Genomic DNA, 71,888 nt, shown 5'->3' with positions numbered 1-71,888 from the left:
AAAAACAACTCCTGGATTTATAGATTTTTTGAAGGGTTTTTTGTGTCTCTATCTCCTTTATTCTGCTCTGATCTTAGTTATTTCTTTTCTTCTGCTAGGTTTTGAGTTTTTTTTAATCTCGCTCCTCTAGCTCTTTCAATTTTGATGATAGGGAATCAATTTTAGATCTCTCCTTGCTTCTCATGTGGGCACTTATTGCTATATATTTTCCTCTAGAGAGGAAAATGCTTTAAATGTGTCCCAGAGATTCTGGTACATTGTGTCTTCGTTCTCATTGGTTTTGAAGAGCATTTTTATTTCTGCCTTCATTTCATTGTTTATCCAGTCAACATTCAAGAGCCAGTTGTTTAGTTTCCGTGAAGCTGTGCAGTTTTGAGTTTTTTTCTGAATTCTGAGTTCTAACTTGATTGCACTGTGGTCTGAGAGACTGTTTGTTATGATTTCTGTTGTTTTGCATTTGCTGAGGAGTGCTTTACTTCTACTTATGTGGTCAATTTTAGAGTAGGTGTGATGTGGTGCTGAGAAGAATGTATATTCTGTGGATTTGGGGTGGAGAGTTCTGTAAATGTCTATCAGGTTTGCTTGTTCCAGGTCTGAGTTCAAGCCCTGGATATCCTTGTTAATTTTCTGTCTGGTTGATCTGTCTAATATTGACAACGGGGTGTTAAAGTTTCCCACTATTATTGTGTGGGAGTCCAAGTCTCTTTGCAAGTCATTAAGAACTTGCCTTATGTATCTGGGTGCTCCTTTATTGGTTGCGTATATATTCAGGATCATTAGCTCTTCTTGTTACATCGATCCTTTTACAATTATGTAATGTCCTTCTTTGTCTCTTTTGATTTTTGTTGCTTTAAAATCTATTTTATCATAGATGAGAACTGCAACTCCTGCTTTTTTTTTTTTTTTTTTTTTGCTCTCCATTTGCTTGATAAATCTTCCTCCATCCCTTTATTTTGAGCCTTTGTGTATCCTTGCATGTGAGATGGGTTTCCTGGATACAGTACACTGATGAGTTTTGGCTTTTTATCCAATTTGCCAGTCTGTGTCTTTTGATTGGGGCATTTAGTCCATTTACATTTAGGGATAATATTGTTATATGTCAATTTGATACTGCCATTTTTATGCTAGCTGGCTGTTTTGCCCGTTAGTTGATGCAGATTCTTCATTTTGTTGATACTCTTTACCATTTGGTATGTTTTTGGAGTGGCTGGTACTGGCTGTTCCTTTCTATGTGTAGTGCCTCTTTCAGGAGCTCTTGTAAAGCAGGCCTGGTGGTGATGAAATCTCTGAGTACTTGCTTGTTCACAAAGGATTTTATTTTCCCTTCACTTATGAAGCTTAGTTTGGGTGGATATGAAATTCTGGGTTGAAATTTCTTTTCTTTAAGGATGTTGAATATTGGCCCCCACTCTCTTCTGGCTTGTAGGGTTTCTGCTGAGAGATCTGCTGTGAGTCTGATGGTCTTCCCTTTGTGGGTAACCTGACCTTTCTCTCTGGCTGTCCTTAGCATTTTCTTCTTCATTTCAATCCTGGTGAATCTGACGATTATGTGCATTGGGGTTACTCTTCTTGAGGAATATCTTTGTGGAGTTCTCTGTATTTCCTGGACTTGAATATTGGCCTGCCTTGCTAGGTCGGGGAAGTTTTCCTGCATAATATCCTGAAGACTATTTTCCAGCTTGTATTCATTCTCTTCATCACATTCAGGTATACCTATCAAACATAGATTAGGTCTTTTCACATAGTCCCATATTTCTTGGAAAGTTTGTTCATTCCTTTTTACCCTTTTTTTCTAATATTGCCTTCTCATTTTATTTCACTGAGTTGATCTTCCGTTTCTGATATCCTTTTTTCTGCTTGGTCAATTCAGCTATTGAAACTTGTGTATGCTTCACAAAGTTCTTGTGTTGTGTTTTTCAGTTCCATCAATTCACCTATATTCCTTTCTAAGTTGTCCATTATCGTTAGCATTTCATCAAATCTTTTTTCAAGGTTCTTAGTTTCTTTGCATTGGGTTAGAACATGTTCTTTTAGCTCACAGAAGTTTCTTATTATCCACCTTCTGAAGCCTGATTCTGTCATTTCATCACAGTCATTCTCCATCCAGCCTTGTTCCCTTGCTGGTGAGGAGTTGTGATCCCTTGTAGGAGGAGAGGTGTTATGGTTTTGGGTGTTTACATCCGTTTTACGCTGATTTCTTCCCATCTTTGTGGATTTATCCACCTGTCATCTTTGCAGTTGCTGACTTTGAGACTGGGTCTCTGAGTGGACGTCCAGTTTGTTGATGATGAAGTTATTTCTGTTTCTTAGTTTTCCTTCTAACAGTCTGGCCCCTCTGCTGTAGGACTGCTGAGGTCCTCTCCAGACTCTGCTTGCCTGGGAAACACCTGCAGCAGCTGCAGAACAGTGAGGGTTGCTACCAGTTTCTTCTTCTGCTACCTTTGTCCCAGAATGATGCCCACCAAATGTGAGTCTGATCAGTTCTTTGTGAGGTGACTCTTTGGATATACGGGGGTCAGGGAGCTGCTTGAGGAGACAGTCTGTCCTTTATAGGAGCTCAAGTGCTGAGTTGTGAGCTTCATTGTCCATTCAGGGCTGCTAGGCAGGTATGTTTAAGTCTGCTGCAGCAGAACTCATAAACCCCTTTTTTTTCCCTCAGGTGTTCTGTCCTTGGGAGTTAGGGCTTTATTTATGAGTTTCCATTGTACTGCTGCCTTTTTTTCAGGGCTTCCCTGCCCAGCGAGGAGTCAGCCTAGTCACTGTCTGCCTGCAGAGGCTTTGCTGAGCTGTTGTGGGCTCCGCCCAGCTGCCATGTGAACCTCCCTGCAGTCCTGTTTATATGGGTTTAGTTAGAACTGCATCAGCAATGGTGGCCCACCTCTGTAATGGCAGACTCTCTCTGTAATGGCGGGTTGCCTCAGCAATGGCGGGCTGCCTCAGCAATGGTGGACTATCTCCGTAGTGGTGGAGTGCCTCAGTAATGGCAGACACCCCTCCCCCACAGAGCTGGACCATCCCGGGTTCAGCTGTGCTTGCTGTGAAACTCTCAACCCAGAGTGTTTCCAATTGCTGTTTTTTTGTGGGGGTGGGACCAGCCGAGCCTGATCACCTGGCTCCCTGCCTCAGAGCCTTTTTTATTTTTTGGTTGAATGGTCGACTCTCTCCCAGATGTTCCAGTCACCTGTTGAAAAGGCGCCGGAATCTGTGTGATTTCCCATGCAGTGGCCCACTGTGCCAGCTGAAACAGTGGCACAGAGATTCATGGTGCTTTCTTGCCTAATCTCCTGGCCTGGCTCCCTGTTTCAGTCCCCTTTTTAATCAGATGAATGGGTGACTCTGCCTTCCCAGAGCTCCAATCGCCAACTAAAAGGGCACCCAGATCAGTGTATTTTGTACAGAGAACCACTGCACTGGGGCGCCAGCAAAACAGCCGTGCCGGCCAAAACAACTGCACTGGTGATCCGTGGAGCTCCTCTCCCTGGGAATCTCCCGGTCTGTGGGCTATAAAAATCCATCAGAAATGTGGCGTCCACTAACCCTCTGTACTTTCACTGGGAGCTGCAATCATGAGCTGCTCCTAATCAGCCATCTTGGATCTTCTCCAGGGGTTGCTTCTCTTGACTCTGGCATCATGCTGCAGCCTCAAAGGAGTTCATGTTAGGCTAAGAAGAAATTGAGGTAATAACCTTAAGTTTTTGAGAGGGTGTAAAATAAGAAGTCATTCTGTCTCACCAAATTGCACACTGGGAACCATAGAAGACTGTGATGCTTTCTGTTCATTAGGGAACATCCTAGGGATTGAGAGTACATGTCTGGAGGGGGACATAGAGTCTGAGTTTCAGTTCTGGCCTTGCCACTTATAATAAGCTCATGCTGCAGACAAACCCCTTCAGCCTCCATTATCTCTTTGGTAAAATGAGCATAATAGTGGTACCTACACCATAAGCTTGTGGTGTGAACTGAATTACACATGTAGCATACTTATAATTCCTGTCACATTATAAAGAGTATTTAAAGTAAAGGTTATTTACAAAAACTATACAAAGTGAGATGTTTTATGTAGACAACAACAAAAATATGCAGAGGCAGAGGCAAGGAAATTTGTTGTATCTTTATGTTGTCTGTTTTTATGCCTGATGGTGTGGAGACCAACGGTTCCATGAATGAAACCAGAGCCACCTATTAAATGCCAAGAGGCAATAATGAAGTACATGTCCTTTCTCTTTTAGTCCATTATTTGTTCTCTTCTTCTGGAAGTTGCAAATGTCTACTAAGTTTGAAAATCTTTCGTCTCCTGAAGTTAAGTTGTCCAGTGTTTCCAAATTTGAAAGACCATGCATGATACTAATGTGATGGGGAGCAGAAGAGATTAGCTGCAACGTGAAACAGTAACGGAATCATGTCTGACCAACCAGCCTCTGTGAGGGATAGATTTTTCCACACAAAGAAGGCCCTCTCTTCACTCTGCCAACTGCAGGTCTTCATCATTTTTAAGCATTGTAAGAGGAGGCTTCCCACAGCCACAATTCTCTGAGTTGTCGTCTCCTCTTTCATTCAGTCTAAGTTCACAGTGATGGGTGATTTGAGCCTGAGGTTGAAAGGCAATCTGAACAGAGAAGCTCAATGTCTGTTGACCTGGCAATGGAGTGACTTCATTATTAACCACATCTCCATGTTCTTTTAAAGTCTGCATTATTACCCTAGCATCTGGAACTGCCTTTCAGACTCTTGACTTGCAGTTCAGCCTTGGGTAGAGGAGTTACTGCTAGTTTTCCTAGAATCCTTATTCACTGGCTGATTTATTTGGTATTTCCTATTTCATACTGAAAAATTACTCATGATTTGTTTTTGCCAGCACATCAAGAAAGAAGACAAATGCTGCAGCATTCATCAAAACTGTCTAACCACTGCTTTGCTGCGTGAAATTATTGTCCAGACTTCACTGTGACCACGAATAGTTACACTTGCTTTGGGTGGGTTATGCTGGACATGGGGTTCCGCTTCCTTTATAGCCCTCAAGAACAGACCTTATCCAAAGGCCCTCCTTCTGTCCTTCTGCCTGAATCACTCCTGAGGAGCTGTAGTGATTTCTCAGAAGCCCTTTGCCTGGTCCTCAATAAAAAGCTTTTCTCACTTTGCCAAGGGGGGCTACATTAATTCTTTTAAAAGAATCTACTCCACCAACCACATTTCTCTACAACTAAATATCTCCCTGTTTATCATTGCTAGATCTGAACAGATCCTGTGAATTTCAGCTCCTGCCCAGACACAGCCCTCTCCCGAAAGAGGATCCAGCTACCTTCCTGCTCCCTTGAATGAATCCACTGGACTTAGAAAAGTTGGTCATCAAGAGCCATACAGTTCTCTAAGAATGCAAGGACCATACAGTCACAGTCTCACATGGGGTCTGCAGTCTCAATAGGCCTGAGAAGACACAGGCAGAGCAGCACATTTGAAAGGGAAAAAGAGACTCACTGACACAGTGAGGGGAGCATCACACACTGTTGGGGGGGGGGAGGGATAACATGGGGAGAAATGCCAGATATAGATGACCGGAGGATGGAGGCAGCAAACCACATTGATATGTGTGTACCTATGCAACAATCCTGCATGTTCTGCACCCTAGAACCCAAAGTACAATAAAATATATATATAAATTTAAAAAAAGAGAGACACAATTTTTGAGGGTGAACCTACTGTGAGTCAGGAGTCTGCTGGACTACTATACCTGGCTACTAGTGGATGAGGCAGGAAAGGGTGAACTACAAATGTGAATACATTTGAGGGGGCAGCATGATCTAGAGGGCATGTGAAGAAAAGAAAAAAAACACTCCCACGTTTCTAATTGCACCGTGAGTCAGTGCCATTTCTATGTGGTGGAATAAGCACCCTGATGGGGCTGGGGGAAGGATAGAAGGTGGTTCCACCATCTCCATCCAACTTATGGACCCCTGAGTTTGAGGTAAGGGAATGAAGTCACCATCTACCCCATTTCTTCCTGTTTTCTGGGTTTTCTGTCCTCTTATTTTACTCCCTGTTTGTGTCAGGAAAAGTGTGTTTCCTTTGGACTACCAAAGGGCAATATCAAATCCCACACAATGAAACAGTCACTGCAAAAAAAATGCAATCAATCCCAAACTTAGAAACATAAGACTCGGTAGAAGGGGTGGTGCATAGAATCAAATCCAGGAATGTAAAATTTTCACAAGGACAGCTTCCTCCTGCCCTTTCCAAGCTATCCAGCATCTCCCAGATAGAACAAGCCATATGCAAGGCACTTTTTGTGTGCTTGGTTTCAACAGCAATCCTCACTACATTCACCCTGTCTCATTTTGAGGCTGAATGTGTATAATGTGATCCAATTGAATTTCAAAGAACTCCATAATAAGTAGTATAAAGGATAAACGGCAATTTGTTAACTTCAGAGAATAACATCAGTGAGTTCAGAGAGAGATTTGATTTTGTTATAAAAGTGCTCCAAAGTATTTGCTATAATAGTAGAAAATTTGCTTGAATTTCTTTTATGCCATTTCTGCATTGTATGACATGTTAAAATCTGAGCTACAAAAAGGTTTTTCTCCGAGAAAGGGAAAAAGAGACCCAGAATTACAAAATTCAAGACATGTATTATCAGTTAAATACATAACAAATTCAATGCTTTATACTTTTATCTTTTTTTTTTTTTTTTTTTTTTGATACAGACTCTCACTCTGTTGCCCAGGCTGGAATATAGTGGCTTGAGCTTGGCTCATGGCAGTCTCCATCTTTTGAGTTCAAGTGATGCCTCAGCCTCCCGGGTAGCTGGAATTACAGGTATGTGCCACCATGCCCCGCTAATTTTTATATTTTTAGTAGAGACAGGATTTTGCTATATTGGCCATGTTGGTCTCAAACTCCTGGCCTCAAGTTATCCTCCCACCTCAGCCTCCTAAAGTCCTGGGACTACAGACACGAGCCACTACACTGGACCTTATATTTTTATCTTCTATAACTACGTTCAATTTTAACCAGATTTTATTAGCACCTGCTTAAAACAGTTTTCTTTTACATGTTTTATTTAAATAAAAAAAATACTGATGGCACACATTATAAGACAAAGTTATTGGAAATATTTCTTTTTTAAAAATTATACTTTAAGCTCTGGGGCACATGTGCAAATCATGCAGGATTGTTGCATAGGTATACACATGAGTTCATGTCCTTTGCAGGGACATGGATGAAGCTGAAATATTCCTTAAAGGCATTATACTTAATATGTCAGTGAAGATATGCTCAAATTTACCATTAATCAGAAATATAAATTAAAGAAGTGGATACTGGTTCTCTATCTGAAAAGCAAAAAACAAACCCAGAAAATACTTGCAACAAATATATCAGAGAAAGAGTTTATATCATCTTTAGTATGAAAAAGAAACCTGGTAAGAAGAAAAGAAAAATAACATCCCACAGGCAATGGGAAAGCAATTCACAGAAGTGGAGATACAAATAATCAATAAACATAGGAAAAGACGCTCAACTTCACTAATAATCAACAAATAAAATAATCTTTTTTGCCCATAGATTAGCTAATATGAAAAAGCATGACATTTAATGTTAATAAGAGTATGAGAAACATCTTCTGTTTGATTTGAGTGTCAAAGAACCTTTTCTGGCAGTAATTTGGCATTATGTATCAGAATCACAAATCTATTGACATTTTGACCCAGGATTCCATTCCTAAGAAACAATCAAATTTGCACCCCAATGTATGCATAGTATGTTTATTGAAGAGTTGTTTGTAAGAGTGAAAAATGGGAAAAATCTAAATTACGGTAAATGCTGGTTAGAAATATGGTATATTCATACAAGAGATACTATAAAGTCATGTAAAAGGATGATCTAACCTATACTTAAACATATGCAAGGTGCTCACAATGTTACATTACGTGAGAAAAATCAGATTACAAAACTAAGACTAATACATAATAATTCTCTTTTAATTAAAATTTTAAATATTACTAGTTTTGCTAAATATGCACAGGAAATAACTTAAAAATTATACACCAAACTGTTTATCTCTGGCTGTGGAGATTATGGGGGTCTTTCACTTGATACATTTATATTTTAAATTTTTCATTTGTCTAAACCATTTCTATACAAAAAAATCGTAAAGCTATTATCAATGTGCAAAACATAGATTAGGTAAATGTGAAATAATAAATTACCATGCTCTTTAATGCAGCAGAATTTATTTATTTTTTATATAATTTTAAGTTTTATTTTAGATTCCGGGATGCATGTGCAGGTTTGTTACATGGGTATACTTCATGATGCTGAGGTTTAGGGTACAATTGAACCTGTCACCCTAGAATTGAGTGTATTACCCACAAGTTAGTTTTTCAGCCCTTGCCTCTCTCTCTCTTACCCATTTGGTATTCTCCAGTGTCTATTGTTGCCCTGAATACCCAATGTTTAGCTCTCATTCATAAGTGAAAATACGTAGTATTTGATTTTCTGTTCCTGCATTAATTTGTTTAGGATAAGAGCCTTCAGTGCATCCATGTTGCTGCAAAAGACCTTATTTCATTCTTTTTCGTGGCTACGTATTATTCCATGGTGTATATGTACTATATTTTCTTTATCCAGTCAACTGTTACCTGACACTTAGTTTGGTTCCTTATCTTTATTACAGTGAATAGAGCAGCAGAATTTGTAATGAAAATATGATTAAACACAACCTAGAAGACAAATAAGAATAGATTGGATTACTACAAACAGTGGGATACTGCTGACAATATTTTTTATTTTAAATTTATTTTTAATTGACAATAATTGTGTATGTTTATAAATACAATGTGATATTTTGGTCTATGTATACATTATAGAAAGATTCAATCAAGCTAATGAACATATACATCACCTCACCAACTTACCATTTTTGTGTGGTACAAACGCTAAAAATCTACTCTTTTAGCAATTTTGAAATCTACAGTGCATTGTTATTAACTGCAGTCACCATGTATTATAATAGATTATTAAAACTTTTATTCCCGTAGTCCAACGAAACCTTTGTATCCTTTGATCAACATTTTCCCTTTCCTCATGTCTTCCTCTTTTGCAAGCCTACAGTAACTACTTTTCCACTTTCTGTTCCTGTGAGGTAGACTTCCTGAGATACCACATGTAAATGAGATCATGTAGTGTTTGTCTTTCTATGCCTGGCTTATTTCAGTTAGCATAATGTCCTCCAGTTCCATCCATATTGTCATGAATGATAGAATTTCCTTTTTTTTAAGGCCAAATAGTATTCCATTGCATACATATGCCACACTTTCTTTATTCATTCATCTGTTGATAGACTCTTAGGTTGCTTCTATAATTTTGCTATTGTGAATAATGCTGAAATGAACATGGGATTGCAGATATCTCTTTGACAAATTCTTTGGAGATATAGTCAGCAGTGGGATTGCTGGATAATATGGTAATCATATTTTAGTTTATTAAGGAATCTCCTTACTATTTTTCAAAATGTCTGTACTAGTTCACATTTCCACCAGCAGGGTACATGTAACAAGGGTTTCCCTTTTTCCACATCCTCACCAACAAAGGTTGTCTTTCATCTTTTGGATAATAGCCAGCTCTAACCGGTGTGAGGTGATATCTCATTTTGTAGTTTTAATTTATGTTTCACTGATAATTAGAGATGTTTCACATATCTACTGGCTATTTGTATGTCTTCTTTTGAGAAATGTCTTCAGATTCTTTGCCCATTTTAAATCAGGTTATTTATTTGTTTTCTTGCCATGCGGTTGTTTGAGTTCCTTATATATTTTGTATATTAGCCCCTTATCAGATGCATGGGTTGATAATATTTTCTCCCATTTTGTGGGTTGACTCTTCATTTGGTTAACTGTTTTCCTTGCTGTGCAGAAATTTTTTAGCAAACCCACTTGTCAAAAGAGTAATTTTTCAAGTATATTTTTGACATAGTATATTGCTTTTAAAAGTCAAGCAAAAATATAGTATTTTCAACATAATTTCAATATCATGAAAATATGTGTGGCAGGTAAGTATATTGAGGGATCAATTTATTGTTTTGTGCTGTGTTCACTGTATTTTTCTTCTCTTTCCAATTTCCACCCCCAATTCCAACAAAATAATCAGGCCCATTGTATTCCTTTACCACGAGGGAAGTTGGTGCCAAAGGGCTGAAAATAGATGTTGTCTGCCAACAACCTCCCTTCCTGGCTTTTGTTTTCTAAAAGCCAGAGCTCCTAGGGAAATTTATGCTTCAGGGACAGGGAGAGAGATGATCAAGAGAAAGAAGGAAAGCAGCCAGATGGGGAGGGTTTCCAAAATTGTGAAAAAGGATAGAAGCCTGCAGATCCTTTGTTAAGTGAAAATTCTACTCCCAACTACTGCCCAAGGGAGATAGCAGGAGCTCAGAAGAAAAATCTCTATGATACAGTTAAACAGGTTAGATCCCAAACATCAAAACTTCCAGTCTCAGCAGAATCCTAGGACCAATCCTCACACAAAACCAGTACAACTCCATTTTCTAGGCTTGGACAATGAACATAGCAGCAGCAACCACAGGGCCCCATTTTGTGGGCACTCTTCAAATCAGTGACACAAAATAACCAACTAAGACTGAATTTTCCACCACTCAAGTGGGATGGAAGCTTGAAGTCAGATTTAATTTTGATATTTAAAAAATAATAATGTTGCATTTCTTACACACCCAAGTTTGTGAAGTGGGATTCATATCTGCTACAATGTATATATAAACTGAAACAATTCTGAAAAGTTAAACACCTAAATAATAATAATGACTATCTCTGGGTAATGAGGTGTTTGCACTTTTTCCAATTTGCTTACCTTTATTTCTTAGCTTTTCTGTAATTAATAGATAATTAAGTACTTTATAGATTTATATTCTAATTACACAGAAAATCATATTTAGCAAAATCATGTTTATACTTTTCTTTACGTTTTATATTTGTATTTATTCTCTACATGTGTATTTATATGCGTCTTGTTTCCTAAATGACTAAGAGCAGAAAACTGGAAAAACTAGCCAAGATCATGGACCTAAAACTAATACAGCCCCAAGTTTCACATACAACTCCATAACTTACTACCTCTCTCAGGTCATGTGTGCTGGAAGCAAACCTGTCATAAATATTCATGTGCAAGTAATTTTTTAAGAAAGCCCTACCAACGGAAATCAGAACAAGGGTGGTTTTTAAAGCAGGACAGAGAAAAGTAAGAAGCCAAGCATGGGTAAGATTTCGAACAAAGTGGAAGCCTCAGCCTGATTTTGAAGGACACTTTGAAGTGTAAATTATGCCTCAGAGTTTTGGCCTACCTTGAAGCAAGTGAGCTAGGTTTTCTTAAAATTTCCAAACCAGTCAGTCACTCCCTATGTGGCCACCTTGGGGGACATAAACTGCCAGGATTTCTGGCTTTCTGCACAGGCAAGTGAAACAGCTCCAGTACCCAAAGGGCAGTAGGATCATAGGCCTCAGCCATTAGAAGCAAAACACAATCTTGGGACAGATGCACAGAACCATTAGGGATGAGAGGAGAGCTGGGTGTAGCAATGACCGCTTCCTCTCTACTACCTGAGGGCTTTTGCCCTGTCTGTTGTTTCTGTATGGAATCTTTCTTTACCCACGTATCTACATAGCTTAATCATTCTCCTTTTTCAAATCTTTGAGTAAATGTCTACTTCTCAACGAAGTCTACTCTTTTCTTTTAAATTTGCAATCCCTTCCTAACCTTCCAATCCCTCTAAGATATTCCATTTTTATTTCATAGTTCTTATCATCTTCTAATATATTCTATAATGTTCTTATTCATTATATTTGCTATTTAATGTATGTCTTCCCAAACTACAATGTAAAGCTCCATGAGGGCACAGATTTTTGTGTTTTGTTCCCTATGCATCTTCAGCACCTACAATGATGCCTAGGACATAGGAGGCACTAAAAAATTTTGTTTATTGAATTTGTGGATGAATCTAAGAATTTATCCTTAAAAATAATTAACAATTTAGAAAATCCAACGTGCACAATGAATACCTGCAAATCTGTCACTAGTTAAATGTGGTTTGGTTGACATCTGTCAATATTGATATACCTATTATTAACTTCCTATTCATGAAGAATAAGCAGTGATTAAAAATAATAGTAATCCCACAAAATCAAGTGGTATTCAAACTTTTATATCCTTACTGATTTTTTTGTAAGCAGGGGGAGTGTCTGCCTGAACTATCAGTTACTAAAAAGCATATTAAAATCTCTCACTACTATTTTGGATTTGTGTATTTTTCATTATGCATCTTTCAAGTATTGCATGTACTTTTTAAGGTTATGTTATTAAATGCAAACAAATTTTAAATTTTTATTTAAACATGGTGAGTTGAATCTATCATTCTTATGAATGTTCCTCTGTATCTCCAGTAATTTTTGTTTTAAAGTGTACTTTGCTGATAGTAATATGAAGTTTTTCAACTACAAGTTGTTAGAGGTTTGGGTTCCAAATTTCATGAAAGGAACATCCCAAAGTATGCAACATCCTAAGAACCTCTCATCTCTTCAGTGCTAAGGCAACCCTAGCTGAAATGGGGAAGATCACCCTTAACACTTTTAGCATCACCGCTTTATTGGCGGATGTCTCCTTTGAGACTATTAAACTGCTCATGGCAAGCAGATTCCGGACTTTGTCTTCTGTCCCTCAACCCTCAGTAGCCCATAAAAATTTGAGTTCATTTTCACCAGTTTGGTAAATACCCTCACAGTAAAAAGAGTTTTTGTGCTTTCTTTGCCTATTGGGTTTTTGCTTTCACTTAGATTTTGGCCTGGCAATTTCTTAACATCTTATCAACTCTTTAATACATTTTTAAATAGTTTAAAAGTGTTTTGTTCATCATTTTTCATTGTTTTTAGCCAAGAGTAGTCTAAATAATTGGAAACTAAACTCCACCATATCTCTTTCTTTGGCACGAACTTGAATTTTTAGAATATCAGAGAAACCCCAAGTGCAGCAATGAAATAGCAGGAAAAAAAAAACAGGAAGTTGTCTAAAGAGAACATTTTTTCCTGTCAGTTATATAGCACATCCCCAGGGATTACAATAAAATTTGATTTGGAAATATGTGCAAATGTATGTTAAGAACTTTGCACTTGGTGTTGGAGGCTTTGAAGAGCAAGAAGACAGTATATAGTGTTTTAGAAATTAGGAAAGTGAATTCACTAGGGAACTGCAGTAGGGTGGCCATGCAGTGTTCATTGACCACTTGCCAAAATTTGAAAGAGGGAACAGTTAGTAGAATTGTGTAATTTTAGCAGGCCAGTAACCGGAAAAAAAGTAAGAGAGTTAGTTTTAACCAAGGTCCAGATTTACCCAGATATGTTAAGATGGAGATAAAGAGAGATAATGGAATATGCAACAGTGATTACGGAATCAGACCATAGATATAAACTGACCATGGAGGGAACTATGAGTAAGAGGAAGCTGATGAACAGTGAAACACAGTACTGGGGTCAATGGATTAAAGTTGGGGGGTAAGGATAGGAGAGCAAGTAACATGGAAAGATAGAACTACTGATTGGAGAAGGAAATCTTGAAATCACTATTTCAAAGACAGTGTCATTAGTGGTTGTGATAAGGTCTACAGTATGACAAACAGGAGTAGTTAGGAGATGTGGAGTGGAGGATAAGACCCATGGAAATGAGACGTGTTTGATGGACTGTTTACCAGAAGTTGAAGTCACTAAGAATGAAAACAAAATTAATGTTGTAGAGAAAAGCAGACAGTGAACCAGTTGCTAAAGTCTTCAGTGAATGAGAAGTAACAACCAGTATAATTACAGATGAGTAAAATGAAAAGGGGTAGTAGGTGGTTTGGTTGAACAGCTTAGGATTCAAAGGAGCTAAGATGAGTAAAATATGAGAAGAAATATTGTCTGAAAATGTCAAGAAATAGCAAATAAAGAAAAATAGCTTGCCTCCAGGCCTGGTAATGCCATGAGGATGGGAGGTAAAAAACAGAAAAAAATTTTATAATTCTTTCATTGTTTTATTTATTGATTTAACAATGTACTTAGTAGCTACTATATGATAGGTTATTTGCCAGACCACAGGGGGTTAATGAGACAAAGGCACAGTGATAATTGGCCAATGACTATATCTAATAGAAGCTAAAACTGATTCTCCTTTTGTGAACAAATAATTTGGTCTAGCCCACATGCTACCATGCCTGGTTGAGTTGTCCCTGGATTTAAAATATTGCTGCCTAAGGATAAAAATAAGAATGGATTTGGCAACTGTCCAGTCATAAAGAAAAGCAAGTAAGTTATCATCATTAAGCACAGCTGAACCTGATTTTAAAATTTAACTATGCAGATACAGTAACCAAAATAATGTGAGGTTGGTATCAGTATGGAACATATTAGAGAATCCAGAAATGAAAACACACTTACATGGTCAATTGATTTTCCACAAAATTGTTAAAATAATTCCATGAAGGGCAAGATTTCTTTTCAAAAAGTTATGCTAGAACAATTGAAAACCCATGTGCAAAAAAACAGCACCTTGACCTTCATTTTATACCGTACTTAAAAAGCCAACTCAAAATGGATCACAAATCTAAAAGTAAAATATAGATTCTAAAATTCATAGAAGAGAGAAAATACAGAAAAACGTATTGACTTTGGGTTGGATAAAACATTCTTAGACATGACACCACAATTATGCAATTCATTTAAAAATTGATAAATTTTACTTTATCGATTTTAAAACTAAACGACTATAATTACAAGACTACCAATACTAATGTCAGAAAGGAAAGGGAGCAACTCGAATCCTTATTCACTGCTGATGGGAACATACAATGGTGCAACCGCTGTGGAATACAATTTGGCAGTCCTTTAAAATATTAAACATAGAGTTACTATATGATTCAGCAGTTCTACCCTAAATATATACCCAAGAGAAATAAAAACGTATGTTCACAACACAAAAATCTGTCCACAAATATTTACAGCAGCATTATTTACAATAATGAAAAAGTAGAAGCAACTCAAATGTTCATCAGTTGAATGGATAAATAAAAATATGGCATATCCCCATAATTGAATATTGCTTGGGGAAAAAAAGGAATAAAGTACTAATAGAAGGTAAACACAGATGAACTTTGAAACATCATGCTAAGTGAAAGAAGTCGGGCACAAAAGGCATTGTATTGTATGATTCATTTGTATTAAATATGCAGAATAAGCCAATCAATACAGAAAGAAATTAGATTGGTGGTCACATAGAGTTGGAGGGTGGAGGTGGGAGAGAAACGGGGAGTGACTGCTAATGGGTTCCTTTTGGGATAATGGGAATATTTTATATCTTGATTCTGGTAGTCTTTACATGACTGGATACATTTGTTGAAGTTTATCAAACTGTACATTTAAAGATAGCTAACTTCATTGTAAGTAAATTATACCTTAATAAAACCGATTACTTTTTTTAATGATTCAAAAGTAACCCACTTTAACTAATAAATAATGGCCCAGCATTTTGTATGACAGCTTTTTACTACACACATCACAAACCACCTTAGAGAATAAAATGAATTGGACTATGGCACTTTTTCACATCTACTGGAATGTTCTCCAAAGGACTACCACCTTTTTCATCATTTGGTCTTCTTTCTAAGAAACAAAATATTTGTCCCTCAGGAAGCAGTAACTGGAGAATTTGAACTATTTGTATTCTCCAAGTGGTAAGAAAACCAATGACTGCTATTGAGGCATATTTTGAATGAATAAAGACATCTTTTCACAAGTATGGTATTATCATTTCTACCTATCTAAATAGTGGTTACGTGTAGTTCAATCTAGTAGTTTTGAAATGTCAGTGTAACTGGAAATATACCATTCAACTTATAATTTAGAGAAATTAGAACTCCAATTTAGTAAAATGTGGCCTTGGAATTTTAATAACTAGTGGTACTATTACTTACTAGATTTGTTTGGAGGGCAAATAACTGTAAACTCATCAACCTGAGAACAAACCTATATTACAGCTGGAAGCTGACAGGATAGATAAGGCCTTCTATTTGAGTAAATTTAACAATCATTAGCTTGAGTACATCTAGCCTCTGTTAGTTTGATTTCCAAAACTACCTCATTATTAAGGACTTTTCAATATGCTGAGGGTCTTACTATCTGGTAAATTAGAATAATTATTTGTCATAGGCAATGAAAATGTTTAATTGCAAGATTTAGTATGAGGTCCAAAAGTCAATGTTAATGAAATAGTTTTATTATGAGTTTAATTAATAATGTAGAGCTGTGATACTAATCATGTACTGATGAATTAATTATATATGCAGTTCATCAGGCAAGATTTGATATGGTATGCTTTGGGCTATGAAAACTCCAGAATTTATGAAAGGTGGATGAGAACATTCAGTTGAAAACATTGAACACTTTATTCAGAGAGACTTCAATTCTTTCTAGCCTATAGTGTCTGACAATACGGCAAATTGCTGTATCTTAGCATATGCAAGTCTGCTGGCTAATATTCTAAGTCAGTAGTCCCCAAATGTTTTTTATTATGGGCCCCTACTGGCAAAAAATTTAGTACTCATATCAATGTATGTATACAGTATTTATCTCTTCATAAATAATAAAAATATAACATTGTACCAATATGATATGTACATTATAAAACAGGAAACTTAATCATCTGAAAGGTGAGATTAAAAAATAAAAGCATACACCTATTAGGGACTATGCAGCTCATTTGGAAGACCACTGCTTCTAAATAAGAGAAGTACATAGAGTTATCCTTGCTTGAGAGCAAGAGACAGGCATTAGTCCATGTGGAGAGACAACACAGAATTTAACATCAAATCTGGAAAATGGAGAAAACAAATATTTAGATTTGAATTAAGCAATCACTAAAGAAATAATACACTTTAATCAGAACTAAGAGAACCAGTATATTAATCAGAATATTGTTTTACTGGCTTGTGAAACCAAAACATTCTGTTTAACACCATCTAAAGCAGATGAGGATATAATTGCAGATAAAGAATGAATTAACTGGGGCTTGACCTGAAAATAAATATTAAGGAGGTGGAATTTAACTGGTAGCCAGCCTAAGATGGCACTAAACTTGCTTTATGAATGGCAAAAACTAAAGAAACTTAAAGATGAATTTGCGCTTACTAGCATTTCCAACACGAAAATCAGGTTCATAAACGATGCTATGTATTTAGCAAGGTATCTAAAAGAGGAGACTCTCCTGCTTGAGTACTTATTGGAAAGCAAAAAAGAAAGGGGCTCAGACATAAAAATAAAAAGCTACACAAAGATGCAAAGGTCAAAGCTTCTAAAGATAAAATTGCAGAAAAAAAAAACAGCATGAGTTCTTTAAAAGTCACGTTAGCTGGAGAAAGTGGCATCCAGGCTGACAATGTTAATACAGTGCAGGCATGAGTTATTAGATCTTACCATCCCCTTGAGTATCAATAATAACCAGTAATGAGAAAGTACACTAAATAATTAAAGGAATGCTTGCACGAAGACAACGAACTAAAGTCTGCCTCTGGCAATAAATTACAAAATCATTTTCTCACCTAGTTTGATAGGACAGATGATATACCTGCAGTCAGTTTTTTAAGAACAGAAAGTAGATGTATAACTTTGATAGATAGGAGTTTTAGTGAGACACACACACACACACACACACACACACACACACACATATACACACAAACACTTCAAGAAATTAGAAAGAGGATTTTCCTCTGAAAGCTAAAGCAGTAAAAGCCAGCCGGAACAGATGCCACAATTGGATTGTAGGACACAAGCAAAGGACCGCCTGTTCAGGTATGACAGCAAAATATGCACACAGCCAACACACCAATCAAGGTTGAGCAGGGACATGACCTTACTTCCCTTTCCTAACAAAAAGGAAGCACAACATATGCAAAAGCTAGGAGGTAAGAGAGGGAGAGCAGTATGCATTCAGAGATGTTAGAAAAGTTCAGTAGGGTCAAAGCGGTGAAGATAGAGAGGTAGGCAGAGGCAGGGCAATGGAAGGTCTTGTCTGCCACATTAAGGTTGATTGGACTTTGTCCCCAGTACAGTGGGAAGCCAGACATTGAGATGTTCTCAGTCAGACACGGAAGCACTCAGATTTTAGGAAGGTCTCATTGATGGCAGTGTATCAGAGCTGTCCCCACTCCCACCCCACAGCAGAGGAGACTGCTGCAGATATCCAGAAGGGAGATGGTCTGGCCAAGGTAGGCAGGAGTGGCATCTGGTAGGAGTGCACTGATGAGACATCTCAGAGGTACATGGATGGTGTCTTCATTTGCTGGGGCTGCTATAACAAAATGCCTTAGACTGGGTAATTTATAAACAACAGAAATGTATTACTCACAGTTCTAGAGGCTGGGAAGTCCAAGACCAAGGCGTCAACAAATGTAGTATCCGGTGAGGGTTCCCCTACTTCATACATGGTGCCTTGTTACCATACCCTCACACGGCAGGAGCGGGTAGGGGAGCTTGCTCCAGCCTCTCTTCTAAGGGCACTCATCCCATTCATGAGGGTGGACCTTAACCACTTCTCAATGGCCTCATCTCTTAATACAGCCACGCTGGTTATTAGGTGACTCATCAGTCCACCAGCATATGAATTTGGGGGCAGCACCAACCTTGACCATAGCAGATAGAATGTGGGGGTGACACAGAGAAGAGAGTCTGGCTTAGGCAGTGAGGTGCACTGATGGTGTCTTTCATGGAGAGTGAGAACTCTTTGAGGAGAAGCAGGAAGAAGAAGAGGAGGAGGAAGAGAAACATGTATTGAGAGAAAGTGGAGGAGTTCAGGTTGAGAAAAGTTGAGCTGTGGGAGTCTGTGAGCTACCCAAAGGGCACTCTTCAGTGACCAGCTGATCATATGGATCTGGAGTTTGGGTGTGAGTCCTGCACTGGGAGATGAAGAGGTGAGTGTCATCAGCCTTCAGAACCCCGAGGGAGGATCAGCTGGTTACAGAAAACCCAATCATGAAAATGGAGAAGAGAAATAAGAAACAGGGAAAACTGAGGCACAGACAACAGATGCCTAAAGTTTATCACATGGTATGGAAAAGATGGGGGAAGCAATCCCCCAGAGGCAATGTTACTTCTTTCCTTACTGTGGTGGTTTCCTGCTAACTGTGTGTCTGTGTTTCTGGGGGTCTAGGAATTGCCATTCTTTACTACCTTTGTATGCTTAAGGCCTTTGAGGGCTCTTGGCCTTAACAGGCAGCATAATCCAGAAGTGAAGAGCACAGTTCAGACTACCTCCACTAATTTCTAGCTATATGCACACTGGCAAAGTTGTTTAACTTCTTTGCATCTCCATCTCCTCATCTCTAAACTAATACCTATTTCCAATGACATTTTGTGAAGATTGAAATAGATAGCTCATAGAAAGCTTCATCACATTTGTTGTTATTATTATTATTATTCATGCTCCAAAAGAATGTGGAGGCTGCAACCCTAGGGTTTTATGCCAGGCATTTGGAGGAAGTAAGAGTGCCTAAGAATCATACTGTCTCCCTGATCTATAATAAATATTGTACTTTCTAGATGAGTGGGAAGCCATAGGGTTAGTGTGAGATTTATGAGGCATTTCTGGATGTTGATACTGGTGGTCGAAGGTAAGAATTCCCTTTCCCAAGATACCATCTGATCTACTGCAACATATAACATGGGAAGTTCACCCATTACAGGAGATTGGTTTGAAGTCCCCAAATCCTTCTTGATTTGATTTTTATTGTATGGTCAGGCAGTGAACCAATTCTAGACTCGCCCTTTAAAGTAAAACTAAAAGAGGTGAAAAACATGTTTATGGATTCTCAAATTCCTTGGGGGCCGTAGATCTAGATAACAGAAAGGCACTTCTCCACATAGTAGTCAGGATTGTCATGGTTACTTAATGATTCACATGATTCACAAGTATACCCTGCTCTCCTCTAAGGCAGTACTTGCACTTCAAAGAAACCAACATTTTTTAAATTCCCATCTAAAAACATGTTTCAGTTGAGAAAATGAAATTAAGGTCTAGAGAAGTTGAAACTTGCAATAGCAAAATTATATTTGCTGCAGAAATTTCAATAATAAAGGTTTCATTAGAGCTCTAAGTATATAACAGTAAAATAGACTTCAGTGAACAAATTCAGAAATATTTGCTCAGGACTGATGTCTTTCATTTTCCTTATCACCACAAGCTTTATAACTAACACAAAGCTTCCTTACACATTCTTATCAATTTTTACCACCTTTATCACCCACTGCAAGGATAAACAAAACTGAAAGGCATCTTGTGGTGTGTCTCAAGGTTGTTTTCTTTAAAGGCAAGTGATAATGGCTTCTGGTTTTAATGACATTATTACCAACTACTCTTTGCACAATGTAAACTACGTTTTCTAATTGATCAATTACACTCTATCCAGTTTGAACTGTGAAAACATGGTTGTGAAAAAAATATTCATATTGAATAAAGTCAACAATTAGCTGAGAATTGCGAACCTTTGTTATGGACACTTTTTTTATATTTTAAGTTCTGGGGTACATGTGCAGATTGTGCAGGATTGTTACACAGGTATACACATGCTGTGGTGGTTTGCTGCATGGAGGGATAACATTAGGAGACATTTTCTATAGACACTCACATTGTATCCTATGATGTTCTATAATATTTAATTATATTATGACATTAGAAGGTATAACTTTTAATTATAAAGGAAACTGGCTGGGGACAGGAGAGGAAAGTAAATTGAATAATAGTTATATTTCTCAGTATTTAATTATTTTAACTGGATACATACTTTTAAAATGAGAAAAATCCACATATACACCATGGAATATTATGCAGCAATCAAAAAAAACATGAGTTCGTGTCCTTTGTAGGGACACGGATGAACCTGGAGACCATCATTCTCAGCAAACTGACACAAGAACACAAAATGAAATACCGCATGTTCTCACTCATAGGCGGGCGTTGAACAATGGGAACACATGGACACAGGGAGGGGAGCACTACACACTGGGGTCTGTTGGGGGAAATAGGGGAGGGACTGCGGGGGGTGGGGAGTTGGGGAGAGATAGCATGGGGAGAAATGCCAGATATAGGTGAAGGGGAGGAAGGCAGCAAATCACACTGCCACGTGTGTACCTATGCAACTATCTTGCATGTTCTTCACATGTACCCCAAAACCTAAAATGCAATAAAAAAATAAATAATACAAAAAAATGAGAAAAATCTTATTTAATGACCCACCACTGTCTATAGAGCCTTGGTTAATTTGTTTATTCTCTTCTGGCCTTATCTGTGAAGTTGAGCAAGATAACTTGTGTTTTAAGACAGGAATTTCTCCCCTGTTTAAAAAAAAAAAAAAAATCCTCTGTTCTGGGAAAGTGTTAACGAGGGTAGAGCAATGTAGGGCTCCTGAATAGGGAGATACCAGTGCCCTACTCCAACAGTGTCTCAAAGATGTTGCAAGCCCCAGACAGGACAGCCATGCAATGCACCAGGTAGACTGGATCCTAAGCCTAGCAACTCCAGCTTTGACAAAGATTCCTGTTCCTCTAGCATAGCACAGAAGCACCAGAACCATTAAGCCCAAAATTAATTTGCAATCTGGGACAATATGTGTCTCAGCAATAACCTTTGTGGAGGGGTTTGCTTTTCTGATATCTTGGCTCCCAAATTTTGACAACACTCAATGAGCAAGGGAACCACAAAGATAAATAAGGCTAATTTTTCTTCATATTAGCAATATGGAGGCTCAAAGTTTATATTTCTCCAAGGCACCTTCTATCCCCAAGAGCCCAGGGTTACTATATGGATGTTAGATTAATAGGCAGTCCATTTATCAGGGTGGCAAGCTCCCTTTGCCCTGATACCCTTCCATCTTTGCTTGGCTCGGCTTGAATTGTATAAGTGAATGATGCCTGCCTTTCCTTTAACAACTTTGCCAAAATCTGTTTTAAATTATCCAGAGCCAATCATCCGATGTCTAAATTTCCTTCAAACTTTGCACCAGCCATTAATCTTATTACAAGCAGAACACATTTTCACTAGGTGCTAAATTACATGTTATATAGTCCCTTTCTGAAATGTATAGTCCCTTCTTCTGAAGGAGAAGATTTGATTATAGGTTAAAGAGAGAAAACTAGTCTCTGAGGGTAGTGTTTCCGAGACAACAGCTAGAAGACTGGAGAAGCACAAGCATTCTCTTTTCTTTTGTCAATGGAGAAGTTGGTCATTTCCTAGTAGACTGCACACATGAAGAGATTCTACAGCTAGTAATGCTACAATTAAGTCCTTCTGGTGGGGGATGGGACACATAGATAGGAAGTACATTTTCATTGCAAGAATTCAGATGGGCTAGTTACAGTGGTCGCTATTAATGGCCTGTCCAGATTCCACTTACTGTGCCAGTGCATCCATCCCTTAGCTGCCCTTGTCAGATCCACTATGTCTAAAAACCTGAGGAATTAAAACCGCTCTCCTCTCACCTCCCCCCCACCCACTCATGCATCCTGTCTTGCAATCAGTGGATATAAAAGCCTGGCTCCCTGGTTTCAAGGTGGATTTTTTTGCTGGTGCCCTTCACATTCCACAGTCTCCCGGGCTCAGGCTGAGGCTAGTCTTCAGCTGGATTATACCTATGCTAAATTTCTTCCCCTGATCTATGCTGCTTCCTTCACTTCCATATAGGTTTCATCTCATGATACTCCCTCAATAAACCACTTTCACAAGAATCTCCATTCCCAGTTCTGCTTCTGGGGAACCCCACTTAAGACATCAAGGTACTAATTTGTATTTCATCTCTGTGTCTATTTATGTTTTCCACTTTCCCTTTCTCAGCCAAGCTAACTCTGTACTTTCTTGACTCCAGGAAAGTTTGTCAGGACTTCCCAGAGTTTGTTTCCAAGAAACCCAAGTCCATTGTGAAGAACAGAGTTAAAGGAGTGAAAGATTTTCCTCACACTAAAAAGAAAATGCCCCACCACCACCATTGAAGGGGTAAAGAAAGGAGTCTTTGAATTCCTTGAGCAAATGGGACCTCTGGCCTGCTCCCCAGCAATCCAGAGAATATGGGAGAAATTCAATGCTGATGGCCATGTGATATACCTTGGAGGCTGAGTCCTATCCAGGATGCCCAATCTCACCAATTCCTGTCCCCTTTATGCTAAGTATGTCACCCAAGGTGCTTAACTGTCCCATCTAAAAGGCTCATGGAAACATGGATGGCCCGTATCACAGTTATAACAAGCATAGAAAGACATCCCCTATGCCTTGGTAATGGATAATCCCAGGGACCTGGCATCACCCCTAAATCCCTGTGATAGGATATTCTGCCATCCTGGAATCTACAGAGGACTGGGTTTTTTTAAGAAAATAAAGATGTTTAATAACTCTTTCACACAAGTTAAGTTTCATACCTGCTTCATGAAAGGCAGCAAAAGGGTAAGGTTATGATTATTATGTTTTGTTATTATGAAACATTCATTAATATAATGTTTATGAAGCATTTTCATTAACTAATAAAAGAAATAGCTTGTGACACACCTGAAAAAAAAATAAGTTCAGGGCAACATATACAGTATGACTGCAATAATGTTAAATACACATAACCACATTCTTACAGACAAGGAATGGTAATTATTGGTGGCTTATTTTTATTTTGTTTCTTATAGTTTTCTGTGTTTTCTAAACTTTTGTAGACATGATTAATGTTTTACAAATCAGCTGGTCTCTTCATTTTCTGCTGTCTACCACAGGCCAGTCAGTATATGTAGTTCAAGGCACCAGCCAAGTCACTAGTCCCACTGCCATCAAGTCTAAGTTCTAAGCTCAGCCCATGCTACAGCACTGTGAATGTCTCAGGGGTGCTCCCTTAAGCTAGTAAGAACACATTGAGGGCTGGATTTTGAAGCTGTAGTCAAGTTGGATGTAGGGACTGAGTGTTTAGGGGGAGGGGATGGAGGAAGGAAATGAAGCTTTGAGCTTCTCCTCCTTTTGCATGGCCAACCCACCACTGATGGATGGACAGAGCAGCAGACACAGACAGACCAAAACAAAAACCAGACAGGAACAAAGAGGAGACAATTTGGACTTAGTGCTCAGTGGCTGTGCCAACATCTGAATGTGGGTCCAGACCCAGACCTTTCCCTGTTCAGGGTCCATGTTGTCAAGTCTGTCTCTTATTTCACAGTCCTTCATTGCTCTGCTGTATGATAACCACTTTCTCCCCTCCACCTTGTCATGTCACCAATGTCAACTATTTCTACTGCTGACACTGCCCTGCCTTTGACAAGTCACAAAATGAGAACAAGCTTGGGTTCGGGTATCCCCTTAGAGAAACAGAGAAGTGCCTCTTAACTTGAAAATTGTGAAAAAAAAAAAAAGAAAGAAAGAAAGAAAATTGTGCTGCTACCTTCCACCTGGACTTCAGGAGTCTCCCATCAACACCCACCTTCACACCAACGTGCAAAGATCTAGACAGGTTTCCTTCCTGTCCTTTTCCACCCTCTTTGGCCACAGTCACAAGGCCTTTACGGAATTAGGGAGCTGGTAGCTGATCAGGAACTGCTATTTGGACCAACACACCAGCTCATGGTCACATGAAGCCACATCGCTGGTGAGTCTGGGTCCCAAATTTCCCCTCCCATTATTTGCAGAGCCTTTCACTCTCTGCCTTCCCTCCCACCACCTCCACCATGCAAAGCACTGTCGCTTATGTTCTTTTTAGTCTTTGTGCACACAACAAAAGTTTCATCTTTCTGATTACCATAAGAAACAGCATCTTCTCCTGAGCTACTGGTCATTTCTATTTCTCTGGAAAACAGACCCATCATTTTCTCTGCTCCCTCCACCACTTCTGTTTGTAATCACTAATGTTCATCTCTGCAGTCCTGAAAATACCTGGAAAGGAGGATGGGGGAGGGAGTGTCAGGAAAGGAAACAGTAGGAACAGATTATGTTACATTCTTGTTAACACTTTTCTATTCTTTGCTATACAAACATGCATTTTTATTATTGAAAAGTGTTACAGAACTATTTTCATTCAATAAAAAATGATTCATTTTTATTAAATGGCATATATCACAAACAACCGTTCTCACGGCATAATGAGTTCTACACATGTCACTCAAAGCAATCTTAAGTTTTCTGCATCTTTTCCCATGACAACATCCTGATTAGGTAATCACTTATTTGAGAGTTTACAAATCTGATGATATGCCACAACCAGCTAGGCTTATTTCTCTAGTGTAAAGGTGGTTCAGCTTTAGAAAACCATTCATTCTTGGGGGGCCGAGGCGGGTGGATCACGAGGTCAAGAGATCGAGACCATCCTGGTCAACATGGTGAAACCTTGTCTCTACTAAAAATACAGAAGAAAATTAGCTGGGCATGGTGGCGCGTGCCTGTAATCCCAGCTACTCAGAAGGCTGAGGCAGGAGAATTGCCTGAACCCAGGAGGCGGAGGTTGCGGTGAGCCGAGATCGCGCCACTGCACTCCAGCCTGGGTAACAAGAGTGAAACTCCGTCTCAAAAAAAAAAAAAAAGAAAACCATTCATTCATTTATTCATTTATTCAACGCATGTACTGAGCACCTACTACATGCCATGCATTGTTCTTGATGCTGAGGTTGCAGCCGTGAATAGAGCTGACCTAAATTTCTAATCTCATAGTTCTTGCATTCTAGTGAAAGAGACGACCAACCAACAAAATAAAACATATAGTATATTGTTTTTAATAAGTACTAAAGAAAGAATAAATGGCAGGAAAGAGGATATGAAAAGTCAAGATACGGTAAACTTTGAGAATGGGTGACCAATGAAGGACTCGCTAAAAGGGTGACCTTTGAGTAAAGATATGAAGTCAGTGAGGGATCTAAGTGTGGGGATATGGGGTGGGGGTGAGGGGGCTACATCCCAGGCATTGAGACAAGCAACTGCAAAGGTTCTGTAAAGGGAACATATCCAGTATATTCCAAGAACATCAAGAAAGCCAAGATGATGGAGCAGGGTGAGCTAGATAGAGAGAAGTAGATTAGGCAGAAAACTGGTAAGATTGAATAGGGTGGGGCCTTGTCAGTGGTAATAAGGACTTTTCTATTTCCCCTAAACAACACAGGAAGTGGGTGGGGAATTTGAACAAGGGACATGTGTCTGGACTTGTTGAGAATAAACTATAGGAAGATAAGAGTAACAGGTAGACTGGCCTGTCTACATCATTCATGACAACAGCAAACCAAAGAAGAAAAGAAATCTCACAATGAAAGCATTTTATAAAACATATCACCATTTCTAATTTTTATAAAACCATTAGTAAAATAGGAATAGGAGTAAACTTCATTTATGTAACAAAGAATTATACGTAATTCAATGAGTCATTCTTGGATGAATTAAATTAGGTATAAAAGAAAACATCCTTAACCTGTTGAAGAAGATATTAGAAGCTCATCTGATCTGGCAGACTCATCCTCTCTGGTTTATCAACGTTACATAACTTAATGACTTGCCTCCATTCACTGACAGTATTTATTGGTACTACGCGTGTGGGTGCGGGGGAGGGGGGGAACGCATGCTCCTGTGCACACAACAGAGAGAGAGAGAGAAAGAGAGAGAGATTGGCAAACATAAGTGAAATTAGCCTTGAAAAAAAAGAGAATATATCAGTCACAAACAAAAGTTATATTAAATAATGAAACAAAAGAGGCATTCCCATTGACTTCAAGAACAAGATCAGGAGGCTCTTAAGGACATTCTAGTCAATGCCAGTCATTAAGTTCTGTGATCTTCGTAGACCACAGGGAAGGACAAATCTGCCAGATCAGAAGAGCTTCTGATATATTCTTCATCAAGTTAAGGATATTTTCTTTTATGTCTAATTTAACCCAGAATTACTCATACAGAAAAAGAAAGAAAAGGGGGCATAAATGCTGGAAAGGAAGAAATGAAAAATCATTTACAAATGATTATATATAGTACCTACATAAACCAAAGGTACCACCTTAAATTAGAATTAATAAGACAGATCGCAAAAATTTGGAACTTGATTAATAGGCATGAGTGCACTTACTAATATGTGTATAAAAAGAAAGTTTAAAACTGTTGACAGTGGCTGGGAGTGGAAAAGATAAAACAAGGTTCTTTCCCTGTATACTTTATATATTTCATTGTTTTGAATATTTTTAACCAATAGTATATATTACTTGTATTACCAGAACAATATGAAAAATTCCTAATCTGGACTATTATATATATAACACAGACTCTCTTGGCCATTGTATTAGTGCTTAATTTTGGGGTATGAGTTACAGACCCCTTGAGAAACTGATGAGGTCAATGATCTCTGTTCCTGAAAAAAAAAAAAACGCATTTAACCACATATATAATCCCAAACAAAACTTTGCAGGTGAATACAATTTCAGGTGGTCCACAGAGATGAGCAGGTGAGAATACCTACTATGGGTTCATTGTTCCCTGGGCATACATTTCATTGACAGGGCGCCAAGGCAGATGTGTACTGACAGGCAGTAACCTTTCAGCAAGGCTAGATTCCTCCTGGGTGCCCTGGAGCTAAGGAGGCCAGAGGTGAGAGGCCTAGGAGGCTGCATCTCTTAGGCCAGGTGGTAGTAGCACACAGTGTTTGGAGCAACGTTCACTGGTAACCACGAATAAGGATAGACAGCAGTCAGGCCTGGGAGCTTCCCTCAACAATCACTTCTTCAGGCTTCACAAATCCTCAGCTGCAGGGTCAGATAGGAACAGCAATCCTTTCCATGCATCAGTGGGTTACCTCTGAAAACCTGGGGAAGGGAGAGAAGTAACCAAAGACATTTAACCAGGTCTGCAACTTGGTCACTGGTCCAGATATATTTTGGGAGTGAGCAACTAACCCAGGTGCCGGAATGAAGGAGAGGAGGGAGCAGCTCTGGCATATGGGAGGGAGTAGAGGGACAGCACCTCCCTTCTCCTGACAGGGCAAGGAGGATTTGACCACCCTTCACCTGCCACACTCAGTTTCCTTGGCCTCACAGATCTTCCTTTGGCCCAGAGCTGAATCGTTAACTGGAACCTAATCTTAGGACAGGTGTTCAAAACTGTCATGGTTACAGCCATTAAAGTACGGGAGGTTCACACACAGCAGTTAGCAGTGGATTGAGAATATTAAATAAATGTGTTTCTCTAACAGGACGAGACAGGATCATTTATTTATGCAACTTAAAAGCTGTCCCAGAAGGAGAAAAAAGTTGCATATTATTTGTCCAAAATAAATAAGATTGGACAACTGAACATCTCTCTGTGGATCAATTTACAGATCATATGAAAATATGCTTACCTTATTGAGAAGTATTCCATTTTAGATATTCAAATACCTTAGCATATTTTAAAAACTATTTCCTATGTGGCCAAAAGAATTCATGATCTATTAGGTAAAAATTAACCAAAATTAATGGTGCTTTCCAGTGGACGCAGGAAGTCGTTTTTCTTTAGAAAACATGCCCACCCTTTTTTGTTGCTACTTCCCACACTGAATTCTTGTTTTACTGAATTTTCTTACTATAAAAATAAAGCATGATGGTAGTTTTAAAAACAAAACAGGAGTATTGGAGAAGTACAGACCCCACTCCCAATCCTTATCTCCTTTCTGGCACTCTGCCCCTTAGCTATACTGGAACAGGTAATCAACTGCAGTGAAAATCCTGGAGGCTGAGGAACTAGAGGTGGAGCAAGGGAAGAGTGTCCAGTAGCCCAGAAAAGGATGAAACAATTCCCCAACAAAAAAGTAGAAAGCGAACATTTTCAATAGCCCTCAGAGAAGATGCAGCCCCTCCGCAGTAACCACAGAAAGGCAATTTCTGAAAGCAGGGAGAAGGGGCTACTTTGGGCCTCCAGGACTACAAAGACAAAAAAAAGGAGTGACGGGACCTGATGTGGTGGGGTGAGATGGGAGTGAGGGTAAAGGAAGGGGCTCGTACTCTTAGTGGGAGTGGAAACTGGGGACCCAAGCTTACTGGTGATGCAAACCTCACGTGACCAGGAGCTGACGTGGGCAAAGGTACTTAAAGCCCTGACCGCCGTTCTCCGTCCTCCTCTGGGTACCAACTCTATTGCGCAGCTCGCTGCCCTGTGATTAACCTAGGCGAGGAGGAGGAGAAGAAAACATCCCCAGATCCGGGCAGGTGGGTGTAAGGGTGGGCACAGCCTGGGACCCCTGAATAGGGGTAATCTAGGGATGCAGGAGTCCGAGGCCGCGAGTGCCTCCGTGTCTCCCACTCCTGGCCGGCTTTACAGACCTGAGGTGCTCCGACGCCGCTCATTTTGGTGGGCGGCGGGGAAAGGGGGAGGGGAAAACGAAAAGACTTAGACTTTACGAAGAATCCGCTTACTTTCTTTCCAGGCAGTGTTTTTTGGTTTTGTTTATATCACAGGCCCGACCCCACATCCAGTCCTGTGTTGTGAGAAGAGGGAAGAGAAATAAACGTGGCAGCGGCACAGGCCAGCGGGGAGGTTGGGAAAGGGGGCGGGGGTGGGGCATGCAATTTAGTAACAATCTGAGCGGTTCATTCCTACCCTGACCTCCCCCACCACCGCCACCGCACCCTCCCTTCCCCCAGCCGGGCCCTCTGTGCTTTGGGGGTGCTGGGAAATGCGTGTACTCGCTGCTGTTGGAGAGATGGCGGGTTTGGCGCTATCTGGGCTTCACGGGAGGCGGAGGTGGGGGAACCTGAGAGAATCTGGTATTAAACCACCTTGTTAACTCGCAGACTGCTTTCCAGACACCTCCGGCCCACACAGCTGTTCACCCCCGTCTTTTCAGTCCTGGAAAAGGAATTCGGGTATGCAGGCGGGAGAAATGGCGGTTGTTGGCGGGATTTGGTTGGGAAGTGGGAGGTAGAGCCCATAGCAGAGACATCGGGGAAAATGACGACCCTGAACTCGAAAAGGCACACATTGAGGCCCCTCTTCTGCAAGCTAATGCTAAGCCTAGGGGCTGGGGAGTGAAAGACGGGTGCTCCTAGGAGGGGAACACTAGATTGTTTGGCAGGAATCCCCCTTGCAGCGTCCCATCCTGCTTTTACTGCACCCTCGCCCCGCTCCCCTCCCTCTCGGAGCCAGGAGAAGGGGTGTGGCGGTGTGTCCCGGAAAAATGGCGGACGGGGCGGGGCAAAGCGAAAGGAGGGATTGAGTGCTTGTGGAGCTTGCGCCGGAGGAGGATTGAGTTGGGAGGGGTGGGATGAGAAGAGTTGAAGGAACTGAGAGGTAGAATCATTTGACATTCTGGTGTGCGAACACGGGAAGGCAATTACTGAGACGCTTGTCCTGGGTGCTGATCCATCGACCAGGCTTTCACTGTCTAAAATCGGCAGTCTACATTTCTGCTCTTCAGTCGGTCCTTAGGATGAAGCTCTAACTGAACTGAAGTAAGGAGAAACAGCCTTGAATCCTTGGAGGTCAGTGTTGGGGTTGAAATTGTTTGGGGCCCCGTGGTATGAGTGTGGCAGAGACCAGGGCAGAGTATGGAACCAGAGGCTCCTCCTGAGTCTTCTCTCTAAAATACATCCTTCCCTTGGGCCCTTTCTTTTTGGTGCAGAGAAAGGGGCGTGGCATCTGCCTTAGTTAATATTTGAGGGAGGAAAGGCTGAGGAGAATACCTGAGAGGGGAAAACGTTTGGCTCACAGGGGTTCAAATCAAGAAAGGAACCAGAATTCGTCCACCAAAGGCTCAAAACCGCCCTTTCTGATCTGTCCTCAGGTCTGTCTTCCTTTTGGCCTCTGTGAAACTACAGCTACAGTGGGAAAAAGCAAAGCAATCTTGATCCCAGGAGGTTGGTATGTGGGTGAGCACCATCTAGGGACCTTGGGGGTAGGGGTGGGCGTCATAGCCAAATCTAAGATCACTACTGTTTTTCCAGCTCTCCACCAGCTTTGCGGATGTCTGTACTGTCTCTTGTCCCCTCATTTAGATGCTGGGAAGTTGTAGGCATTGATAGGGCAGGCTAAGGTTGAAGATATAGATATAAAACGTTAAACTAGGTCTGTGAATCGGCAAACGCAGGCCTTGATACCCGTGTCTCGGTGCTAGCCCACCCACCAAGCATTGTGTCCCTAAACTCTTCCCTAAGTAGAACTGGTTAGACACGAAGTGAACCAGAGCCCTATGCTTCATTTTTATCCTTTACCCCTAGGCCCTGCTTAAGCCTCAGCAGAACTTGTAAGCCTAAACTGAAGAGCCTCACCCGGAGGAGCAGGCATCCCTTAACCTTAACCAAGCCAATTCCACCCTCTGGATCAGTGAATAACCCCAGCTGCACCATGAGCCGCGTTCGGGATGCTGGCTGTGTAGCGGCAGGGATAGTGATCGGAGCTGGTGCCTGGTACTGTGTCTACAAATACACCAGGGGAAGAGACCAGACCAAGAAGAGAATGGCCAAGTCCAAAAACCGGGCTGTGGCTGGGACTGGAGCCAGGGCTAGAGCCGGCCTAAGAGCCGGATTCACAATTGACCTTGGGCCAGGATTCAGTCCCCCAACCCCAGTCCAAGCTGAAGCAGAGGACAGGGCCCAGGATGAAGCCTCTGCTCTGGACACAGCTGGAGCTGAGGCAGTGGCCCCAGCTGCATCCAGCGCTGAGGCTCAGAGTGGGGCAGGAAGTCAAGCCCAAGAGGCAGATGGAGCCGGGATTGGGCCTAAGGCCGAATCAGTAGTTGGGGCTGCAGTGGCTTCTACAATAGCACCACCTCCCATAGTGACAGAGGCCCTTGCAGCTGCAGAAGCACCTGCAGTGGCAGGGCTTCCCAAAGTGGCAGAAGCCCCCATAGAAGTGGAGACTCCCAGGGCAGCAGTGCCTCCTGGGACAGTGGTGCCCACCGAGGCAGCAGCACCCACTGAGGTGACCGAGGGTCCTGGGGTAGCAGCACCTACCAAGGTAGCTGAAGCTCCCAGGGTGGCATCGCTTACCAAGGCAGCTGAGGCTCCTGTGCCCCCAACGCCTACTGCGGCTGCAGCGCCTACTGGGGCTGCAGAGGCTCCTGGAACTTCTGGTTCCCCTAGAGCAGCTGCAGTTCCTGGAACAACTGCCGCCAAGAAAGCAACCCCTGGGGCTCACACTGGGGCTATACCTAAAGCCACATCAGCGACTGGAGCTGTACCCAAAGGTGGAGCCAAGGCCAGGTCCCGGAATGGGGGCAAGGGCAAGGGCAAGAAAAGCAAGGTTGAAGTAGACGAATTGGGGATGGGCTTCCGTCCTGGAGATGGGGCTGCAGCAGCTGCTGCAGCCTCTGCTAATGGTGGACAGGCTTTCCTGGCAGAGGTCCCTGATTCTGAGGAAGGGGAGTCTGGGTGGACTGACACAGAGTCAGATTCAGACTCTGAGCCTGAGATTCAGCACAGAGGGAGGGGAAAAAGACCCGTTGCCATGCAGAAGCGCCCCTTTCCTTATGAAATTGATGAGATTCTGGGTGTCCGCGATCTCAGGAAGGTCCTTGCCTTGCTTCAGAAATCTGATGATCCTTTCATCCAGCAGGTAGCTTTGCTCACTCTGAGCAACAATGCCAATTATTCATGCAATCAAGAGACAATCCGCAAACTGGGAGGCCTCCCAATTATTGCAAACATGATTAACAAAACTGATCCCCACATTAAGGAAAAAGCCTTAATGGCCATGAATAACCTGAGTGAGAATTATGAAAATCAGGGCCGGCTTCAGGTGTACATGAATAAAGTGATGGATGATATCATGGCCTCTAACCTGAACTCAGCAGTTCAAGTAGTTGGACTAAAATTTCTAACAAACATGACTATTACTAATGACTACCAGCACCTGCTTGTCAATTCCATTGCAAACTTTTTCCGTTTGTTATCTCAGGGAGGTGGAAAAATCAAGGTTGAGATTTTGAAAATTCTTTCAAATTTTGCCGAAAATCCAGATATGTTGAAAAAACTGCTCAGTACCCAAGTGCCAGCCTCATTTAGTTCCCTCTATAATTCTTATGTGGAATCAGAAATCCTTATTAATGCCCTTACTCTATTTGAGATCATTTATGACAATCTCAGAGCAGAAGTGTTTAACTATAGAGAATTCAATAAAGGTTCCCTCTTTTACTTATGCACTGCATCTGGAGTGTGTGTTAAGAAAATTAGAGCCTTAGCAAATCACCATGACCTCTTAGTGAAAGTGAAAGTTATAAAGCTAGTGAACAAATTCTGATTGGTTATGTGCTGTCAAAAGACTTCAAGAAATTTCTTGGTTTTGCAGTCTGGAAGCATTGAAAATTGAAAGTTACTGCTTTTCCACTTGCTCGTATACTAAAGGAATCCTTTCAGCTGCCAGTTTTAAATAATGTATCATCCAGAGTGATGTTGTCTGTGACAGTCACCAGCTTTAACCTGAACCATTTTATAAATACCAAATAAATAGACCTCTTGTACTGAAAACATATTTGTGACTTTAATTGTGCTGCTTGGATGGAAATATTTTTACTGGTTCCTCTGAATTGACAGTAAACCTGTTCATTATGAATGGCCTACTGTTCTATTATTTGTTTTGACTTGAATTTATCCACCAAAGACTTCATTTGTGTATCATCAATAAAATTGTATGTTTCAACTGACAAAAAGTCGTTCTAATGCTTGAATTTAAAATCCAGCTGGGGAGATAAGGTACATTAAAAAAGGTGTATACAAAGATCTGTGAAAAATAATAATAATAATTAATAAATACAAAAGGATTACTAACAGTACCTGGGTTTATGCTCTTTGTCAAATATACACCATCTGTTTAAATGAAGCACTGGTTGCTGAGAAAGCTTCAAGGCGTAAAGGCACATTTAAACTGAGCCCTGAAGGACAACATAGAAGGGTATTCCAGGAGGGGGAAATGCTTTGGAGAAAGACATGGAAGTGAGAAATCTGTTCCTGTGATAGGTAGGTAGCGAACTTGCTTGGAATGGAAGCCATGGGAAGAGGAATGATGAGGGATAAATGTGAAAATTCAGAGTGAGGAAAATTTGAGAAAGATCCTGAACTCCAAACCAAAATACTGAAATAATACCCTGTCATATTATTTGAGTTGCTGAACATTTTTGACAAAAGGAAAAATAATATGATGGCAATGTGAAAGATGGATTGGAGCTATGTTGGAGACTGAACATTTATTAGAAATTTAAAATAAACCAAGCAGGAGATACTGAGGGGTGAAATGGGGTGGTGACTAAAGGAACTGTTAGTGTATGATGGTAATAAGAGACAAAACAAAACAAGAAAGATGAAGATCTGCTGCGTGACGCTGGTCTGTGGATCAACAAAGAGGGAGGATTGTATAACCTCATGCAGGTCCTGACAGGGAAGAGCCCTCTTTTGGGGGCAACTGTGGAGACAGCACAATGACAAAAGTAAGTCACCATTTGGGGTGAGAAAAAAAGCACTGTGGCAGAAAGAATGACTCTTCGCACAGACCAGTGGTTGGCTTCCTAAGGTTAGAGGGTCAGGTCTGCTCTCTTTTAGAAGAGGGGCAGTGGTGAGGCCTTTATGAGAGGCCCCATCCGCACTCTCAAGTTCACTTATGAGCAGGCATAACTTTCTCCCTCTCCTCCCTGGCCCAGTGAAGCAATTAGACAATGGGAGGTTCCCAGAGATTTTTTCCAAAACCAGCCTGCTTTCCTGACACCCTTTATAGTTAATAACAGTATATTGCAAACTTGAAAATTGCAGAAAGAGTAGATTTTAAGTGTTCTAACCACAGAAGATAACTATATGGGGCAGATGCATATGTTAATTAGCTTGGTTTAGCAATTCCACAATGTATACATACATCAAAATGTCATGTTTACCCCTAAGTATATACAATTCTTATTTATCTATTAAAAATAATTATTAAAACTGTGATATACTTCTACATTGGCATGAAAAGACATTAACTACATGTAACAGCCTGTGTCATCAGTTAAAACGTCCACACAATTAAAACTGGGTGAAAATTTTTTCAGATGTTTATTATATAATGTGTATTTTTTTCATTCAGTTGGAATCCTATTGTATGTCAGCAGTTCTCAACGTATAGTCCATGGACTACTGCAAGTCCCTGAAACTGTAAGGTCAAAACTCTTTTCAAAACAATAGTAACATGTTATTTGCTGTTTTCACCAGGTTGACATTTGCACTGATGGTGCAAAAGCAATGGTAAAACTGCTGGGACCTTAGCATGGATTATGGCAGTGTCCCCAAACTGTACTAACAGTGAGTGCATTCTTTAGAACCACACGCTCAAATTTTTTTAAATCCAAATTCATTTTTAAATGTCTTTAATACAGTTCTTATTTACAAAAATTATATATGATAAAATCTCAGTGAGTCAGTGCATGTCTTTTTAATACTTCGTGTGATGAAATAGGAAATATGCACAAAGCACATCTGCTGCATAGCTTAGGACAATGGTTGTCTCTAAGGTAAATATTTGCATAATGATTTGAGTTGTGCACTGAATTAGCTGCTTTTTTCACGGAACATTATTTTTACTTGAAGAATGACTGGCAGACAAACTATGGGTTTTCAGACTTGGGTATTTAGCAGAGATTTTTTTTTAAATAAATGAAGTGAGATTTGAAGAAAAACTATTGACAGGATTCGTTGCCAATAATAAAATTTGAGCTTTTAAGCAAAATTAGAATTTTGTAAAACTTGTATCCACAAATGCAAGCTTGACAGCTTCTAATGCTTGAAGATATTTTTAAGAGATCAGTGGTGATAATAATGGCGGTGATGGCCTTTTTCCTTTTTCTCCTTCTAGGAGAGACTTGATGAAGGACCCTAGGGCCTAATGTTGATCTTACCCAGTTTTGCTGTGATCATTGTAACCCATATGACATTGAACCCATGGCTGTTTAATAAATAATATCATTGCTGTGGTAACAACATGACCCTGAGTGAGGTTAGACCCAAGAATTTTTGAACTCTTACTATGGAGAACCTGAAAATACGTCATTCCTGGAAAAGGACTTCTTCTGGATAAGATAGAGGTAGTATTTGAGTTCATATATGGAAGATGGATGCATTAGCATTTCCTGGCTTGATCCTTACTATTCAGGTAGTCCAACCAGCTTCATCTGCTCTGATTAACAGTGGAAACTTCCATAACCTTCATTCAGGTGAAACCTATTCCAATACGGAGATGTGTGGTCTGGCCTAATGAATAAGCTACAAATCACACAATACGGAAGTATTTTATTTCCTAAGGTCAGGGTTTTTGTGCCTTAAATCACATCATATGTGAAAGTACTAGCGTAGTTCAGGTGTGGCTAAATCTGAAAAGGGTAGTTCTTTGACAGATTTAACTTAGTAAAATTATAACAATAGGTGCCAGGAATTAAGCATCAGCTATGTAGTATTCTATTATTCCTGAAATGTGACTGTTGAAACATTTCTTAAATATTTAGTACTATAGTTATTACCTTTTATATTGTGTGTCCAGGGCCTGAACAAAGAAGTACAGTTCTCACAACTATTTGCACTGAATAGTCCTGCTTTCCTTGCTTTAATTTGTTAGTCCGGGTAAACAATCGGGTCAAGGAACATTCATGTTCTCTCTTTTTAGGAATACAGCCTAATAAATGCAAGGACTGAGAATGCAGGGCTGTCATTTTAGTGGCAGAGCACAATGATAAAGTGATACAAACTCTTACTCTTGGAGTTCCGGGAGCTGCATTTGTTTTCACCCTTTATCAGGGTGGAAACCTGATATATGTATATAGAAAAAAAAGTTACAGAACTATAAAAAGAAATGAACAAATCAACAATCACATGGAAGAATTCAACATACTTCTCCAAAGTATTTAAAGGATATGGAAAACAAAAACATTCTATTAATATATCTTGATAGTAAAGATAATAGGATTGTGAGCAATTTGGTCAACAATCTGATTTAATGGACATATACAGAATTCTGTACCAAGTAATAGGAGAATACACTTTCTTCTCAAGCATAAGGGACTGTTTATAATAATGATGATGAATTTGGCCATAAAAAGATAACAACAATTTCCAAGAATCAGTGTCATAATAATCACTTTATTTGGCCAAAATTCAATTCAAATGGAAATAAATAACAAGATAATGTTTTTTTAAATCATGTGTTTGAAATTTATTTTATTTATTTATTTATTTATTTTGATATGGGTTCTCACTCTGTCGCTCAGTCTGGAGGGCAGTGGCATGATCACAGCTCACTGCAACCTCTACCTCCCAGGCTCAATCAATCATACTGCCTCAGCCACTCAAGTAGCTAGGACTACAGGTGCACAGTACATTGCATGGCTAATTTTTAGTATTTTTGGTAGAGATGGGTTTCTCCATGTTGCCCAGGCTGGTCTCTAACTCCTAACCTCATGTGATCCTCCTGCCTCAGCCTCCCAAAGTGCTGGAATTACAGGCATGAGCCACCACCTCTAGTCGTTTTTGGAAATAAAAAAAAAAATTTTTTTGTAGGTTATGGGTTAAAAAAGGAAGCATAATAGAAATTTTGAAACACTGAAAACTGAATAATAACAAAAACACTAAGTATCAACATTTGTAGGATTCAGTAAAAACAGTATTACTATATTTTCCTTTTTTTTAATTTATTCTAAAAAAAATGGGATACACATGCAGAATGTGCCATAGTGGTTTGCTGCACCTATTGACCCGTCCTCTAAGATCCTTCCCCTCACCTCCCACTCTCCAACAGGCCTGGGTGTATATTGCTTCCCTCTCTGTGTCCATGTGTTCTCAATAAAAACAGTATTTCAAAGGAAATTTATGGTCTTAAGTTTTTATGTTATATGAAATGTCTAGAAAAGGCAAATCTATAGAGACAGAAAGTTAAGTAATAGTTGAAAGGAGTGGCAGAGGCAACATGAAGAGTGACAACTCATAGGTGCAAGGTTTCTTTTTGGAGTGATGAAAATATTCTACAATTCATTATGGCGATGGTTGCACAACTCTGGAAGCATAGTACAGAAGGTTAAATTTTACACTAAGTAGGTGAATTGTTTAGATGAATTATATCTCATAGAACTGTTTTAAAAATCTTATGTTAGACTAGAAAAAAAGGTAAGCATTAATGAGCTAAGCATCCAAATCAAAAGTTAAAGATAGACCGATAGAACAAGTGTAAAGATAATAAAATGAAAAAGACAAGCAGAAATAGATGAAATAGAAAAAAATATATTTGATAGAATTTTAAAAAGCCAAAAACTGGTCCTCAAAAGATATAATTTAAAAAGCTAACCTTTGGTAAGACTAATCAAGAAAAAAGGTGAAAATAAACAATATTGGCAATGAACAAGATGATATGATAATGAATAAGCAGTGATTTTAACAGATAAGAGAATACCATAATTAACTTTATGACAATGAATTTGAAAATGTGGATGAAATTGATACATCTTTTTGAAAAATAAAACTTGCCAAAATTGGCTCAGAAAGAAACAGAGAATCCCAAGGGCCCTATAACCACTGAAAAAAATTAAATCATTAGTTTAAAAGTTCCCTGCCCCTCTCCTCAAAAAAAAAATAGATCCAGATGGAACAGATAAAGTCCAATCTTGTACAAGTCTTCTATGGGCTAGAAATAAGAAAGGTTCTCCATGCATTTTATGAGACAAATATCTTTTATATTAAAACTGACAAGATCAGTATAAAAATGAAATTACAAACAAGTCTCAAAATATAGATGTGAAAATCTTAAACAAAATACCAGCAAGTAGAATCCAGCAATATATTTTAAAAAGTCATGATCAGAATGGTAACACTGAGTTGGCTTAACATTTTTACAAATCTATCAAAGCTTAGTTGATACATTCTAACACTGTTATGGAAATTAAAAAATCCAACAAGAGCTACATCAATTTGAAAAGGAAGGCTAGAGTGGAGACTTACTCCACTGGATAGTAAGATACACTATATGTGTCAGTCACAGTAACAATAGGCTATGCTGAAGTAACAAACAAACCTCAAAATCTCAGTGAAGTAAACAAAGTCTTATTTCCTATTTACATAAAATTTAATGATTAGGCAGCTCTCCAGTCTTCCATGCAGTTACTCAGGAACCTAGCTAAGGCTTCTTGCATCTTGTGGTTCCTCCATCTAAACACACAGCCTTATACACCAGTTTTGAATAACTTTAACCCAGTAATAATAAACATTGCTTTGTTTGTAGTACCTAGTTCAAATAGTCATATGACCTCAATCTAACTGTAAGGCAAGCTAGGAAAGTAAGTACAAAAATCACTTGGTGAATACCAGCTATCCCTGCCGTATCATACTAAAAAAAGTAATGTGGAAGAGATAAATAGATAAATGGAAAGGCTTAAAGACAGATTTAAGTAGATACAGAAACTTAATATGCTATAAAATTGGCACCACAAATCAATGGAGAAAGGATGGACTGTTGAATATATGGTATTGAAAAGACTGGCTCACTATTTGAAGAAAAATAAAGCTGGAATTCCCCCTTGGCACAAAGTGTAAATCCAGACTACAGATAATAAAATAAATATGAAAGCTAAAATTATAAAGTTAATAGATGATAATATAGGAGAATATATTTGTGGCCTAGAATTAGATAACAATTTCTTAAACAAAACCTCAGAAGTAGATGCCATAAGATACAAAAAATTAATAGATTTGATTACAAAAAAATAAGAATTTCTATTCAATAAGGGGCATTATAAACAAAGTTAATAGATGACAGAGAAAACTTATATGCAATACCTTTAACAAAGGATTAATAGCTAGCATATACAAAGTATTCCTGCAAATCCAAAAGAAAAGGACAGGAATACACTGTCCTAAAGAGACAGAAGAGGACAGATGAGGCGGCTTCTGCCTGTAATGCCAGTGCTTTGGGAGGCCAAGGCAGGTATGGCAAGGTTCTGTCTCTGAAAGAAAAACTATTTTTAAAAATTAACTGAGTGCGGTGGTGCATGCCTCTGGTCCTAGCTACTTGGAGCAGCTAGGCAGAAGGATTGCTTGAGCCCAGGAGGTCAAGACTGCAGTGAGCCATGTTCATGCCACTGCACTCCAGCCTGGGTGACAGAGTGAACCCTATCTCAAAAAACAAAATAAAGTAAAATAAATAAACTGACAAAACATGACAAATATACCCAGAGAAGAGGAAAACCAAAATGCTCAGAAATACATGAAGAGATGTTCAAACTTATTATTAATCAGTTAACTGCTAATTAAAATTCAATTATAAATCCATTTATACCTATTTGGCTAGCAAAAAATTTAAAGCTGGGACATTCCAACTGTTAGTGAGGGTACAGAGATAGAGGAATTCTAACGCACACAGCTGTTAAGAATTTAGACTGGAACTGCTATTCCAAAGAGCAATCTGACATATATAAATGAATTATACATACGCTGTATGGCTCAACAATTCCATTTTTTAATATATATTCCAGAACACTTTTCACATAGGTCCATAAGGGGACATGCATGAAGTAACAGAAAGTTGGAAGCAATCTAGATTTTATTTCCAGGAAAATGAGGAAGTTAGAGTGGATGAATACCATGGCACATTATGCAACAGTGTGAAACTACAGACAATGTACACAGAGTGACATAGACGGATCTTTCAAAAAATATTATTGATTGGGAAAAAAAGCCAAAATGAGATCCACAGCACCATACTACTCTCTAAATTCATGCATACAAAATAATGTAAGTTTTTAAAAGAACTCAAACAAATAAAAATATACACATCAAATATATTAGAATGGTTTGCCTTTGGGGAGGAGATGGAAGTAACGAATAGAGAAGAAAGGAAACAAATAAAGTAGTAAATGAATTAATAAAGAACAAAAATGGGTTTTGATTAGACCAATGCAGATGGTATGCTACAAAGGGAGGAATATGGTAAGTATAATCCTTATCACCTAAGGTCCAAAAACAAGGAAACAAAGAAATCTATTAATGTTGTAGTAGTATAAAAGTTTAAACTGTTGCAATGAAAGATTCAAAAATTGTATGACTTAAAAAATATACTTCTCATTACCAAAAGAGTCTGAGGTTAATGTTCCAGGTCAGCCGAGAGGCTCTGCTACATGTGGCCATTCACGGTCACAGGCTCATTCCATCTTGTAGCTCCAACCTTCTCTAGGTACTCAAAGTTCTCTCCATTCAGCTGATAGACGAGAAAAGAGAGAGCACAGGTCAAGCATAAGGAGGTTTTATGAGGGAAAATTTGGAACACATCACTCCTGCCACAATCCTTTGGCCAGAACTTAGTATCATGGTTGCACCCAATCAGAAGGAACAATGATCACTATAGCTAGAACACTATTGACCAGTCTAGCTGATTCCAAGGAGGAGGCAGAAAAGACGGATATTGGGGAGCACTAACAGCCTCTACTACAGTTTGCAAGAGCTTTGTTGAGGGAATAATAAAATGTTTTTAAAAGATATTAATCATCCACAATGCTGGTCTCAGTGCCTGCTTCCTGGACAATGGTTTACAAATGTTTTCAACCTCACTGGTACATTTCGCAAGGCTAATTTGATGCCCAAGTTTCTCTCTCCACCCTCAATGTCCATGATCAGTAATGTCTTCCATTTCCCCTGCAAATATGTCCACCCCCCAAAATGTGAGGGTGGAAAGACAGGCAGGGATTGGAATTAGAGAACGGACAGGATGTCAGTAACAGAGGCAGAGAATGAACATGAGATTTGTACTTCCTCATGTTTTCATTTCCTTGTGTACTATTAGAGTCTTAAAAAATAAGCATCAGTGGCCAGGCATGGTGGCTCAAGCCTGCAATCTAAGCACTTTGGGAGGCCGAGGCAGATCACCTGAAGTCAGGAGTTCAAGACAAGCCCGGCCAGCATGGTGAAATCCCATCTTTACTAAAAATACAAAAATTAGGTGGGTGGGGTGGCACATGCCTGTAGTCTCATAGTCCCAGCTACTTGGGAGGTTGAGTCAGGAGAATCACCTGAACCCAGGAGGCAGAGGTTGCAGTGAGCCTGGATCATGCCAATGCACCCCAGCCTAGGTGTGACAGAGTGAGACTCCGTCTCAAAAAAAAAAAAAACCACCTAACAACAACAAAAAATCAGCATGCAATCATTTTTACAATCAGGAAAAAAATGAAGTTATTGTCACTGAAAAATTAATAAGGAATTAATTTGGGGGGAAATCTATCATAAAAAATATTTCTGGCCAGGCGCAGTAGCTCACATCTGTAATGCCAACACTTTGGGAGGCTTGAGACCAGGAGTTCAAGACCAGCCTGCCCAACATGGTGAAACCATGTCTCTACGAAATATTAAAAAATTAGCCGGGCATGGCGGTGCATGCCTGTAATCCCAGCTATTTGTGAGGCTGAGGCAGAGGAATCATTTGAACCTAGGAGTTTGCAGTGAGCCAAAATCGCACCACTATACTCCAGCCTGGGCAACAGAGTGAGTGAAACCCAGTCTCAAAAAAAAAAAAAACAAGAGAGAGGAAGTGCTTTAGCCCAATTAAGTTTTATGAATGTATTGCTTTTCTGCAGAAGAAGAGTTTATAAACATGCTAAGGTATTTAATAAGGTAATTAGTACGGTTTTTGATAAAGTATTTAGAAGGATTAGACTGAATCCTTCTAAACAATGAGATTTAACCCTAGGCAAACGGAAAAGCTGTGAGATTGATGCTGAGAGGTATTAGGAATGCAGAGATGGTCCTATCCTTTCTGCCCAGTCAAGGTAGGGGGAAGGTGCTGCCCCCCCATCATCCCCTCTCATATTTCAGAACTTCTCATCTCCTTCATATGGGCACCTGACTCTTGCTGACTCCAAAAATATACCTGGACAGGTAACCAAGGTGGTGACTTCAGTGAATGTTTTTGTATCCTTCCTTCCTCCTTCCCTTAAACTCCCATAGGGTTAACCCAGCCCCAGCTAAGAAAAAGAGTCACTGGAAACCAGAACACATGCCTTCTAGACCACTGCAGCTGAGGGTGCTCATGATGCCTGGAGAAGTGATTGCTAGGAGAGTGTACCCAGCTATCTGCCCACTCTGCCTTTATTCACAGTGCCTGAGCGTAAGTCTCCCTGGACCCTATCTGCTGCCTCCCACCTGTCCCGAGCAGTGCAGTCTTGTGGGCCTTTCATGCCCAAACTCTGCATCTCCAAGGAACCTAGGGAACCTAGCCTTACTGCAGGGTTGCTGCCTGCTAGTCATCTTCCTCCCTAGTGGCCCCTCAGCCAGGATGAGGACAGTGTACAAGAAACTCTCACCTGCTGACCATACTGATTAACCTAGACCAGGTGTTCTCAACTGGACAGGTCTATAAATTCCTGGAAATTGTATACGAGCCTGTGTTTTGGGAGTGAGGGGACAGTGCATGTGAGTTTTCCAGGTGAGAGGCTATAAGATATATTATTAACGTGTTTTTAATTGGAAGCATAACCCTAAATATATTAAACACCACTGTCCCAGAAAGTTTATATTTGCTCTAAATAGGATGATTTTTAACAGTAAAACTAATATAGTCATTGTAAAAATTTCAAACAATGCAAATAGGTATTATATACATTCATTCACTTAGTAAGTCTTTATTGAGCACCTAGGTCTTTGTATTCATGAAGCTCATAGACTAATGGGGTATGTACATTGATCAAATAATCACATGAGTGTACAAATAATTAGAATTCCATGTAAATACAAAGAAGGAATGGAAAGCAGGTATGTATATAAGAGTATATAGTAGAAGATCAAGACATACTCTAAGGGGCTAGAGGGAACAAAGAAAACGTCCCTAAGGAATTAAAATTTGAGAGGAAATAAGGAAAAGTATAATTAACTAGGCAAAGAGGATTACATAAATGTCTTATAATCACACATCCTGCACAATTCCATAGCTAACACATACGTATAATTGGAATAAATCACAGTCCACAAACTCAAGTGTATAAAACATCCAGCTTTTATTTTCTATAGCAATACTCATGATTTATATTTTGTCTTCCTATCCCATTGTGATGCTGAAATGGAAACAATTTAGGATCTACTGTGTTTTCCATGATGTGTCTAACTTCAAAGATGCTTATGAAGCACCTTAGAGTTGTTGAAAGAGGTCCAAGTGAGTCTAGTATTATCGTTCTACATAATTCACCATTCTCATTCCTTCCTCATGAACCCTACAGATATTGTGGCTTTCTATTTTGTTTGTGTCAACCTTGAATGATCAAGACTTTCTTTGCTGCTTCCCTGCATTTGCTATGCTGAGATGCTGAAAACCTCGTTAGACTCTATACTGTATATCTGGAAGCAATATAAGGCCGTCATGCTTCAGGTTTCTCTTAACAGGTATGACATGTCACCTACGCAATCTAATCCAACAAAACTGTTCAGCAAACTTCCAGTCAATAGCAGACTGAACTGACTTAGAAAGTTTCCCCCTTCCCACTTGAAACTCACAGATATGATAGAATGCTCACCTTCTCTAAAAACAGTAATATCGTCAATATTTACATTTCATGATCATAAAATGTAAATCTCCAAAAAGCAAAGAAGGAGCTAGCAACAATGAGCTAGAGATAAAGACAGATGGCTATTGGCTTTAAGATCAAGAGACCAGGATTTAATCCCACATGGGGCCAGAAAACCATGCCTCTAAGCAATGGAAGACAGGAAGCTGGTACTGAGCTGTGATCTAAATCTAGACTGCACAGAAAAACAACCAGTACATGAAATGATAACTAGAAAACTTTATCCCACAGTAAAGAAATATGAGAAGAAAGCTCAGCTTTTATGGGAGGTCATGGGTGAATACAGAGCCCCCTGGGAGCAATCAGAATCCAGGGCAGCTCCATTAATAGGAAGAATTCATAATCTGTACATGTGAGAAAACCCAAAGGACATGCCCTAATAAAAAACTTAATCTGACACTGGTGAAACTTTTATAGCCCTATCAAAGACAAACTTAAAAGCAAGGAGAAAATTAGGACATTCAAATACAGATCTCAATAAATCACCCAGAATGCAGCACACAAAGATAAAACAGTACAAAATATGAATGAGAAGCTAGAAGACATGGAAGAAAAAGGGAAAGTTTCAAAATATACCTAGAATGAAGTCCATAAAGAGAGTCTAGAGAAAATGAGGAACAGACAATATTTGAAAAGATAGTGGCATGAAGTTTTCAACAACTAATGCAAGACATGAATCCTTGACAAGCATAAATAGAAATAAAGCCATAGTTTGATACATCTTAGTGTAGAGCACCAACTATACTTAACATGATATCTTCATGTGTTTAGGTTTGAGAAATCAAAAAGCCCTTTCATGAACCTTTCCTGAAGCAAGGAATGGGAAAATGGAAAAGTAAGAAACATCATGGGAAAAGTAAGAACATAAGTTTACATATAAATCATACTACTCTGTCATATATGCACGTGTAAATATTTACAATCTCCAATGAAATGGTAAATCTTTTTTTAAGAAAAAGTAAGAAACTTGAAGTGATAACTGTCAGGTGTCTACTGTAAAAAAAAAAAAAGAAAAGTAAGAAACTATCTTCAAGGAAAGGAAGATATAGCACTCTCTTTCCGGGATTCCAGTCAGAGGGTATGTGACAATGTTTAACAGTTTTCTTTATCTATCATCCCATTCCTTTATAAATCATTGTATATTTTCTTCCTTCTGACTATTCAGAGGTTTCCCTTGGGCATATACAAAATGATCCCATTGAGAAATGGTATCTGCTGTTAGTCAAGCCAATCTCTACTCAACGTAATTGCTCGTATCCTGCTTTCTTCTGACACTAAATTCTGAGCACAGTTATTTTTAAGCTGCAACTAAAATAATCAACATACAATAATGGTAGCTGGATCAACGTGCTAATGTGAAATATCAGAGACTGCTAGGCTCGGTGGCTCACACTTGTAATCCCAGAACTTCTGGAGGCCAAGGTGAGTGGATCACCTGAGATCAGAAGTATAAGACCAGCCTGGCCAACATAGTGAAACCCCGTCTCTACTAAAAACATGAAAATTAGCTGGGCACAGTGGTGGTGCCTGTAATCCCAGCTACTCGGGAGGCTGAGGCAGGAGAATCGCTTGAACCCAGGAGGCAGAGGTTGCAGTGAGCCGAGATCACACCATTGCACTTCAGCCCTAGCAACAAGAGAGAAATTCCGGTTTCAAAAAAAAAAAAAATAGAAAAGAAAAGAAAAAAGAAACATCAGAAACTTGGAAGAGATGGGGAAGACAAATTGAGAGAGTAAGTATATTATGAATTACAGTCTAAAGATACTTTCTTAAAATCTTTAATCAATAACTTAGGTAGGCCTCTCTAGGTACGTCTAAGAAACAGTATATGAAGTAAAACGTTGATAGAGTGAAAAAATACAGAATCACAAAATTGATTTCAATCAATGCCAGTTCTGCCTATCCCCCAAAAGATCTTCCTTGGAGTTTTCCATTCTCCAAATTTCTCCAGTCCCTTGTAGTATTTCCATGGGTGACAATTCATATCCATTATCTGTGCATTTCAAAATGTTTATTATTTCTGATTGAAATAGAACTATAGAAAGTCAAATATCACATTTAGCAAAAAACAATAATAACACTGAAAGATATACAATTAAAACAGGAAAAATAATTTCTGGAATTGAGAAACATGATTTTCAAATTTAAAACCTCAGATTAAATGAAAGAGAGAGCATCACTGTTGAAAAAAAAAATAAGCAGCCAAGGTAATCAGGTGAAAATCTAAACAATAAATGAAAATGATGAAGGAAAAGACAAATCTTGGAGGATGGATCCAAAAGGTCTAATACATTAATGAATTTCTAGGATGAAGAAAACAAACAGATGGATAAGTGACAGGTAAAGAAATTATGAAGAAAAATTTCTCTAAAGAAAATCTTGAGGCTAAACAATAAAAAGATACCCCAAGTTCCAGACAGCATTAATTTTTAAAAGTTCAAATGCCTAGAAGTATTATTATAAAATTCAAAAATTCCAATGATAGATATTATAAGAAAGTTACATAAAAAAGAAAAATATCCAACGAGTAAATTATTTTTACTTGCCATCCTGGAGATAAGAAAACAAGGAAATACCATACACACACTACTAAAAGGAAAGAGCAGTAACCCCCAAATTGTGTGTCCAACCTAGATAATCATCAGAAGTCGAGGTGAAGTAAGATATATTCAAGCATGCAAAAATTCAGAAAGACTACAATCCATGTCTAAATTATCACAGGGGGCATTTATTGCGCACTTAGTACTTGTCAGGTGCTGCTCTAAGCACTTTACATAACAGCTCAACGACCTTACTAAGAGATAATACAATTCTTAGCTTCATTTTCACATAAGGAAATTGAGATAGTGATTTAAAACTCACCTGAGAAAATACGGCTTTTAAATAAATACCTTTTAACTCACTATAATTCTGATCACAAATTTAACCACTATGTACTGAATGCTACTTGGACTTTGTATAAACGTTTCCAAAGGTTTCCTATTGTTGGAGTCAGGGAGCAGTGGGAAAATAAGGTACCTCAACAGGCGGTATAATTATCTCATTTGGATTCAACAGTAGAGAAATATTGTTTGATTCTGAGTGCTAGCACCCATGGAATGAAGTGTGCAGAAAAACATAGTAAATTTTCCAAATTAACAATATAATAAATGTGTAAGAGTAGAAGTTTGAATAAACTAAAAATGTAAGAAACAGGAAAATGGGGCTCAATAAATAAAATTAATAGTAAAAATAATAGGAACATAAAACAAAATGAAGAGAATCAAATCAAGGGTATTAACTGTTGCACTAAAGGTAAAAGGGCACAGACCATGATAGTGAATAAAAAATTCAGCTTATGTGTTCTTTACAAGAAACACACCTAAAACAAAGCAACAAAGAAATGTTGAAACAAATCAATGAGCAAGGAGATATCAGGCATATGCAAGCAAAAAGAAAACATGATTGCAAATATTAATATAAGCCAAAGGAAGCTCTAAAGAACACAGTTTAAATCATTATTTGTATGAATTTAAAAAGACAAAACTTAAAAAGAACTTATAAGTAATAATCTTGTATGTACCAAACAGCATTGCAACTAAACAGATAAAGCAAAAACTCTTACAATTACAAGGAGAACTTTAATACACCTCTATCAAAATTTGACCAACTCATTAAATGAAAAGATAATCAAAGACCTAGAGGATCTAAATAATCAACCAACAATATTAACTCAATAGAAAGAAATTTGCATGATATAAGAAGAGAATGTGCATTTTTTTCTTACATGTATAAAACTTTTAAAAAATTGATCATGTCCTCAACAACATAAAAATACATTAATAAACTCTAAAAAGGAGAAAATATATAGGCATATCCTCTTATCTTAACAAAATAAAATTAGAAATAAGTAATAAAAATGACCATAAAAAGTAACTGCCTGATAATATAGCAATAATCTCCAAAATAACCCCATGTCAAAAAGAAAATTAAAAATAAAATTGCAAGTTATGTGGAAAGCAGAGAAAAAGAGAACACATCATATCAAACCTTATTGTGCCATTGCTAAAGATATACTAAGAGAAAAATCCAGTCATAATTACCATTATTATTCAATAAAACCAAAAATAAAACTAATAAGCACTCTTCTTGAAGAAATTAGAAAGCACAATAGAAATAATCCAGACAGTAGAATAAATTAGTAAAATTGTAGTTTAAAATAATGACCAAAAAAAGGCAATTGTAAAAATGACAAATAAAAAAGCTGATTTTTAAATCCCCAATAAAATACATAAACTTATCATGAGTATGACTAAGAAAACACAGAGAAATAAAAAGTATACAAATTATTATTAAAGGGTTGAACCACACAAATAGATGTGATTAAAATTATTATAATTTTACACATAAACCTATGATATCAAAATTGAAAATATAAAAGTAGCATATAATTTCCTAATAGAATTGAACTTACCAACATTAACCCAAGAAATAGAAAATTTTACTAGATCAGTTACTACAGATGAGATTGGAAATGTGTTTGTAGATTTACCATTGTAAAACAAACCAAAAGGAGATCATTTTTCAGTTGGGTTCTATGTAACCTTTAAGGAAAAGATAACAATGTTATGTAAACTCTACCGGAAAACAGGAAAAAGTTCACCAATAAATTTTGTAAAGCTAACAAAGCTAAGACCAAAATCTGTTAAAGATAGTATATAAAAAGATAACTATAAGCAGTTATCAATAATAAATATTAAGAAAACAAAATAAAAAACTAACAAATTATAAAATATGTAGACAAATAGATCTCAGAAGTATAGCAAGAAAAAAAATTATACTATTACCTGATAGGGATAGATCTATAAAGGCAAAAATAAATAGTCAAACACCAAATTCTTTTGAGGCAGGGTCTCACTCTGTCAGCAAAGCTGGAGTACAGTGGCGCAATCATGGCTCACTGTAGCCTCAACCTCTCAGGCTCAGCTTCTCAGATAGCTGGGACTAGAAGCTGAATTCTCTTTTCTAAAAAATTCTTTAAAAATGTTTTTCTATGTGTGTTTTGAGACAGATAATGTCTTTTTTCCCCCAAGAATTCTATCAAAATAATTAACTACATAAAAAAATAAAGAAGAAAAAGTGCATGATTCCATTAATAGATGTTGAAAAGGCACTAGGGAAAAACAGCAGCAGCTAATCCTAACAGACACTAATAGAAATAGAAGGGAATGACTTAAATATTAAAAATACTTTTTACCAACAATCAAGAGCAATCCACATTCAAACCATGAAATGCCAAAGTAATTCCCACTAAAACCAGAAACAAGTCACTGTTACTCACAATCTCCATTTTTAAGTGTTTTTTGAGATTATAACTATTGCAATAAGATAAGAAATAATTAGTATAAAATTGGGGAAAGATCAAATTAATTTATATTTACAACTGATAATGATTGCATTCTTCTAAAAAACGAGGGACTATTTAAAAGTTAAAAAATAAATAAGCAAATCAGAAAATGTGGTGCATATTTTAAAAGTCAACATCTTTTCTCCATTCTAGCAAGTTTTTAGGGACTATTATACTATATAGCCATGTGTTAACATTATTCTCTTATTTCTTTTGATTAAAAGAACATATGTCACTAGTAAATGGCTATAATCTATCTATGAAACTTACTGAACTGGTGCATAGAATGATTGCATCAATTGCTAGTTCAACCAATTGTATCAGTCTTAATGTCCCTCTGATACTTATTTCATTTTTTTTCATTATTCTATTATATGATTTACTATTTTTTCCATTTGTACCCAACTTTATTTTATAAATTTAAATCTATATTTTACCATTTTTGATAAGCATATTACTTTATTTTGTAAGTGTCCACCAAAATATCTTAGCTCATAGTGCCTAAACCCTCTAGATCTGACAACTCAATTCTATGCCTCAAAAAGATCAGTTTCTTATCTTTGGTTCCAAGTGCATATGATAATATATAATAACTGTCTTGTTGGAAGAATGGAATAGCCAGCAGACTTTCAAACTCTCAAGTACACTGATGAGATTATTCATTGTCATATGTTCTAGGACAACATTAAGATTGTTTTCTTAACTTTAATTTTTATTAATTTTGGGGGTACATAGTGTGTATATTTATGGAGTACATGTAATGTTTTAATACAGGCATGCAATACGAAATAAGCACATCATGGAGAGAGTGAGATGTCTATCCCTTCAACCATTTATCCTTTAAGTTCCAAGCAATCCAATTACACTCTTTGACTTATTTTAGGGTATACAATTATTATTGACTATAGTTGGAAAAATCTAAGATTGCTTTCAATGAAGTGTTGTCACATTCACTTAAGCCACTTATTAGACTACCTTTTACAAACTGTGAGTTTGTCTATTTGAAGACAATATAAAAATTATTTTTAAATTGTGGTGTGGAAAAGGCCTAAGCACAACCCAAAACCTAGAAGCCATAAAGTAAAAGGCTGAGGGATATGACTACATGAAAATGTAGATCATCTACAGAGAATGACATCATGAACACAGTTAAATGAGGTAAGATATGCATGGCAGAATACGCATGACGTATTTTAAGTGAAAAAAATGGTTACAGAATAGAACACCATATGGAGTAAGAGTTCATTTTCTGTTAAAAATGTATGTATAATCACTATGTATATGCATGGACAACATCAAATTGGTAATAGTAGATAACTCTGTAAAGGTGGATGGAAAGAGGGCAATTTGTATATTTTACTTTATATATTTACCTGTTTTAATTTTTTTTTTTTTTTTTTTTTTTTTGAGGCTGGAGTGCAATGGCACGATCTCAGCTCACTGCAACCTCCGCCTCCTGGGTTCAGGCAATTCTCCTGCCTCAGCCTCCTGAATAGCTGGGATTACAGGCACGTGCCACTATGCCCAGCTAATTTTTTGTATTTTTAGTAGAGACGGGGTTTCACCATGTTGACCAGGATGGTCTTGATCTCTTGACCTTGTGATCCACCCATCTCGGCCTCCCAAAGTGCTGGGATTACAGGCGTGAGCCACCGCACCTGGCCCTACCTGTTTTAATTTTTAATAAGCATTTGTTATTTCTATGGTCTAAGAAAACACAATAAAGAAGATTAAAATACAGCTCATTGTGAAAAATAATCTCTCAGAGTGCTGGTAACCCCCAAATATTTCTCCAAGTGGTAGTCAAATGGCTAGTTCAATGCAAAATCCTGTCCTCTGATGCAGAGACTATAATATAGTCTTTGTTACCAGATGCTAATTTTTTCTCTTTCTACACTCAAACATATATATATAAACATATATAGTTTTTTTTCTCTTTCTACACTGAAACATATATATATGTCTCTTTCTACACTGAGACTTCTATCAGTAGTTTAAAAAAATAGCTGAAAAACAGGTATGAGCTGAGAGGCATAAAAACAATTTTTTTGAATAGCTGAAAAACAATTCCAGGGTCTTAGTAATACCATAATATTTCCTCAGTTATAACCATAGTGACCTAAACAAATGTTGTCTATATGTGGCATATATTTATAAACGTTCACAAGTCATGACATTCATAATATAAGGGTTTACCCTGATATTATAAGCCAAATTTATAATTTGGCTATAGACTATATGAACCAACTTAAGAAGACATGATGATTGATAGTGATTAGTAACTGATTTTAAAGAATCATTCTCCAAGTCCAATGAATCAAAGATTTATAAAATGTTTTATATGTTGTTTTATTTGGTCTTCTTTATATTCCATCATTTCTAATATCAAAAAAGGAGACCATTTGAACTCATTTTAAATGATGGAAGATAATAAAAATGAAAAGTTTTGTTTTATGAATCCATTTAATTCAGTCTGGATTTTCACTATAGCTTATTGTAAGGAGGCCACAACAATTAACATGAAAATAGTCAAAATCATCATTTAGTGAACAGAGGACTGAAAATGGGAAAAAGAATTAAGTAGGAACAATTTTGCTCAGATTTCAAAAACTTTTAGTAACTAGGTATTATTTCCCATTTTTAAAAATCCAGAAAATTAAGAAATCAACAACGTGTAAGGGAGAATGCATTGCAAATACTGCAGTCTCCTCCTGCTGTAAGAGCATATATCATTCAGAAAACAGGATAAAAGCTCCACAAAATTGGTCTGGTCAATGATTTCTTGGACATGACAACCAAAGCACAGGCAACAACAGCAGAAAAAGACAAATGGGATTATCTCCAACTAAAACATTTCTGCACAACAAAGGAAACAATTAACAGAGCCAAGAGATAACCCACAAATTGGGAGAAAATATTTGCAAATCACATATCTGGTAAGGGGCTAATATCCAAAATATATAAGGAACTCAAACAACTCAATACTAAGAAAACAAGCAACTCAATTATAAATGGGCAAAGGATCTGAAAAGACATTTCTCAAAAGAGACAAACAAATGGCCAACAGATATGAGAAAAAAAATGCTCAACATCTTGAATCATCGGGAAATGCAAATTAAACTGCAATGAGCTATCCCCTGCAATCCCCTCACATGTGTTAGGGGTGCCTACTATCAAAAAGATAAAAAGAGAATCTTTTTTGGTAAGAATGTGGAGAATAGGAAACCCTCAAACATTGTTGGTGGGAATGTAAATTAGTACAGCCATTTCAGAAAAAAGTATAGAGGCCACTCAAAAAGCTAAAATTATAATTACCATATGATCCAGCAATCCCATTTCTGCATATATATTCAAAGTAATTGAACTCAGTATGTCAAAGTGATCAGTGAACTCCCATGTTCACTGCAGCATTATTCACAATAGCTAATTCATGGAATCAACCTAAGGGTCCATCATTGGATGGTAAAGAAAATGTGGTAGATGCAAATGGAAATACAATGGAAAAAATTCAGCCTTTAAAATGAAGAAAATTCTAGCCAGCCAGGGATAGCGGCACTGGCCTGTAGTCCTAGCTACTTCAGAGGCTGGGGTGGGAGGATCACTTGAGCCCAGGAGTTTGATAGCAGCCTGTGCAACATGAGACCCTGTATCTTAAAAAAAAAAAAGAACAAAAATTTGTCAGTTGCAACATTTGCAATAACATGTTAATCTAGAAAACATTGTACTAGGTGAAATAAATCAGGCACAAAAAGACGAATAATGCATGATCTCACTTATATTTGGAATCTTAAAAAGTTGAATTTGTAGAAGTAAAGTAGAATGGTAGTTACCAGGGGATGGGGATAAGGGGAAGCACAAGGAGAGGAGAGATGTTCCTTAAAGGGTACAAAGTTTCAGCTAGACAAGAGGAATAATTTCTAGTAGTCCCTTTCACTGCATGGACACTATACTCAATAATATTTCAAAATTGCTTAAAAAGTAGATTTAAAATGTTACCACCACAAATGATTAGTATGTAAGGTGATGTATATGTTAATTGGCCTGTTTTAATCATTCCACAATGTATTCATGTATCATAACTGTACCCCATATATATATACACACTTCTATCATTTGTCATTATAAAAACTAAAATTTTAAAAAGTAAATCACACTGCTAAAAACAGTACATATCTCTTAAACGCTGATAGCCAATTTGATCATATATGTTAATAGTCATAAAACTACCACCTAGTGATGCTCTGCCTCTGCTAAAGGGGCATTTGAAAAGACAAATTTACAAATGTGTCCAGGGAGAAATGTGCTGCAGCTCTTGAATACAGGGACTGGATTTCAGCAACAACTTTATCCTCACAGCAGAGATGAATACACCAGGTTCTCCTATTTTGAGGGCACCCTGTCAGAATAAAGTTACCCCTCTCATAAGGCTTCCTTCATACCCCTCTCCCTTCTCCCTCCTCTCCCACCTATCCCTGAAAGCCTGTATGCCCAAGCCCTCAGCACAATACCTGAGAGGGCCTCAGTGGAAAGGGTCAAGCAAGGAGCGATACCACTCAGACAAGTAAACATTACTTATCCTGCTAATACCACAGCCTCAGAGCTGGGCAAATCAGGAACCTCAGGATGATGGTGAGACAGCTCTGGCTTAAAAGCAAGGAAGAGCCATGATTTAAACAGAGAAACCAAAGAAAACCTTCAGCCTGGGATGTGATGCAAAATTAATGTAAAAAGCTATCATTGAAAATAGTATGAATCATTATCTGAAAAGCCATTCTCGAGGGAACCTAGCAAAGAAATTAATGAAAGAGAGCCATAAACATAAAATTTGCCTGAACCACATCAATTTGCTAAGCCTACACTTGAAATGTCTTTTGAAATGAGACAGGAAAAATGTGAATTTTTCAAAAAAGAAAATCCATTTCCTGAGTCTTAAATTATTATGTATATTGGGTGACAATTTATAACAGAACAACACTCTGCTTTTGTAAAATCTTCTTTGAATATGTTTGCACTGGGATAGACCCACTTATATTCCTAACACTGTTAGATGAGAACAAAATCAAAATAGCAGGACATCCTCTGGGTTTCTGGCTTCCTTCGTTTCCCAGGAACTGCCATCCTCTCCAAATAGAGGACATTGCCTCCTCCCTGCCCCAATGGACTGCCACAATCAGCTACAATCCTAGAACTCTGTCCCTCCCGCAGCTACAATCCTAGAACTCTGTCCCTCCCGAAAGGATTGAGGGTGACAATCTCCTATGTGAAAACGTTGGGACATCAGCATGTGACCTGATATGCCTGGACCAGGCAGTCACACATCTGTCTCATACACCTTCCCCAAAACTCCGGGTTATTTAGTCTAAATAAGATCAAATGCAGGACATCAAAAATGCATGCAGTGCACGTGTGACCATGCCAAGCTAAGACTAGTTCCTTCTCAGTCTCTGTTCTGTCCAAGAAAGGTTCCAAAAATCCTTGGCATCCAGTCACACCCAGGATCACCTTGCAACCAGAGCAATGTCAGTTATTATTCTGTATTAAATGCCCATTGGTACATGGCATGGTGTTATGGGAGTTGAAAGGTCAGAGAAGCCCAGAGAGGCTACCACCAATGATATCCCAGAAGGATAAGGAAAGTAAGAGGAAAGAAGTGGAAAGAAGAATGAGAAGGAACAAGGGAAAGGGGAGAGGAGCGGATGGATGCTAGTCAGACCTGTACCTGCCTCACTGGGGCTTTTTACTACTTGAGTTAGCCTCATTTTCACCCCAGGTGTAAAAATCACTCCACACCTCAAGTTCAACATGGCTTAATCTGGATTTTTTTAGATGTTTAAGCTACATATCTGGATCAAGGCACAAGTTTGTACTCCTCAACTCTATTTTTTCAAATATTATATCTCCGATGAATATTATTGTTTTTTGAGGAGAAAAGTTTTAAATCAGGCACCGAAAACTTATCAATAGTATGATCCAATTTGATGTAAAGAATATATAAGTATATGAACAGTAAAATTATCTGGAAGGGTATACATTGTTTCAATTCTATGCTTCTCTCCCCAGTTGCCCATAGTCCCTTACAATTCTTTTGCAGCCCTTCACTCTTTGACTCTGCAGCTTCTCTCTGGAGGATCACATCTACTTCCACGTGCTCAGTTATCATCCGTCCTCCAGTGGCTCTCAAATCCTTATTTGTAGCCCATTTGTCGCCTCTGAGCACCAGATCAATACATTCAAGTGACAATAGGATATCGCCATCTGAGTGTCACACAGGTACATCAAAGTGAATTTATTTTAAAGGAATTAATCCTCCCCACCCCATCGCCTCACAAATCTTTTTTCTCTCATCTAACAATAGGAGCGAGGAAAAATGTTAATTCACTTTTCCATCACCCCACCTTTAAAACTGGTGTCAAATGAGTTGCTACATATGCATGATTTAGTATGTTTACCATACTCAGCAACTTTAAGCCAACCTGGTTTTGTTTCTACTACAGACATGACAATACATACAGGGAAACGTGGGTCTAAAACCAGGTAAGTGAATAGAGGATTTTACCCTTTCCTGGCCTCATATATAAAGTAGGATAACATCCCCCAAACAACTAGAATATATTGCAGAGGCTGGTGTGATCATGTCTGAGGAAACACTTTGGATTTTCAGGAAAAAAAAAGAAAACTCTACCCCTGTGAGAAAGTATTTTAACAGTTGCCTTGTAGGAATGACAGAACTTTACACAGTAGTCACTTAATAAATGTTAACTTTTATTGTTACTATTATTTATTAAATGACAATAAAACATAATAGAATGCCCCAGCAAAACAAAAGTCAACCAAAAAACTACCAACCCTGCATTCTAGGTAATTAAGGGTGCTCAATTTTCTTAATGAACTACTAGGTGCCAGAACATTGTAAGTACTTTGCATATATCATCTCATTTAATCCTTACAATAAGCCTCATCTTCAGCATTTATCTATCATTTCAGAGAAGAAACTTCAACCTACCTCATTTTTAATCTAAATGTTTCTTCCATTCAATCAGTCACTTGCTTCACTCCCAACACTTTCCTTTTTCAAAAACTTCCTAAAAATCAATACCCATTTTGGATAAATAAGAAAACATAGATGAATAAAAAGTAAAAAAATAAAGATCACTCATTATCCTTCTACCCAAAGATAACTACTGTTTCTATCTGGATTATCTATAACTCCAGCTTTTTGTGTCCTTTTAAACATATGTTTTATTAGTCTCAAAAAAAAATGGAACTCTACTTCGAATACTTCTATGTAGCCTTTTTTTCTTTCTCACTTCACCATGTATAATGAATAGCTTTTCCTGGCAGTATAGATTTCCTTCAGCATACATATAATATCCTACTGTGTGAACACTCCTTACTTTATAACCAATCCAGTGTGCTAGATAATTAAATTGCTTCCAGTTTTTACTATCTTAGGCAGTGCTGGGATGACCAGCCTTGTACATACAATCTTTGAGCAATTATTCAATTACTTCCTTAGGACAAAGCATTTACATATTTTAAGGCTTATGATCTGCATTACCAAATGGCCACCCCTACCGTGTGAAAGGCTCCATTTTGCCACACCCTTACTGACACTGCACAGTAATAGAGACTTTCATATGGACCCCAATTATTTTTTAGTAAAAAAGATTTAGTGGCTCTGGATGTTCAATGGGATAATATTTAAACAGCTCTCCACAACTGGCTTCACTCAGCTTTCCAAAATTATTTACTCCCACACTCTACACTCTCCACTCTAAGTAGAATGATGTCCTGACTGTTTTAGGAAGAGGGTTCCTACTTCCATGCCTTTCTCACACCATTCCCCTCTCATCTTGCCTCATGGAATGCCCTAACCACCCTACCCCATTCAGGACTCATTTTCAATTGCCACCTCCTCTGCAAAGCTTTAGCTGACTAGCACATCCCACAGAAGCTTTTGCCTCCTGTGTGCTCTCAGAGGGAACATCTGACAATGAGTATAAGCTCCAGATATTCCGTTATCTTTTGGTTTGTATGTTTCTTATCTCTCCAACTAGGTAATAAAGTGAAGAGCAGGGATGGTTTTTTTCTTTCCTCTTTTTTTTCTTTCCAGCATTAACATACAACTTTATTTATGATATACAAATTAAATCAATGAAAAAGACAGAAGGGAGCTTACTTATGATGAATTGGTTCACTGTCACTTATGCAGAAGAAATAGCAAAATATTTCAATCTAGGCAGCAAGATAAAAAGCAACAAACATGTTTTCAGAACAAATAGAGATATTCATTCATCCATCTTAAACCTAAAGACCAACTCGGTTAAATATCAGCATTGATGATACAATATGATATTCATTATTCAAAACTGGCAGCTTAAAGGATTCCTTTACCATATAAACAAGGTGGAGTAAAGGAATAGTTTACAATGTGTGTTGCTTCTAAACTACAAAATAAAGGAGTTATTCCTGGCTCTTTGGGAACATATGTTCAGCCAGTTTGGCCATGAATTTTCCAACTTTTACTTTCACCAAAAAATCATGATGGCTTTCTATTCCCAGAACCTTATCAGCACACACTTGAAATTCTTTTAAAAAGAAAAAAAGTGAACCTTCACCAAATTGATTCTGAGTAGGTTCATTTTCTTCCCATTTGAAATTATCATTTATGTTCTCAAATATGACCAGAAGTTTAAGAATAACTTCTTTGTCCTCCTTCTTATTAAAGAGAGAGCCCAGTGAAGATGGTACTTGGGCCCTGAGCAGTTCCCTAGTCATAGCTGGATTTTCAGCCAAATTCAAAAGGAGTTTCAGAACCTGAAGTTTGGTTTCTTCATTTCCCGCTGAAAATAAACGAAAAAAGTCAGAAATGGAATTAGCAAGCATGTGCTGATACTCATTAGTAACAGTCATATTTGTAAGCAATCTTAGTCCAGCCAGCTGCACAGATGAGTTCAAGCGAGAAGTGATTGTGTCGTCACACACTTGATTCATGTACACCTTAAGCCTGCGCTGATTTTCAGCATTGACACTCAAGTTATTAAGGACAATCAAAGCCTTTTCTTTAACTATGGGATCTCGAGTATTGAGAATCTTTGCAACAATTGGGAGACCACCCAGGTCACGAATAATATCTCTGTTAAATGCATAAGCAGCATTGTTACCCAGAGCAATTAAAGCTGCTTCAAGAATATAAGGCTTTTCAGACATCTCAACTAAGCAAAGAACCTTTTGCAGCTCTTGAGGGGACAAAACGGTATCATCTGAATTGGGGGAAGCCCGTTTCTGTACAGCCCGACGTGCCCGGGTAGCCCTGGCCCTTGCCCTGGCCCTAGCTCTGGTTCCAGCTTCAGTCCCAATCCGGGCCCAAGGTGGGTACCATACTATACTCTTGCTTTCATTGCTGTCATCATCATCATCAGACCAGTCATTATACCTGGCCCCAGAACAGTCCCCAGCATCATCCACATCCCCAGACCCACCCTCAGCCATTTTTTCCTTGTTCTGTTTTCTTCCCCTCGTCAGTCTATAAATGCAATAGCAGGCGCCAGCCCCAATCACCAGGCCTGCAGTCACCCAGCCTACTTTCCTGGCGTAGCCCATGCAATCGTCCCTGACAACAGCAGGGACCAAGGAATAGAGTAGTCACTCAGGCTAGGGGAGGAAGGCTGTGGGACTGGGCGCAAGCCTGTGGAGGGTAATTGTCTTCAGCCACTTCAAGGCCACAACAGCTGATTTTGGAGGTTGACCTAGGAGTGGAAGAAGAAAATCAGGTTTGAGTTTCTCTTCTGCTTGTGTTGCCTGCCCTATGCAGGGAGTTGCGCAGAGGGACAAGATACTAATAATTGAATGCTGGGTAGAAAATGTAAATTTTTGACAAAATCTCTATGCCTCTCATTTCAGCCTTTCCCTCCCCATCCCAGTTCACCCCACCCAAAGCCTAGATAATGCTAATGGAATCCACAGACTGAGACTTCTGCTGGGGTCTCAGTCATCACAACCTCAAATGTCCCCAGGGACCTGACTAGAACCCTTGCACTAACCTCCTCAAGACAAGCAGTTCGCCCCTTCTTTCCCCTGGCAGTGTGCCACTCCTAACAACCTTTCCAATCTGCAGAGAGACCAGAGCCAGTGAGAACGGAGAACTTCATGGATTGACTGTTCAATTGTTGTTTTCCTGATTCACCATCCCGGTTATCAGGTTTGTTTTTAACCTCTTTATGCCATCCCAAACATGCAGAGGTCTGCCCCTCCCTAGCCTGAAATAGGAGGGAGGTAAGGAAAATAAAGCATGATTGGATGAGCCTCTCCAAAGTGCGGCCGATTTCTAACCCCTCCCCCATTCCAGGCAGCCCCCACGCCCACACCGACCTCTACTGATCAGAGGAAACTTCCTCCCTCGCTTCAAGCGAAGCCACCTGCTACAGCAGACCTGCAGGATGACGGATCGAAAACATGGGGAGAAAGTGCTGTTGAGAGAGGAGGATTACGAACAAACTACCCCATAGGTTTCCCTGCTGTCATTTCCCCTACTTCCCCCCCACCACACACACACAAAGCACGCCATTTCGCCACAGTTCGGAGAGGGCGAGAAACACATTCTGACTCAGACCTGTACCTAGATTATTACCTTCTCTGGCTTGTTCCAGCCCCCGCCGCCACCCCTGCCCCTCCTAGGGTCCCCAGATGGTCTTACCCTCAAATCGACCTTCACCGATTGGGATTAATTTCTTTCCTCTTCTCTTGCCTGGCGTTGTGCCGCAACCTACAGAAAGACTGTCCACCCGGGAGACGCTTGGACCCACTAGATACAGAGCCATGGTCACTAAGACACAGCCACAGGCAGAAAGACGGGAAACTGCCGCTACTGAGTGCTTGGTGGACGGAGTAGTCCCCAGAACATAAAACTCTTTTCTAATTCGGAGGCCTGGTTGTCAGAGGTTTCCCACCTCTATTACCTCTCTTGGGGTTCTGTTGACATATCACGTTGCATTTCAGCACCCCCGCTCCCATATCCAGCCATTCCCCTCCTGCACTGTCCTGACGGAGTAGGGGCCAACACCCAGGCCACAGCTCCCTTTCCGGATTGCGGGCCTAGGCTCCCAGCAGTCTCCCATCTCCCGATCTCTGAGCTCCTCCCCAAACACCCCCCAGCTCACCGTTTCGCAGCATCGAAATGGGCTGCAGGCGGGACATATGTCTTGGAAAGCGGGCGGCGAGTGGGAGAGACGACGGAGGCGCCTCAGTAGCCGCGACGGTCTCGGCCCTACGCCCTCAAGTACCCCGACTTTATAGAATCTCCCAGGCACTGACCTGCAGGGATCCGGGACAATTTCCTTCTCCTCTTCCTTTTTCCCTCAGCTGAAGGCCCGCCCGCCCTCAGGGCAATGGGGAGCTGATACTCAGACGGGAACAACGACCAGGACAAGAAGGACTTCTGCACACGTCAGCTCTTGGTCACGTGAGAGCTACGTCATCCACCAACTCTGGTCCCCCATTTCCCCTCCCACCAGCAGTGCGGCAGAAGAGGGCCCGCCCCCCTTTCTTCCCTCCCCCACACCAGGCCCTGTTACTCTTTCTTATTTGATAATCTCATCACCTTGTAGTTGTGTTTCCCTTCCTCCAGTTACCAGAAAGGGACAGCATCTTCCCCTGGGGTATGGGCCACTTGTACTCTTTTGAAAAATTGCCTCTTCCTTCCCTAGGCTCCTGGGACAGCAGCCTCTCCTTCCACCTTCCCTCTCCCAGCTATTAAAGTCTACCATTTCCTCTGAAATCTAGTCACAGATCTGAACGGAACAAGCGATTAGAAAAGAAAATCTGGAATGAGAGTGTGACTTTTACTTTCTTAATACTCTGCCATTTTTGTTCCCTCCCTCCCCCACCACCAGCCTGCATTCTTTTTATGAGAAAAAATAATATAAAGCTATTTCCATTGTAGAAGAAATGAGTAGAGGTTGGAGAATGATGTTGAGTGATGGCCTCCAAAAGTCCCACATTTTCTTACTTGGTGAAGAGTGTTGCACACTTTACTCAAAGCAATCTTAATGTCTTCTGGGGTCTAGCACACAGCACAGCCCTGAATGAGCTAAGCAGTGTGACTGACAGTATGTAAATCTTCTGACTAGGCCAGTCTTCTGAATAGGAGAGCTAAAGACTTTCACCTGCATCCATTAGCAAGGATGAGGCACTGAAGCCACAAAAGCCAGCAACGCAGAAAATACAAAACAGAGGAACAAACACAAGTGCACAGTAGGTATCTGTAAGATAAAGCAAGCACACTGACAAAGTGGGTATGCATACAGAAAACATTACAAAATGTACTTGGACAAACTAGAGAATATCATCTATACACAAAGTAAGTAGCAGAGGAACACATACAAAGACAAAATTGGCTGAAATTGGAACCTAGCAATTAGTATGAAACTATTTCACTCACTGGTTTGACAAACTGAATAATTCACCCATCATCAATGATTTAACTTTTTTAAAGTAGGAAAAGGAATAAAATTATTACATCCCCTCACTGTTTGAGTTAACTAGATTTGGTCTCAGTTGCTTGCAACCGAAAAACCTTAACTAAAGCACAATACAAAAACACGGGTAACAATACAAAACGTAATATAGCTTTTCAGAACATGGGGCCTTCAGTGAGATATTGTCTAACAGTTTGAATAAAAGGTTATTATCATAACTTTTAAAATCCACAGACAATATGGGAGTAAATCAAGAGACCGAGGAGGTTGAGAACATGCAATCTCCCAGGAAAATTCATATCTATGTAACTTCTGGGAGGCAGTACAAGAATGTGATTGAAATTTATTTAGTAAACAGAAACCAAATCAACTATATGATCCTGCATTTAGGGAATGATCATGTGTAGCAAAGGGGCTTATTCAAGCATAGGGATATATGAAAAGGACAGAGGAAAGTGCTGGTATTTCCCACACAAGCACTGTCTGGAGGAGAAAGAGTGTTGGCTAAGGAGAATGGGACATTTCACTTTCCCTGGCAGAATCATGCCCATGATATATAATAGTATTTCATGCTTCCTCAGCTGACACCCACTTCTTAAGATGAACGAATACCCTTGCTCTGATTGTAGGCTCACCAAACAACTTTCTAAGTTGTGGTTTCCCAAGTAATAGCTTGTCTACAGGGAAAGAACGGGCAGGTAAGACTGACAGAAATTTCCAGTACCCCCTGACAATTGTATTTCTCAGGGCAAATTAATTCAGTTGTCACTCCTGTTGAGACAGCTTCCCTTGCAGTTTACTTATGAAGAAAGAATGCAGAGATCCATAGGTTTGAGCATTCAGAGCTAGATTTTTATATAAGTCTCTATGAATGGGAGTCTTTCCTCCCGAGGCAATTCTTCTCAGCATACAAACAAAATCAGGATTTGATCATGCAGTGCTGAGGCAGAGACCCTGAACTGTAGATGCAACCTTGTGGAAATCCTGTGGGAGAAGCCCAGCTGCTTTGGCTCAAAGGACAGCCTTGTGCATCATCATTTCATAAGTACATCCTTCTATTTAGTCAATGGTGGAAATTATAACTAAGATACACTGTGGCAGATTATGCTGCCACCATCAGTTATAGACAAACAAAGGGTTAATTTCCAAAGAGGTTAAAGGGCTCCTGCAAATCCACAACAACAGCTGAAATAGTTTACATTTCTCCCTGGGAAAAGAAAGGAAGTGCGTTTTACATTTTATATACCCTATTGTTTTTTCCTCAGCAAAAGGGTGTGGTATTGTGCCCAAAACAGAACAACCAAAAGCTGTCTTACTAAAATTTAAATCTTCATCAAACGGATGGACTTATGACATCCTGAAAAGATATCATCTTTCAATTCCTGCTACCTAAACCCCTCGGAGACGAACCTAGTCTTCAACAATCCCTCCTTGTCTAAGTTAACCAGGCTTGTTCTCTGTTGTTTGCAACCAAACAACTTTAAGTTAGACATAATACCAAAATTACACAATACCAAAAGTAATATAACTTTACAAAATAAGAACCTTCTATAATTTATTTTTTTCACCCTCCACAGTTCAATTAGTGTCACCATTTGCTGATCCTTCTTCGTTTCCTGGTACTTTGTAAGTTACATATCACATGTGAACTCATTTAAGCCAAAAGATTCGTTTTGCCAGTGGTTTCACATCGGTTTTTTTGCAAGCTCAGGAGCTTTTAACAGTCCTGAGGACTTCCTTAAGCATTTTCCTTCCTCACTTTTGAACAGTATGTGAGCCCTGTAACATGTCCTTAAGTAAATATTTGTTGGTAGATGTATAATGGAGAGCAAAGCAGTTTTGAAATGCCAGTCTCCAGGTAGGAATTGGTAGAATTGTGGATCAGAAGAACAAAGAGGTAAGGGAATTGAAAGGGTTTTTTATAATCATGGGGTTTTAGGAAGTTTTAGACAGGGAGTTGATTCAAACCAGGAAAGGTCTGGCATACTGCGAGAATGGTAGTGAGAAGTTATATACTGGACTAACTGGAGGATATACCAAAAGGCTGTAGATATTTTATACTAGTGAGGAGAGGTAGGAGTAGTTTTTGTCCTTGAAGTCTGGCTAAGTGTTTTGAAAGTGAGTCCTTATTGTAAAGCCATGTCTGTGACACCAAGTCACTTGTCTTTATTAAGTTTTACATACTCCTTGTTTTCTCTAATGTATATATTCAAAACAAACAAAAGCCACTTACACAACTACCTACCTAGCAGCCAAACGCTGAATGACAGACAGTTGAATCTGAGAGTTCTATTAGTAAGGCTTCATAAGTACAATTCACTTGTCTAGAGGAAGTTAATAAAGAGTCATGGAAAAATAACAGTATAAGGAAACGATGGTGAAACAAATGAGGTATAAACTGAAAGAGATAGGGTATAATATTGGTGAGTTTGGACTATTAAAGGGGAAGACCTGGAATTTGTGACATATTGACTTCTGAATATTCACCAGCAAGGCACTAGGACTCCCTAGCTAGCCTCCTGAAAGGGCCTCCTCCACACCAGGGGCCCCTCACTGGGGAGCCCCTCCCTCTGAGGTGTCATATTTACATGTTCTAAGAAAGAGGCTGCCTGGAGTGTCTATATTTAGAGTGTGTCTCCTCAATGGGGACAGGTGGATGCGTGGGGACTAATTTCTGCATACTTGGTCCCTGAGTTTTGGGAATATTCTGAGTGGCTTGTACAGGTGGCTCAGTGAAGTTGTAACAAAAGGCAGGAAATGAAAAGGCCTCTTTTTTCTGGCAACTGCTTGAGATCCTGTGCATTGCCCTTCAACTTGTGAGAGGAAAAAAAAACGACACAGATATCAGGGATGTTGCAGTGATTCCCAGTCACCCACAGACCCTCACCACCATCCCCACTGGAAAATGCTGAACACTCGCCACTGCTAGAGTAGCATACAATACATGAATGGCAGACACCAGAGAGATCTCAACAGTGTCATGATGAAATGAAAATTGCCTCTATCAAGGCTCATTTTCATCAACGGGAAAACAGGGAATTCTCCAATTTCTGGATGATTTATGGGATGCACCACAAAACTCCAAAATAGATTTTAAATAAAACCCTGTGAATGAGAGGCAGGCTAATCTGTGAAGTCACTAATCTGTAAAGTTCTTCTGAAGATGTAAGATTCATCTGAAGGTATAAGATTCATCTGAAGTTGGGGTCTGCATAAAATCTGTCCTTTGAAGCCAGAGTGAAAGCCACCCAGCAATCTTCTATGAAGATCTTAGACATCTGACACCTAATACTATGAGCTCAGCCAGGAGAAAGAGACAATAATTCACTTACCTAAAAGGTCAAAATTAGAACACTGACCTTCTCAGTATAGATTTATCCATCAACTTATAAATCACATTGAAAGCACAACTGGTTGGTTGTAAGGGCATGTTTTTACATTTTAATATGTTGTTTGAAAGCTGCTATTTCCTATGCAGTCAGAAGAAAATATTTTCAACTTGATATTTTCAATTTAAACTAACTTCACCAAATCAATGAGGCCTCCCTATTAACTGGGAAATCTTGCTTATGCTATATACATTTAAAAATTTTTTTTGAATTATTTCTTAAGAGGGAAAAGCTTTATTGTTTTTTTTCTGATTACAAAACAATGTAGTTCAAGTCAATAAAAAAGAAAGGGCCAAATAGAACCTAAATGTTATCAAAATACTAATTTAAATCTCGCCACTGCCTGGACTTCCGTTTCTTCCCCTCCCCCAATGTTGGTGCAGAGACTGAACATGGAAAAGGGTAGAAATTTAAGAAAGGGTCTGCGGAGTTTCAGAGCCAAGGAAATAATGAGACGATTTCCCAAAAAGTGTAAGTGAAGATTAGACCCAGGAAAAGATGCTGCCCCTTCCTGGAATTACAGAAACACAAATTCGAACACCAGAAAGACAGGGCCACTTCTGGTTTCTGGTATTGTTACAGAGGAAAAAAGTGACAGGGCCCCACTGTGGGGGTTGAAGGGGAGACACAGGGCAGGCTGGCGCCTGCCGCACTGCTTGTGGGAGTGGAAATTGGGGGCCAGAGCGCACTAGTGACGTGGCCGTCACGTGACCAAGAGCCGCCTAGAGCTCAAGTCCTGCTAGTCGTCTCCGTCTGGGTACCAGCCCCCTATTACTCTGCAGGCGTGTGGAGAAAGAAGGAAACTAGCTCGGACTGTGCAGGTTGGTGCGAGGGTGGGCGCTGCTTGAAAGGAGGTAGGGGTGGAAGGGGGCCAAGAGCGCCGCAGATCCGAGTTCAGGCCGATCACGGCTGGGTCCCTTTCTCGCCTACTTTCTAAATACTGCCTCCCACCCCCACCCCGTGCTCATTTTAGTAGAGAGAAGTGGCGGGCTTCGGGTGGGTTGGGGTGAGGGGAGTGAATGACGTTTCCAGAGACTCCGAGGAAAGAAAGGTTCCACAATCGGGGTTCCAGTGTCCCGGGTGCTGGTCCGTCTACCAAGCACTCCGTCCCCTCGATCCCTTGTCTGTTTGCAGGTTTGTAGGTCTGCTGGCCTGCAAGGCTCGGCGCAAGTCTCGGCGAGAGAAGGAGAAAACTGCCTTGGTTGGAACCTTTCAGTTCAGTGTGAAGGTAGGATTAGCCCAGAACCACGGGTAGGGGTAGCGGAGCAGGGGGGCTGGGATCTGAGAGGGCCGGGTCCGAGTCGCCCTCTCCTGGCCCCTTCTTTCTCCACACCCCCTCCCATTTCATTACAGGGAAAGGGGTGTGGCGGCCTTTGCTGGGGAAATGGCGGACGACAAGGGGGGTGGGGGAGGCCCGCGTCAGGAAAGTCAGTAGAGTATGAGAAATCTTTTAAACTCAAGTGCCTAAAATTCACAAAAGCAGAAATTGGGACCTGTGTCCTCAGTCCATCCACTACACTTTCATATCTCCGTTGCCATCTACCTGTCTTTGCATTTGTCCTTCTGCCAGACTCTGTCTATCACTGTGGAAGGACCACTGACAACAGAAGACAAGGGAAAACGAAGGAATTTACCAGACTTTGGTAGAGGTTAGTGAGAGAAACTGCCCTTAACCTTTGGGAATGGAGGTCCTGTGAAGGAGACTAACTGAGAGTTACTCACCCTGTTACTGTCCTAGCTGACCAATCTCCTGCTCTTCCCTATGGGTCCAGGAAGAGAAATGTGGGATCCTGAGGGTCGTTAGAGGACGACAGAAAAGAACAAAGAAACTGTTTCCTGTTAATCTGCCTTTCTCACCAACAACTCGAAATCCGGCCTCTCTGTGAGGCACAAAACCAAACATAGCTCGGAGCCTTAATACTCTATTTCACCCATAGATTCATCACAAGAGAGCTGCAGGAGCCTGGAAGAAGCTGAAGACTGCTACCCTCCATCGTTACTCATCCTGGACCTAAGAGACCTCTTCAATCAGGTGGAGCAAGGCCCTCTCCTGTCCTGCCCCAAGGCTGGAACGGACTTGAGCATGGGCCGGGCTCGGGAAGTGGGTTGGATGGCGGCAGGACTGATGATTGGGGCTGGTGCCTGCTACTGTGTTTACAAACTGACCATAGGAAGAGATGACAGTGACAAGCTGGAGGAGGAGGAGGAAGAGGAGTGGGACGATGACCAGGAGCTGGATGAGGAAGAGCCTGATGTTTGGTTTGATTTTGAAACTATGGCTCGGCCCTGGAGTGAGGATGGGGATTGGACTGAACCTGGGGCCCCAGGTGGCACTGAGGACAGGCCCTCAGGGGGAGGCAAGGCCAACCGAGCACACCCAATAAAACAGCGACCCTTCCCCTATGAACATAAAAATACTTGGAGTGCTCAAAACTGTAAAAATGGCAGTTGTGTTCTTGACCTCTCCAAGTGCCTTTTCATTCAGGGAAAACTGCTGTTTGCCGAGATCGAGGAGGAGGCATTTCCATTTAGCCAGAATATCAACAGCCATTTGGCCAGCCTCTCAATGGTCAGACACACGATCCCCACTCCAGACCCCGCGGTTAGAGAGGCTTTGTGTGCCCCAGATAAATTAAATGCGAGTATTGAAAGTCAGGGCCAGATTAAGATGTACATCAATGAAGTGTGTCGGGAGACTGTGTCACGTTGCTGCAACTCATTTCTGCAGCAGGCTGGATTAAATTTGTTAATAAGCATGACAGTTATTAATAACATGCTTGCCAAGTCCGTTTCAGACTTGAAGTTTCCTTTGATATCAGAGGAAAGTGGATGTGCTAAGGTTCAGGTTTTGAAACCACTGATGGGTTTGTCTGAAAAGCCAGTCTTGGCGGGGGAGTTAGTCGGTGCCCAGATGCTCTTCTCATTCATGTCCCTCTTTATCAGAAATGGAAACAGAGAGATTCTCCTGGAAACCCCTGCCCCATAAAGGGCCCTCTCGAACACAATGGGACCGATTCCACTCAAAACGCGCTTGGTTTGCAGATGTCAAAGAATCTGCAGAGGGTGTCACTGAAGATCCAGCCTTAGCCAATCACCGCCTCATTGGGTGAAAGTTCCAGCGCTCAATCCAGGACCACGCTCTTATTGGCCAGGCAGGGGCTCCCACAGAGCTTTGAGTAACTTCTTGGTTGTGCAGGCTGCAGGCAATGTTGGCATTGTAAATTCCTCCCTGGCAGCCTCCTTCACGAGGTGAGGGGATCACTTCGGCTGCCTGCTGTGGACAAAGAACATCAAATTACAGCATCACGAGTGCTATTGTTGCCTGTGGTGGTCTCCCTGCCCAAGCGGGACCGCTTTGCAGAGACCAGACGCGTATCGCAGCTTGAGCCGAAAATGCATTTGTTGCAGCTTAGGTTGAATTATTTTTCGTTTACCCTTTCTTCTACACGCGCCTGATGGATGGTGAACCTATTCATCAAAAAAGTGTACTGCTCTTCTGTCTATTGTACTGACTTAACCTCTTCCACCCAAGCCGGCATCTGTGTGTATCATCAATAAACTTGTGTGCTTTGATTGGCAGAAAAGAGGCATGGTCCTTGTCCTTGAGTTTACAGTCTGCACGGAGAGAAGGACAAAAAAGGCACGGGTAAACGCCAGCTGACTAGGACGTCTGCTCCCTGGCAAATGCAGGCTTCTCAGGGCTCACAGGAGGCAGGGATAGAGAGGGCTGTATGCAGCGCTCAGAATAAATTTCAAGAAGAGGCTGGGGGCGGAGGTGGGGGGAGGTGAGGGGCACGATGGGGAAAGTTGGTGGAATTAAGGTGGATTGTTGAGAGGACTGAAAGAGAGGACACCCTTGGAGCAGGTAGCACCGTGCCCGGCACACAGAAATCCCTTCTTAATGTGTTTTCCTTGACTGCTGGCCTGGAAAGAAAGATCAGGAGCCCTGGCCTTTTCCTTTGTCTGCGCATCCCGACGTGGGGGTGGGGATCGGGGTGGGGCGGGTGTGGACGCTCTCCCACACATCGGGGCGCGTTTATTGCGCAATGATCGCGATGAACGCTGCGCCTTGCCCAGCACCTACCCCGTGTAGTTCTACGCCTCCTACGAAGCCACGAGGAAACCTGCTTCCAGCCCTCCTTCCCTCTTCCTTGGGATCCCCAGCGCTACTTCCTGGCAGAGTGAGAGGGTTGGCCGCTGCTCCCTTTGGAGGAAGCTCCTTTCTGCTGGATCCCCACTACCTTTGGCAGGACCCAGGAAGGGGACAGAGGAGCTCTCCATCAACTCCCCGCGGGGGTGAGAGGGCAGATGCTGAGGGTACTTGGCACGGCATGGCCACTCCATCCATCCGTAGACACCTCCGCACACTCCATCGGAGGTCCCGGCACCTTGCCAGGAAAGGACGAGCCCCTGGGCGCAGAAGCACTCCATGGGTCAGGGCAGCTCATTCTGCCCCGCCCCCACTTCCAACATGACCAGATCCCACCCAGCAGGTTTAGCCCCTGAATCAGCAAAGCCAGGTTCCCTGCACTTTCGTGGTGTGTGTGCGCGTGTGTGTGTGTGTGTGTGTGTGTGTGTCAAGAGGTGGTCCCCTTCCCCCAATTCGTAAGCACAAATCCAGTAAGCACATCTGCTTCCCTTGGGCAGGGCTGCTGCTGTGCCCCGTGTCCTCTCAGTCTCCCAGGGTTGCTCCTGTGGCTCACTGTGCCCTGGGCAGCGGCGATCTCTATGGGCTGGGCATTCTGCGTGTTCTCTTTCACACAGAACAAAGCTTTCTTTTCTTGTCTTATTCTCCCTTCCCCCTGCAGCTTGGTTTCCAGGTGGGTTACAACTTTCCTGCTTGTACTATCTGCCCGGCAGCCCATGCTGGTCAGGGGGCCTGAGTGCCTGCCAGGTCCCCGGACCAACTCTGGGAAATCCTCCCACCTGGAATGGGGACCAGGCCTCTTCCCAGGCCCTGGTGCCTGGGATGGCCAACAAGTGACTTGCAGTTGCTGTGACACCCGCCCTCCCTCCCCCACTGCTGGGGCTTCCTTGGCTGGCTCACTCTGGGAGCCCTGTCTTGGTTCCTAAGAGCTGTCAGTCAGAAGGACCACCCTTTCTCCGAAGCCAATCACAGTTTGGCTGGGCAATCTGATTTCAGAGGGGATTTCCCTGCAAACAGCTCCTCATCCACTTTCCCCAGTGGCGCCTGCTCTGCCAATGCTGTCTTCAGTTCAGTGAGCCCTCATTGCTCAGCCTCTTTGAGCACAAAGGCATCCTCCTAGCCTGTGGTCTGGAATAGCATGCACCTCCCTACTTCCCTGCACACTACCAAATTTCCCTTTGTGTGCAGTTGTCCTCCATCTCTGAGGCACTTGACACAGTGAGGTCACAGCTGAGTCCTAACTCAGGGAGCACCCCAGAGGCTTTCTGCTCATCCCCTGAGCAAACTCTGTCACAGGAAAGCCCATCAGCGTCCAAGTGTCTCCACGGCATGGTCTTGGCCCAAGTCAAAACCCTCCTGTCCATTTTCTGGCACTGCCCTCTCGAAAGCACTCACGCACAGCCCTTCTGTCCTGCCCCTCATCCCTTGACTGTCAGGAGCATGCCTGCTTCCCAGGCATGCATGGCAAGAGCACCTCCCCTTGTCTCTCCCTCTCAGCACTGGCAAGAGCACCGGTGCCCCCATTCCATATGTCACACAAACATAAATACGTCCCTGAGCCTTCAATCACAATACATACCTGCCTGCTGCAACCCAAAGACAGTCTTTCTGGGCTTCCCAGGTGCAAACGTTGGGGAAGGTCAGCAAGGCTGAGCTTGCCACCCTCTGTGGGGAGTGCCCTGCCCTGATGGTGCCGCCTCAGCCTGAGCCCGTCTCTTGTGTCAATCTGAAACTGCCGCCACAGGCTATCTTCCACTTCCAGAAAGGGTCCTGGGATTTGCTTCCCATCTATCTCATGAGCCCGTTTCCATTTGGTGCCTGTAGGCACTGACTGACTTCCAGACCAACTTCAGGTGCCCTCCCCAGCGTGCTGCCTCTCCTAGGGATTTTGTGGTTTGCCACCCCCACCCCGCCCCCTCTCCAG

General features: G+C 40.1%; 3 protein-coding genes and 1 long non-coding RNA gene across 27 annotated transcripts; 2 read left to right on the top strand and 2 right to left on the bottom strand.

The window, feature by feature from the left end:
- The first annotated feature begins 29,144 nt into the window (after nucleotides 1–29,144).
- On the top strand, nucleotides 29,145–33,673 carry ARMCX2 (armadillo repeat containing X-linked 2). 21 transcript variants are annotated; one of them, XM_078364312.1, is made up of 6 exons: nucleotides 29,145–29,237; nucleotides 29,487–29,553; nucleotides 29,823–29,894; nucleotides 30,446–30,509; nucleotides 30,812–30,884; nucleotides 31,245–33,673. In XM_078364312.1, the coding sequence occupies exon 6, from the start codon at nucleotides 31,372–31,374 to the stop codon at nucleotides 33,262–33,264; it is 1,893 nt and encodes a 630-aa protein (XP_078220438.1). In that variant the 5' UTR covers nucleotides 29,145–29,237; nucleotides 29,487–29,553; nucleotides 29,823–29,894; nucleotides 30,446–30,509; nucleotides 30,812–30,884; nucleotides 31,245–31,371; the 3' UTR covers nucleotides 33,265–33,673. The 21 variants fall into 21 exon arrangements, with proteins under 21 accessions (XP_078220438.1, XP_078220442.1, XP_078220425.1 ...); XM_078364316.1 differs by having other exon boundaries at nucleotides 30,812–30,888; XM_078364299.1 differs by having other exon boundaries at nucleotides 30,402–30,509.
- A 5,006-nt stretch (nucleotides 33,674–38,679) lies between these two features.
- On the bottom strand, nucleotides 38,680–56,207 carry LOC144581253 (uncharacterized). The gene is made up of 2 exons (XR_013531831.1): nucleotides 56,031–56,207; nucleotides 38,680–41,217 (listed from the first exon to the last, which is right to left on the bottom strand). It is a non-coding gene; the product is annotated as an uncharacterized LOC144581253 (long non-coding RNA).
- A 486-nt stretch (nucleotides 56,208–56,693) lies between these two features.
- ARMCX3 (armadillo repeat containing X-linked 3) lies at nucleotides 56,694–61,393 on the bottom strand. Of its 4 annotated transcripts, none has more exons than XM_008989615.4 (5): nucleotides 61,112–61,393; nucleotides 60,649–60,728; nucleotides 60,324–60,384; nucleotides 59,996–60,063; nucleotides 56,694–59,701 (listed from the first exon to the last, which is right to left on the bottom strand). In XM_008989615.4, the coding sequence occupies exon 5, from the start codon at nucleotides 59,553–59,555 to the stop codon at nucleotides 58,416–58,418; it is 1,140 nt and encodes a 379-aa protein (XP_008987863.1). In that variant the 5' UTR covers nucleotides 59,556–59,701; nucleotides 59,996–60,063; nucleotides 60,324–60,384; nucleotides 60,649–60,728; nucleotides 61,112–61,393; the 3' UTR covers nucleotides 56,694–58,415. The 4 variants fall into 4 exon arrangements, with proteins under 4 accessions (XP_008987863.1, XP_035143776.1, XP_002763146.1 ...); XM_035287885.3 differs by having other exon boundaries at nucleotides 60,649–60,777; nucleotides 61,266–61,393; XM_002763100.6 differs by having other exon boundaries at nucleotides 60,649–60,756; nucleotides 61,266–61,393.
- A 5,129-nt stretch (nucleotides 61,394–66,522) lies between these two features.
- On the top strand, nucleotides 66,523–69,401 carry ARMCX6 (armadillo repeat containing X-linked 6). Its single transcript, XM_008989613.5, has 4 exons — nucleotides 66,523–66,638; nucleotides 66,952–67,045; nucleotides 67,388–67,466; nucleotides 67,755–69,401. The coding sequence occupies exon 4, from the start codon at nucleotides 67,901–67,903 to the stop codon at nucleotides 68,801–68,803; it is 903 nt and encodes a 300-aa protein (XP_008987861.1). The 5' UTR covers nucleotides 66,523–66,638; nucleotides 66,952–67,045; nucleotides 67,388–67,466; nucleotides 67,755–67,900; the 3' UTR covers nucleotides 68,804–69,401.
- The last annotated feature ends 2,487 nt before the right edge of the window (nucleotides 69,402–71,888 follow it).

This window comes from Callithrix jacchus, chromosome X (genome assembly GCF_049354715.1).
Source record: "Callithrix jacchus isolate 240 chromosome X, calJac240_pri, whole genome shotgun sequence".
NCBI lineage: Eukaryota > Metazoa > Chordata > Mammalia > Primates > Cebidae > Callithrix > Callithrix jacchus.
The sequence above is the reverse complement of the archived record's forward strand: the minus strand, read 5'-3'. Positions and strand labels throughout refer to the sequence as shown.

What these genes read in the sequence shown, in the direction of transcription:
- ARMCX3 (XM_008989615.4), bottom strand. Translation starts at nt 59,555, where the DNA reads ATGGGCTACGCCAGGAAAGTAGGCTGGGTGACTGCAGGCCTGGTGATT.
- ARMCX6 (XM_008989613.5), top strand. Translation starts at nt 67,901, where the DNA reads ATGGGCCGGGCTCGGGAAGTGGGTTGGATGGCGGCAGGACTGATGATT.
- ARMCX2 (XM_078364312.1), top strand. Translation starts at nt 31,372, where the DNA reads ATGAGCCGCGTTCGGGATGCTGGCTGTGTAGCGGCAGGGATAGTGATC.